Here is a 67,238-nt window from a genome sequence, read left to right on the forward strand (position 1 = left end):
AGAGGGGCTGGGAACGCAGGTGGAAAGATAGATTAGGACGAGCCCTTTTGGTGGCAGAATGGTTTTGCATAGTGTAATAATGAATCTGCAGCATTAAAAAGAAAATCTCTTTCTTCCTTGTTAAGGCTGCACCCACAGTGCTTGTGGAGGCTTGGAGAAATAAGATCTCTGTCTTTGAATTTGTGGCAAATGTATTAATGTGTTGATAGGTTAATTTCCAATAATTGCATGACAGAGAACATTAAAGAGAAATTATGATTCTTCAACACCACAGGTATGATAAGTAAGAATTCTTTTTATTCTTCACATCTGAGTTTCTCAAAAAGTTATTTTCCATATTTTGCCTCCCGTGCAAGTCCAGGTTGTGGGGTCTCCTTCTCTGGAGATATTCAAGACCCGTCTGGATGCTTACCTGTGTGATATGTCCTAGGGAACCTGCGTTGGCAGGGGGGTTGGACTTGGGATCCCTTCCAACCCCTACAATTCTGTGATTCTGTGATTTGGCTGAGAGCTTTTGAACAGTCAGTTAGGCTTTTCTCTTCACTGTGCTGGATTGTGCATTTCTGTGTGCTGCTGAGTTGGTGCAACACAGCCATAGCTGTAGTAATTAGCATTCCCATTGAAACATGTTCATTCTTCAGCCTGAAACACTAGAAGCTCCAGGCTCTGTTGGTTAATACAATTACAAATTAGAAGGTCATAATCATACTTTGTCATGGGAAGGGTTTTAGACATGGCTTTTCCAGTGGGAAAATGAGGTTGATGTAGTCGACTTTCTTTCAGGAAAATAATGCAGAAAATGCTAGACACAGCGATTGCAGAGTGGAAGATGTTACTGCTGTCTCAAAAGGCTGACATAGGAGAACATGTTCTCTCCATTAAATTGGTTTAAACTGCTAAAAATCAGCTTTCTTACGCTTTAAACTAGACACTCAGTGAAGTAATGCTTAAAAATTAGAGCACACTTTGTTGTGTCCTTGAAAATATCTGCACAGTAGACTTGCATTGGAAGCAGTCGAAAGATTTTGCAAATCAAACTGCTTTCAAAATACTGGGAATTTTTTGTAATAGCAAGCAACTCTTGCTTCTGTAGCTAAGGTAGTGCCTTTTTGAGTAGTAGTATACTCCAGGTGGGAAGGGACAGGAGTAGGAGGTCTCCAGTCCAAAACCCCACTTGAGGTGGGATCAGCTCTGAGAGCAGAGTAGAATTTCAGAGTTTTACTAAGTTTACTCTTCTTCTATTTTTTTTTCCTTTTTCCAAAATACCTTCATATGTGTAATATTCTGGTACATCAAGTTGTCCAAAATATTAAGATCTTCCTCTGAAATAACTCTTACCCAAAAGTATCTGTCTTACTAAATAGTTCTCTTAATTTGCTTTGAAGATATTAAGCTTTTCTTTGTAGGGGTTTTTTTTGTTTTATGAGATGGTACTAATTTCTGACACTGTGTGGGCAGATAGTGAAAGCTTTTGCTTATAGTAAGCATTTTATTTAAAATAAGAAAGCTTCTGATAGAATATGTTGCCTGGCTTGAAAGCACTCTGACTGCAGCTCACTGCATGCAGAAGTGGGTTAATCTGAATACTTCATACTGCATTAATGTAGTAGTAGTAGTTAAATCATATAAAATCATGAGGATTTGGACTTCTTACACTGTAACTACAGAATGGATGACCCCTTCCCCACATCCAGCATCTTTTTTTTTTCTGCAGTATACTTTCTGCCTCCTAAGTAGTGCTTCCTATTAATTACAAAAGCTTTCCTGTTAATACTAAACAAAATAGTTAATACTAAACAGAAAATTGGTGTAAGTTCAGAAGTTAGACTTTCCCCCCTTGATTTGCAGTAACAAAATTGGCTCCTGTTCATTTTTAAGATTTTAAATATGTCCCTGCTGATGTCATGGTCAGTAATACACTTCTGTTCTCACAGGGAGTTTATTATACTGTTGCTGTTTGGGAAAGCAGGGGAGGAAAAATAGGAAGTCTCTATGTGAGCTTTTTTGAGTAAAGACATACAGAAGTTTACAAATAGAACGTAAATGACTGTTTTTGTAGGATAATCAAACTTTAAATTCTGCATCCACGTCGCCTTAGGACAACTATGAACGTACTTTACTTACATGAGTTATATTTTCCCCGAGATTTTTTTACTATTGAGGCTGTAGATGTTAAGCATCTTCTTTCCTTTCTTTGACAGGAAATTCTGGTGGTTAAAGATCATGGCAACCATAGAGGAACTGGCCCATCAAATGATTGAACGGCAAATGGGAGAGGTACATAAATTTTGAGTCCTATTTAAGAGACATTGAATAATAACATGTACAGACTGATATGTAAAATCTGAATCACAAGAGAAGAGATTTTTTAGTACAGTCAGAGCTTCCAGAGACTCTCCCATGGAAGACGAAAAGAACTTACTATGTCTATTTTAAAGTTATGCTGCCAAGTCTTTTTTTTGCCACAGCTTGCCCCACTGAAATAAAGCTAAGGAAAATCTAGGAGTGTTCCCAGTAAGTGACTAGCTGTTCAGCTTTGCTCTTTGGAAAAAGCCTGCAGTGGTCTTCAGAGAGATTTCTGGTTGTGTAATTGCTTTGCTCACTTTCAGTTACAAAATTTACAACTGAGATTTGTCAGTAATAAATCATCAGCTTTCATTTTCCAAATGAGCAACTGCCTCCTTTGTCACTTTTGGGTTTTGCTAGTGAAGGTTTGCCATGCTCTTCACTGAAACAATTGCTGGGGTTTGGTAGAAGTCAAAAGGAAGATGGAATTGTTTCCACTTACTTCTGCATTTCATTTGCTGTAATCTGCATGCAGAATCTGTGCACTGGAGCCAGAGAACTTCTGGGGGTCCACGGATTAATCATAGCATAGTCCACTTAAAATCAGTGCCACTTTAAATTAGACACAAGCAGTATCTTATTTATTTTAAATAAATGGGGTCTTTTTTAGCTTGAAACATCCACTCTTCATTTCTTGTGTAGACATAGACTTATTTTTTGAGCAATTTTAGTTCCTCTCAATAGAAATAGAAAGGTTGAGGATGGGGACAGGATGATTTATTCTGTTCCATGTAAATTCTCACAGCTTTTACTGTTGTAGCATCTGAGTGTTGGTAAGGCTGCCTCAAAGGGCATAAGTGATTTATGTGACTTCTGGTGTTTTCTTTCTCTTGCTTGTTCTCTTTATAAGTGAGAATGGCGTGTCTCCTGTAGTTTTGTTTTGGTAACGTAATTCCTTGTGAAAGTCTAAATAGGGCTGTTTTTCCTGTTTTTTGAGGGTTGGTTTTGGTTTGGGTATTTTTTTTAAATACAGGCTAGTCAAAACTAGCTGCAGGTTACATTCCACTCAGGAAAGAGGATGGTTTGATGGTGGTGTTTGGCCTCTGTGGTTTTTTTGTTTTGGGGGGTTTTTTCACCTCAACTTCGTAATGTGTTTCCATGAGACACTGAGCTAACGTAGTAGCTCAGTGCCATAGGGAAGGGAAGGTCCTTCTTCTGTTTCTTAACTTCATTTAATTGTCACACCAGCAGCAAAATAACCCAGGCAAAACAAATGGAAGGTGCTCTGCTGGGTTAGTGTGCCAAGTAGGGCCTGACAAGGCTCTAGTGAGTACCAGAGCCAGCACAAAGGAGACGTCTGGTAGCCAAAAGCAGGGTAGGGGACTAGAGTAGAGGTGCAACACTGCAGAGTGCTCTTTCTGTTCATGGTGAGACTGCAGCCCTGGAGTTTTCATGGATATCTTTCTGCCAGAGGAGTAGATTAGGGTTTGTCCTTTAATGAGGTATTGCTGAGACTAAGACCATCACCATCACCATTTGGCCTAAGCATTCCCCGGCCCTCACTTAGACACTTCGTCTCATGCTATAGTCTCGCTTGCGTAAGCTCATGGACAAAACTGGGAAGAAAAAAAACAAGCAACAGCATAGTGGAGGAAGGTCTTCTCCTTCCCAGTGGGTCAGTTCCCTTATCTGGTACGAGGTGCAGCACAACCTGGCACATGGTTAGAAGGACTGAAAAGCATCACCCAGCACAGTGCAAGGTGGGACTTTGTAAGCTAAAATTACTGTCAAAGGAGTGCTCGTGAGTGTGGTGCCTGGAAGGTCAAGTCAGCAAAGAAAATGGCCTTACCAGGGCCTTCATGTAACATCTTACATTTACCTATCTGTGATCTATCAGCTGTAATTGCTTGGTGGTGTTCCTATTCAACGTGAGCACTGAGAAACCTGTTTTAAGGTCTGTGGAGCTTCAGCAGTGTTTTGCTAGCATTTGTCATTCTCCTGAATGTTGAAATAGTTTTAATTGAATTCACAAGGAGAATTTACATGATGTACATGGAAGGAAAAAGACCCATTCTGAGGAAGCTGGAAATAATGGTCAGAAGTGTTCCGTGACATAGGTTTTGATTTCTTCATACTATTCTTTTTCATGAAGCATTTCAAGACACAAAATGACCACAAAAGATTTTATTACGATGTTCACAAATATGTTTGTGTTAATTTGGGGCTGGTTTTGCATGAAAGCAGAACTTCTTAACAAAGGAAGGCTTTATAGCCCCGCCTATAGGGAGCATTGCACAGTGTTGTTTATCTTTTCTCAAATTCTGCCAACTGCTCATCATCTTTGCTGAGTGTGAGACAATTCATATTTCTTCATTGCATTTTTTGATTCATGTAGGGAAGTTCTCTGTCAGGAACCCACAGCAACCTTCTTTCTTTAATCTGTGGTTGGGTACACTAAGCATGGGTGGTTTGTCTTCACAGTCCTGCCAGGTAACAATAACAGAGGAAAGCTAAATATTTGTCGCAATGAGTCTGTTGTACACCTAAAAAATACAATTTTAACAAATTAGCACAGTTATTCTTATCAGTATTTCTTCAAGCTGCAAGAAAAAAATATTCTATATGGAAGTAAAACTGTCAAGCTGATAGTTTGTGGGGTTGAAGAGCATTTTTTAGCTTACACAACATGTAGATCATAGCATTTTAAGGAAGCAAGCAAAGAACAGACCTGGAGTTTGTAACTTCTTGTGTAAAGCAAAGATAAAGCCACATAAAATTCTGATTGCCTGTAAGTCACCACGTGTACATGTCATGTTGAAAGGCTGATGCAGAATTTCAGTGCTTGAAAATATGTCTTTCAAACTCTAAATGCGGCTGCACAACAAACACTTCTTTGTCCTTTACTTAAGCATTATTTGCATATGGAAAGTATTCATGGTAGTGAAAAATCAGGTATTTTTGGAAAGCCATGTCCCAGAATGGCTCGGGCAGGAGTTTGACAAGCACGTCTTTTGACGGTGCTGGCATCGGAAGCGATCCCCTGAGCAGCGTAATCCCGCCCTCGTTTGCTCCAGTGTGTCTGGTTCAGGGCATTGTGGAGATGGGGATTGAAGGTTTGAGTTGTGCCAGGAACAGCCTTTGTTTGTCTGTCTGTCTGTTTGCTGGGCTGCTTTGACACCTGCATCGGTGTCCAGATCACTGACTGGCTAACCAACCAGCTTCACCCACCAAACTGAGGGGAAAGGAACAAGTCGGTTGGAAGAGCTGAGACTGGTACCAAAAGTACTGCCTTTTTGGATAAAATTCCAGAATTGGTTGATGTTGATAGGAGCTTGTATTTCTGCTGTAAGGGGAAGTCTTTCCCACTGCTCCTTCCCCTTCTCCTACTCCCCTCCAGCTCCATGTCCTTGCTTCCTTCCTTCTGCTGGCGCTGGCATTTATGTGGTGGTGTGGTTGCAAAATTGGGAAGCTGATCGGGGAGGAATGAGGACGTTCTCAGGCTGTTGTGAAACAGTACCTCTGCTGCAATATGTATATTTTCTATATGAATTCAGGCAGGGGGGACAGTTGAAGAGGAGCATTTTTCTAATGGTGTAAATACTAGGAATTGCTGGGTGTTCCAGTTTTTGAACTGCAAAAAGTTTAGGGATTTGCTTAGGAATTTAAGATGAAGTTTTCTGTTTGAAGGTATCTGTAAGCTCTGTAAAGACAAATCTACTTTGTAGTACACAAACTCTGGGCTTTGTGATGAAGCCTCTGCAAGTAGCAGCTGTACTTCTTGTCCATTACATTATTTGTCAATAAAAATTACCTCCCCCCATATACCTTTGGCTGTAATGTGAAGAAATTTAAAATGCTGATTATCATTAAAGCACTTCCACAAATTATGAAATGTGAGAGCATTTTCACAGAGCTTTAAATGTGTTTTAAGATAACACTGCTTGCCAGCTTTACACATTTCATTCATTTCCTGTAACTTCCTTGATGGTTCCCCAGTATAGGATTCTGTTGTTCTGGTTTTGCTGCTTTAACAGAAAAACAGAATGGGAAAGGCCAGTTGCTGTGTTTCCACACCCAAGATTATTTTGTCACTGTCAGTAAGCCATTAAGGTTAAAATATTTTCTTGTAAATGTATCACAGTTATGATGAACACAGAAATAAATACTCAGTCTGGTTGGCTTATGTGGAGCTGTCAACAATTAATTGTTTTACTGTGTTTCTAAATTTTGAATCAGAAGGTATTGCAAAATGTGTTTAGAACAGCAAAACAGTTTTCCAAATAATCAGCTTTAATAATAAAAGCATTCATTTATACAGTAAGTGTCAGACTTTCTATAGCCTTCATGTGTTTCTTCTTTCTAGGTTACCCCTTCCCAGGGAGCTGCTCCACAAACACTAATGGATGGGATAGCACAACGAATACAGATTGTCCCTGCAGATTCAGGCCTCTCTTTACCCCAGCGTATACAGGTACACTTCCTCTGATGTATTTTAAAAGCAGAGATGAACTATTTATTTTTGCCAGTTTTCACATATGGTTCTTTTTTTTTTATTATTTGGCATTGAATGTAAATATTCATCCCTGGATAGCAGAGACCATTCCTAAATCAACAGGAATAAAAAAATCATTTGATGCTTCCCCTCCCTTTTTTTTTTTCTCCTAAGAATTTTAATATTTTTCTTACATTAAAAATATAATGACTGAATAGACAAATAATGTTTGCAGTACTGTAAAAGAACTGCTCTTTAAAAGCTGAATAATTTTTTAGATTTGGCAGTCCAGCTGAGTTGTTGGAACATTTCAGAGCAGGAAGAGAGGAAAATACTGCATTGTATCATTGATACAAGTTATGAAAAAGTGCAAAGCAAACTGTTGTCTGAGAAGGATGCTGGTTTTTAGCTGTTCAAACCAAGGACCTCAGGCCCAACAAAAGCTAATTCATAGCCTGGCCAGGTAGTCATTTCCAGTTGAAGTGAGGATCAGAAGTTCTTGGCAATGTGCATAGTTAAATCAACACAGATGTGTATAGATGGAGATTAGGAGGATTTAGGGAATATCTTTTATTATATTTTTTCCCTTAAAGGTCAATACAAGTCCTTGCCAATACTTTATTTTTAAATTTCATCCTAGAGAAAAATATCAACTGCAAAATAAATTTTAGAAGTATTCTCAGGTACATGTTGTTGCATACCAAACACTCATTTAAGCAAGCCAGTGGCTAGTGCAATCTTGGCTGCTCTTTCTTTTGCTGGCTTCACTCTTCAGTATTTTCCAGTTTTTTCCTGTTCCAGTGCACTGCATCCAAGCTTTGTCCTACCTTCTAAAGGCTCTTTGCACCTGCACAACCCCCACCCCTCCACTTTATAACCCCCTTCCTGTGCTGTAGTCATGGTGCCAATCTTCTCTATCCAATAGACTTTTATTCTTTCAGCTACCTCCTCTCCTTTTCTACACTTTATATACCACGGTACCCTTTATTAACTGATTTATGTTAATCAATTAACCAGCCATCTCTTTATCCTGTTTTTGTTGTCAGTGCCTGGATGCTCTAATGTGCCTCTAGCATGAAGCCATATAATGTCATTTCAGCACCAGGTTCTGAATGGGGGACGGTGACATGTAAACCCCTGAGCCTTTAATGTTGAACAGCTGGACAGCTCTGGTGCTTCAAAGCCAGTGACAGACTTCTAACCCTTCTGTGTCACCTTTTCAGTGGGAGGAGAACTGCTTTTGGCTAGGCATTGTAATTACTGCAAATGCAATGGATGTAAAAGAATTGTATTTCTGGGGACAGGGGCCTTCATATAGTTCTTCATTGTCTCCTGTAGCTGGAAGATCTTGTTTCTAAGCCAGCTACTCTGTCCCTTGTCTTTTCCCCCCCCCTGCTCACTGAGTCTTGTTCAGAATGCATGGTAAGCGCTTTGGGGTGGTGGTTGTCTCTTGGTATGTGTAGATAGACACTCAGTTGAACGGCATCCTTCCTGAAACAGGCATCTACAAACATTTCACCAGTATCAATAATAATCAGTTTGATATGAGATACAGTGTAGTAATGAAAACTTTCCTCAGAGCAGAATTTACTTGAAGGGTAAAGTAGTTTGTAGGAACAAACATGTCTCAGTGAAATGTTCAAAATGAATGCTAAATTAATTCATTTTGAGTTTATATTTTAATCAATATTTTTCCTTTATTATTGTTTAATGCACATAAATAATTATCTGAACTCTTGAAAGGCAAAATCCTCAATAAAATTATATTTAAAGCATGTTTCATTAGTCAGCTTTTTTAAAGAATGCTAATGTTTCTCTAGGGTAAAAGTTGAGCGTCACATTTATTGTTAAACAGACATCTCTGTTCAAAACCAGCTCTGCCATAAACAGTTGCACTAGTCCTCTCTGTTAACACTTAATTTGTTTTTTTTCTTTTCCTAAAAAAACACAGTTATTGAGATATTTAATATAGTGAAATGATGTCCAAATGGAAGTCAAAACTTGTTGACGGACAAGGCTTAAAGGCAATAAAGGAAAACACTATCCTCTGTTACCATCAGGGTGCTTAAATGAAATACATGGGGAAAGTGTATTTTTGAAGCAGACAATACTGAATTAATATATTCCTGGTTTATCCCATTATCCCTTTAGTGATACTAAGAAACATAATGTGTTGTCACTGAGCCCTGATGGATTCCCTTGAGAGGATAAGTGGTTTTCTTTTTCCCTCTGATTATTTTTTTTTCTCTTATCTCAGCATTTAGTTACTGCAACTTGTTATACTTTGGTGAACTGCTCCACTTTTCAGAGTCCCATTGCAATTTAGGTGGAGTTTTTGCAGATAAATGGCCATCAGAGGTCAGCTGCAGATATGTCCATGCTTATTTGTTTAAACTAGTTTTGCCTGTGCCTCTTTGACTTGTCAAATGTTTGACAGCCACAGAAACTCTTTGTGCACAGTGAATAGCTTTGTGTGGATATTAAAGTAAGACTGTACCTGTTATGCCTGTTATGTCAGGTAGTGAGAACTCCATGGGCATCCTCCTAGAATTTTGGGAAGCCATTTGAAGAACGGGGCATTAATTGTTAAATAGGAGACAAAGTGAATTGTGTGAAGTAGCAGTGGTTATTTCCCTACTGTCCTGCTGTGTTAATTCACAAATACATACCTTTCTTAAATCATGGAGCTAGGAAAAAAGATAATTTAGCATATGTACCCCCCCAAAAAAGTCAATGGAGAAGTGGGCCCAGGTGAACCTCATGAGGTTCAACAAAGCCAGGTGCAGGGTCCTGCACTTGGTCAGGACGTTGCCCGTTACCCATACAGGTTAGGAGATGATGTGCTGGAAAGCAGCCCTGAGGAAAAGGACTTGAGGGTACTTGGGGATGAGAAGCTGGGCATGAGCCACCACTGTGCATCTGCAGCCCAGGCAGCCAGCCGCATCCTGGGCTGCACCAAAACCAGTGTGGCCAGCAGACCAAGAGAGGTGGTTCTGCCCCTCTGCTCTGCTCTGGTGAGACCTCAGTTGGAATACTGTGCCCAGCTTTGGAGCCCTCAGCACAAGAAAGACTTGGACCTGTTGGAGCGAGTCCAGAGGAGGGCCACAAATATGATCAAAGGGCTGGAGCAGCTCTCCTATGGAGACAGGCTGGGAGAGTTGGGCTTGTTCAGCCTGGAGAAGAGAAGGCTCCAGGAGGACCTTAGAGTGGCCTTCCAGTACCTGAAAGGTGCCTATAGGAAAGCTGGGGAAGAGCTGTTCACCAGGGCATGGAGCAGTAGGATGAGGGGTAATGGCTTTAAACTAGAAAAGGGGAGATTTAGGTAGGATATTAGGAAAACGTTCTTCAGTCTGAGGGTGGTAGGTCACTGGCACAGGTTGCCCAGAGAGGTGGTGGAGGCCCCTTCCCTGGAGATACTCAAAGTCAGGCTTGATGGGGCTCTGAGCAACCTAATCTAGTGAAGGTGTCCCTGCTTACTGCAGGGGGGTTGGACTAGATGACCTTTAAAGGTCCCTTCAAACCTAACGCATTCTGTGACTCTGTGATTCTGTACTTTGTTTAAGCCTAACTAGATCAACTAAATGCCTTTTTTTGATGTACACATAGTTGCACTTTTAAGTTTTGATAGGGAAATTTTAGATAGGAGTGTCTTTAAAAGGGCAGGTCTGGAAGTAGAAGGAACAAGGACAGATGTTCTGTGTTTGGCTTTACATGTATGTACCCCACTGAGGAGAACAGGCATTTGATTTCCCCTCATTCAAATCAAGTAGCTGCGTGTGTTCGGGGAGAAGGGGAAGGGAACATCAGCTGCTTGGAAAATAGCTAGGAATGACACAGGGGAAATAGAGATTGCAAATGAAGAAAAATGGGATGGAAGGAGGAAGTTAAGCAAAGAGCAGGATTAAAAGGGCAGAGAATTTTGTCTTCTAAAGAATATACAACCAGCATGAAGAACTTGAAAGGAGAAATGAAGGACTGCTGTAGTCATTTGGTCCTGGACATGCAGATGTCTGAGAAAACTGAATGCAAGATTGTGGAGGGTTTGCATTGTCTTCCCACCCTACACCCCAAAGCTCACAATGATTTATATTCTTATATCTTTAGTGCCTGGAATTTTATCTTCTTACCTGGACTTTTCTCTTAAGTCAGCTTTTGCAAAAAAAAAATAAATTACAATTTGATCCATTAAAATGTTAATAATGAAAGGCCACCTGAAGGAAACACTTTCCTTCTGTATATTTTTCAAACTGATTATTTCTGAATATTTGAAAGTAAAAATACTGATTTAAAACTGATGAAATTAGGTAGTCTATTATTTCTCTCTTGCTGCATATCTTTTATAAGTGCAAGCTATACATGGGGTTTTTAAACAAATCCAGGCATTTTGAACATTTAGAGATAAAAGTTATAAGGTAGCTGTGAAGGTACATTAACAGAGTTGATAAAGGCTGATATGAAATTATGTCTTACTCAGTTTCTTTGTTCTCCTCCACCTAGAAAATAGAATTCATACTGCTGTCCTGTTTGATTACATCAAGCTAGTTACCTGTTAGGCCGTGAAACAGTAATTTCCTAAGTATTATGGACCATATGAATGTTAGGGATGGATAGATGGATGTAAATGTTTGGTTGTAGGTTAAAAAAAACATAATGGGAGCTATTTTATTTATCTGTAATTAAAAAATTGCAGGAAACAGCCTGTGTAGGATGATTCTGCGTAGTCTCCAGAGTAAGCCAGGCAGTTAACCACAGAGGGATATTGATGGGGAAAGGCTGGAGCTGACTGAAAGTGAGATAATGGGAGGGAGAATCAAGAATCTTGATCATTTCCTCTGAGGGTTATAATCTTCTAACAAAGTGGTAACAAATGGAGTTTAGTGGAGGATTATTTAATGCAGTTCTATTGTGTATGTGCTTGAAAATAAGGATAAAATGGAAAAAAACCAGGTTGGGGATCTGTTCTTTTTTATGAAATGAACAATGAAAATAAATTTTTCCTTTTAAAAAAAGTGGTGGGGGAAGATTCTGTTTTACTCATTTAGCAATATATATATATATGTTTAAAAAAAAAGCCCCCCCCCCGAAATGCAGCTTAAAGTGTACATAGAGGTGCAACAAGATTATTGCTTTTTCTATGTTTGATGCTTACTTTTTTTCACTCAGAAGTCTACATTTGCGTTTTTAAGAAGTTTTTTGTTAAGCAGCTGAACCTGGGGTGCACTAAGCACTTCAGGTGGTATGCAGTGAATGCAGGGGTTGAGATTTTTTCCCACAACCTGATGAGTTACGTGGGCTGAGCTACAGGCATACCTCCAGTTCTGGCTGCAGGGATTGTCAAGGGTTTCAGCAGTGCTGTCAAAGCACGAACCAGTTGCAAGCTCAGGTTTTGACTGAAATGTGCTTCAAATGCAGTGAAAATCCAAGGTTCTGCCTGAGTTTACTTCACTCCAGTGTGACGGAAGGGAAGATGATCGATCCTACTTCACAAATGTTGAAGGCAAAATTCCTTTTTTCTTTTAAGTGCCCAGCTTGGGCCCCAAAGGTGAACTTCAACTACCATAACAATTTGAGATAAATGTATTATTAGGTTGTCACAGATCAGCAGACGGGCCAGAAGATTCAGATTGTTACAGCACTTGATCAGAGCTCAGCAGGCAAGCAGTTCATCTTAACAAATCATGATGGCTCTACCCCAAGCAAGGTGATCCTTGCCAGACAAGATTCCACTCCAGGAAAAGTTATCCTAGCAACTCCAGATGCTGCAGGTGTCAACCAACTGTTTTTTGCATCCCCTGATATATCTGCACAGCACATCCAGGTAGATAATCCACTTTATTTCTTAATTTTGGTTCAAATGAGATAAGAAGAGATGTTTTATTTCCAAATATGTCTGTCTGGGTTCTCCTTTTTTTGAGGTGTTTTTTTTTTAATGCTAAACTTTTCCTTGCATTAGGACTCTGGATGGATACTTAGACATTGTGAAGGAAACTTCTTTTTTTTTTAATAAATTTACTGCTTTTAAGATTTATACCCTGGCTCATGAGATTAGAAGGAACGCTGTTATTTTTATTGTCGTTTCCAGCTCCTGCCATACCAACAGCCTTTATTTCTGCTTCGATGAGTCTCCATCTGTTTTCATGTATTGTTGAAAACATCCTCTGTTCTCCCTTGTCTTTACCACTTAATGTTTCCTTCTGCTTGCTTTCCTTTTCTTACGCTGCTGTAACTACTGTTCAGCTGTGTGAACTGTTCTCCGAGGTAGTTTCTCTGGGTGTCTGTGTAGTAGGACAGCACGTTACTCAATAGGGGTAGGAAAAGAACACTGAAGGTTTTGAGTTTGCTAATGTGAGATTGTAACTAGCCAGGGTTGTAACTCCCTAAGCAGGTCTCTGGTGCAGCTTACTCCCAAGCACGTAGTATGTGCCACTTCCATAGTCCTCAGCCTCCAACTTCTGATCTTTCTGCCTTATACCCTTCCCATGGCACAGATGGGACAGTGCTGATGTGAGTAGTGAGAAGAACATGCACAGAAGACCTGGGAGATGGGAGTTCCTTCAGCATGAAGTAGGAAATTACTGCCCTTCAGCTAAAGTGTAGTTATGTCATAATTCTACCACGTACATTTATGCTGCTGCTAAAATACATCAGTGTGGTAGGCCAGGCAACATTAGGGTAGCTCCAGTCCTTTCAAGCCAGTATCTTACACTTAAATGGTGGCCAGAAACAGCTGCTTAAGGGAAAATACTAAACACCGGACAAGTAAATAATGATCCTTCCAAGCATATCCTCTCACTTCCATTAATTGATGATTTTGAGCAACCTCCTGATTTGGATGTTCCAGTGAGACCATCATGTTTGATAGCTGCCACAAAAGTTTAACAACCTTTTTTGTTATTCTTGTAGACCATATATGCTTTGGTCTTTATAGTATCCTGTAGCATAATTGTTTGTTGTGCAAAGAATACTTCAGTTGATTTGATCTTCTGAGAGAACTGTTTAATTAAGCATCTCTTGTACCCTAAGAAACAGCTACAGTGGAGACTGTTGTTTTTATAAATCACTGTTACGTCCTCTTTCGAGTAATCTTTTCTCAACTGAAGATCCCTGATCTTCCTGGCTGGTGCTCTTCTGGGAGCCAGTCCATTGCTCTGATTTGCTACCCAGGTGTTGTGCAAATTTTAAACATAGCTCTGTATTATATTACCTTTTTTTCTTGAAACTCACAAATCTTTGCAACAAAGAATTTGATTGCTTATGAGTAGGGGAGCAATATCAAAAGTCAGTCCTGTTGAGAGGCATTTAAGGATGTTTAGTGGTATCATGCATTTTGTATTTTAAGTAAACCTCAACAGAAGTATGAACCAGGTGAGAAGGGAGCCACACTGGTTTACAGAGGAAAGTTCAGGTATAAGGAAAGTCCAAACAAAAAATTAGAAGTACAGGTTCTGGTTGTGCAGTTTGGGCAAACTAGGGTTGTTTGAGAGACAGTGGAGTGTTCTGTCATTTTAGTTAGATTTGTCTGTTGCCAGTTAATATATATGGGTAGAGATTTATTCCTCCTCCCTCATTTAAGGTTGCTGAAATACAGGGTACCGTTCATTTATTGTTCAATTGCATCCTCTTTGGGATCTTTCGTATTTTCTCCCTTAAATGATCTTTTCATCTGCAATTTCTCCTTTTTTGTTGTTCATCTGTAGCCTTCACTTGAAATGCCCATTCATTTGTTCTGCCAAAAACTTCTCCTTTATTGCACCTTATCTTTACATTGTCTCATTTGGCAAGGCCCTTTTACCCCATCACCTGTTTCACCTTCAGTGATTCTTCTTCATCTTAATAATCAATTCTTGTTCTTCATGTTCAAGGTCAGTTGATGAGTTCTTTGAGTCCAGGATTTTTATCTCCTCATGGGCCAAATTCTGTAGTCCTTCTGTATGTGGAACTTCCCATTTCAGGGCAGGTTTCATTTACAGACAGGCGCAGAATTTGCTTAAATATATCTTCTATATTATGATGAAAATACGTAATGTTAATAATGGAAATTAGGGGGGAATTTAATGTTAATATTTTCTTAAGTCATCAGTATTATTTTTCTTTAAAAGATGTTATATTAAAATAAAACTTAATAGGTGAGTATTGTTAATAAAGGGTAACTAGAAAGAAGTAGGCTGGTTAAGCATTCCCCTGTATCGTCTATACTATCTTCCAAGCTTTCCAAAAACAAAAGTGATTTCTTAATTTTCCTATAGAAAATAGGATACTTTCACTTATGGTAAGTTCTCTTTCTTTTTATCTGATGTCCTGTTTTGACTATGCAAAGCAAGAAAGAGAGAGTCTGAATTCCCATTAAGACAGTAGAAGTTAGACGTTTCTAAACTGTAACCCCTTCTAATGGGAAGAAGAATGATTTCTTTTCTGCTGTACATAACTGTCAGGGTGATGTTCAGTTGTTACCCATGATATGTGTAGTTCCTTCTTTAAATTGATTTTTTTGCCATGCTTTATTTATGTCACAGTGGGAGGGATACAGTTTTTAAATACCAAGTGGAAGGCTGTAGTGCCTACTCAGTAGTGCTAGCCCTCTTAATACTGTGTGCTTAACGTAGTTGTGCAGGAACCAGAGGTAAACAGGAATACCTTAATGATGTCAAACTGTTATGAAAGCCAAACTATAAACCACCAGGTATTTGATGGTAGTGTCCAGAGACCAACCTTTCTGTTGGTCCACCATCTGTGTGTGTCACAAAGGAAGAAGGTAACAAATCAGACTGTAGCTATAGTAGCCTTTACAATTCCATCTGGTTACTGCTTGTTTCTTGTGTACTGTCAACAAAGTCTTTAGGATACAAATGCAAAATCCAGCAAAAGGTGAGGTAGGAATATGCAGTGCTGAATGGTTTTCCAAATGCCAGTCTGTTCTGCAGAGGTAGCCTTGAAGTAAGTGAGACCCTGAAATCTTTGCAGAAGTATTAAAAGTAAAACTTCTGTTCCATCCTGAAAAGGAGCACAGTGGCATGGCAGGGAGCTCCTTTGTGTCAATGAAGACTGTAAAACTAGTCAAGAAAACCTTATAGTTTGTAGATTTGGTCCCTTATCTTAGAGGGGAAAAAACCACGAGCGTGAGATTTTTATCTTTCTTGATGGCAAGAAATAGAAAAATTAAATCCTTTCACACTTTTTTCCAGATTTTAACAGACAACTCTCCCAATGAACAGAGCCTAAATAAAGTGTTTGATCTGTGTGTTGTATGTGGAGACAAGGCATCAGGTATTTACTTTTTTCTTCCTTCTTGGGTTTATTTTTTCACCCCTGTACAGTGGTGCAAGTTTATAAAAGCTGTTTAACATTATTCTGGAGCTGTTCCTCCTGTCCTGGCCCAGGGGTATTGAGTAGTGGTAGCAAATTTGGGGTGGTGCCATGTGTCCCTGAGCAGCTGCGAGGTCTGGGGGGCTTCCCGTGTGACAGGCGGTGTCGTGCGAACACCTCCGAGCTGGAGTCCACACGGGTGCCTCGAAGGGCAGGTGAAGCAGCAGCTCAGGCACTTTGCAGGGTGGATATTAAGTATTCCCAATCCAGTGTTTCAGGTAGGGATACTCCTCTTTAGTCTATGTGATGCTTTATAAATTCTCAGTTTCTAGAGACTTCAGACAGGCGAGATTGATGTCTCTAAAAAAAAAGTTTGTGAGGAAAGAATCTAAAAATATGTTTTTCTCTTACATTACTTCATGTTTGAGATTTATTTCTGTAATATGCCCTACTTAGTTCAGAGAGCAGCCCCGGTGCCTCTGCAGCGTGCATTTTGAGTGTTCGTCAGCGATCTGCAGCTTTGGAATATTTTTTTGCTTCAGGATTATAAAATTAATATTCTGGGAATTGCCACACATGCCTTAATCAGAGCCAGCACTTTCTGAGAATGTTTGTGTTTTGTGCTGCAGCAGAACCAAAACAATTCACTTCTGAAAAACAATTTTAAAACTTTTTTTCCCTGTAGTATATCCTAGAAATTTTTTATGTTAGGATTTTAAATTAGAAAATTCAGAGAAGCGCTGATTTTATGTTTTTAATTCCTTATTAGAGAGATTCTTCTCTAATTGACGTTTTAGTGAAAGAACTAAGGATGTACCATTTCTTCTGTGTTCTTGCTAACCTGCTTTCTTAACTTTTTTTAAACATTGCTGTCAACAGATTCAGCCAAGAATTTAATAAGCAACGTCTCTGTTTGTAACATCTGTCACGTTTAAGTGCTTTGAACTAGAAAAACAGTTCACTCGCTTTTTTAATGTTGTTTAATAGCCATGATACACTTTAAGATCTGTAACCTATGGGGCAAAAAGTGTTACTTTTTCTGGGTAAAACAGCAAATGCTTTGTTGTCAATATATGTAAACTCTAAGAATAATACCGATGCGCTGTAAAATTAACGTTGTGATGTGTGTTGCTCTGTAACTAGGGCGCCACTATGGAGCAGTAACTTGTGAGGGGTGCAAAGGATTCTTTAAAAGGAGTATACGGAAGAACCTGGTTTACTCCTGCCGAGGAACAAAAGACTGTGTCATTAACAAGCACCACCGGAACCGGTGCCAGTACTGTAGGCTGCAGAGATGCATCGCCTTTGGCATGAAGCAAGACTGTAAGTCCCAACCGCTGTAAATGATTCTAGCTGGCAGCTGTGTTAAAGTTTGGGCTACGTAAGAGATACTTTGTATTGATACAAATTAATCTTGATTTTTATATTTGTAAATCTTTGTGTGGTTTTCCTTTAAGGAACTGTAGAAGTTTGGTGTGTCAGAAGTCTGAAATGTTTTCAAGGATGCAGTTTGCTTGACAATCTTAATAAGCACGTTGCATGTGGTGAAAGTGGGTGAGGTGTTATTCCTAGGTGGCAAAAGTCAAGCATATCCCCATGTTCATGTCATAGATATATGTGTATATATATATATATAGTTTATATATAGTTTAGTTTTTTCTCTGTGTGTCAGTTAAGTACTGAATGTTTTCAGTCCTTCCTTCTTGTCACTTCTCTGCAGCTGAGATTACTGGCCATTGACGGTCACTTCTGGCAAAGCTCTGCAGAGATGGCTGCTCACACAGCAGAGATCCACAGTGACCTGGAGTACAGGTCTTAGCAGTCCCTGGAGGTTTCAGGTTCCTTTTTAGATGTCCATAGGCTGGATGTAGCGATGTTGCGACACAGCAGCAGTACCAGAATACTAAATAGGCAGAAAATCAAACAGCTCACAAATTCCTCAGCACCCATACTGATGCTGTTACAATGTGCCCAGTGTTAGTCTTGTGCTCTGCTCTCTGCCACCCAGCTCTGTTTTGCTGACCCTCTCGAGCCTCTGTGGACATTCCCCTCCTTACAGCCCTGCTTCTGTCAGCAGAAGCCATTAAGGCTTTTCCAGCACCGAGGAATGAATTCAGAAAGGGAGAAAAAGCTGAGGGAGTGGAAGTGGCTCTTTGCACTCTAGTTCAGCTGGCAGTACTTTGCCCCTCTGCAGAAGGCTTCAGGCAGAACAGAATCGCTGGGGCTGGGGGTCAGAAGGTAGGAAAAGGATGTCTGGAGCGTGGGACAAGACCGAGCACAGGAGAGGATTGTTCCGGGGTAAGACGTCTGTCTCTCTCCTCACTGGAGTGGGAGTAGGAAAGAAAACTGAGCACCGTCTTGTGCTGTAGCTCCCTCCGTGGGGTTATGTGGCCCTTGAAGAAGACGTGGCCCTTTTTTTAGCAAACTCCCAAGCTCCAGCTAGGGAACACAGGGTCAGCCACAGAAGAAAGACTTGTGCCTCCATCTCCCACCCTTTCAAAGCAGCGTTTGTGGGTTATGGGCCAGCTTTAATGGCATTGTCAGAACTTGATGATATTATGGTGGTTGGTTTTATGACACTTACCAGGGTAAAAATTCACATGGCTTCACCATCTGCTAACTTGAAAGCTGTTATGGGTTTTTTTTTCTTTAGTCACACATTTTCCAAAATTGCATAATTGAAGAAAAAACTAATTAATTTTTTTCCTATTTGCCTTTGTGGTTTTAGATAATTAATGTTCAGGATTTTCTTTATAAGCTTAAACAGTTTCTATGTGCAGTACCCTATTAAAGAAGCTCTGGAGCCAGTAGTCAAAGCTTATCAGGCTGGTGAATTGATGTGTATTTTAAATTATGTACAAGCCTGGCTTGCAAATCTCTTCCAGGATCTTATTCCGACTTGTAAAATGAGTTGCACCATTTTAAAATTGTGGAAGAACAAATTACTGAACATTTTTAAAAGATTTGTACTTTGTTAAATACTGTTTTATTAATTAAGTTTTGCAGTAAGAATGTCATGTTACTGTTATTTTTCCAGAAATTAAATTTTCCTTTTAAACTGGTAAGATCAACTGTAAACTGATTTCTCTTTATTCTGTAGAGGTAGAGAATGTGCTGTTCCCCATATGCTATAATACTGTAAATTTAATTTTAATGTTCTCTAATCTGTCCAAGGTGATGTATCTGCAAGCCAAAGCCCAGATTCACGCCACTTAGTTCCACTGAGCTATTCAATTTTAAAACCAGCTTGTTCCCTAAAACTCAGTGCTTCTGGGTCAGGGTGTCCCCCAGATCTTAAATGGCCTGCACTGGGCTTTGTGAAAGTCCCTTCCCTGCCCATATTGACTAAGCCCCTAACTTGGGAAGCTCCTTTAAGTGCATAAAAAGTTGCATGGGTTCAACCCAGAGGCACAGTCCATGGAAAAGGGCAATGTGAGCCCTTTACAAGTGAACTGAGAGTGTGGGCTAGTGAAATGGAGAGAGGGAGAAGCCATAGCTGTCAGATCCAAATTAAAAATAAGGTGTAAGGGGATTTCTCCCTTAACTGTAACTTGAAAAAGTATTAAGGGTCTGTATGGTCAGTCTTAGGCTTTGACTGCTATGTCACTTCATTGAAGAAGGGATCAAGTGGTTGTGGTGGGTTTTACCCAGGTTGTTAGCTTATTGGTTATGGGTCTTTGGAGTTACAGCCTCTGTAAATAGTCTCATTACTAAAATTGCAGATTAAACAAAGAGGGGGGGGAATGTTTTATTTCTTAGTCTGTAATTTGGGCTGTGACCAAACAGTTGTGTGTTTTGTTAGCTGTACAGTGCGAGAGGAAACCTATTGAAGTGTCAAGAGAGAAATCTTCCAACTGTGCAGCCTCTACAGAAAAGATCTACATTCGGAAGGATCTCCGGAGCCCACTGACTGCCACCCCGACTTTCGTAACAGACAATGAAACAGCAAGGTATGGCACTTCCACTCAGAAGCAGCTCGCTCTCGTTCCTGAAAGCAGGTCAGAATTAAAATGTGTGCTGTTCTGTCAGGTCAACAGGTCTGCTGGAATCCGGGATGTTTGTTAACATTCATCAGTCTGCAGTGAAAAGTGAGCCTACGGTGCTGATGACTCCAGATAAGGTATAGGATAAGACTGAGGGGAGGTGATGTACTTGTGTACGTAGGGAGGGGGGGATGTTCTGGTTTGTTCTGTGGTGTTACTTTTGGGTTTTTTTTAAAGCACTCCTTTACAATATTAGCCAGTGTTACAGATTTCTCTTCATAATAATGGTTTTGGCCTTGGATGGTAAAAATGCTAAAAACTCTACAAAGTAAACACCTTCATCCCCTTCTTCACTGAGGTTTAATGGCTGCCTAATTTTTCTTCATATCGGGCAGTCCTGACTCAGAAACACAGAATCGTAGGGGTTGGAAGGGACCTCCAGAGATCCCAACCCCCCTGCCAAAGCGGGTTCCCTAGGACAGATCACACAGATGGGCGTCCAGACGGGTCTTGAATATCTCCAGAGAAGGAGACTCCACAACCCCCCTGGGCAGCCTGTCCCAGGGCTCTGTCACCCTCACTGTGAAAAGGTTCTTCTGCGTGTTGGTGTGGAACTTCCTGTGCTCTAAAGCTCAGGACTTGTGGATGTTTCTTTCCTACCAATAGAATGAGATGTTTGCAAAACTTCCCATGGCATTATCACAGTGCATTTCATAAACACTGCTAGGTTTTCCCCCCCCTGAATCACTAATGTTTATGCAAAGCTAATAAGAGCTATCTCAGCAGCAATCTTATTTCTGAGCTGGTTTTGCTGTGTTTCCATTTTGTCAGCCTTACTGATCCGCTAAAGCCATGTGATAACTTCCCTACCCATGCACAGTAGGAAGCTTTTGTATTTTTCTAGCTGATATTAAATTACCTCATTCTGTTTTCGTGTGTTTTGCCTCGCTTGCTGTGTCTGCAAAGGGCCTATCAGAAGTTGTTTATTCCATTTCACTTTTCTGGCTCTGTCTCTAGAGTACAACAGTGCAAGCGAAGTGACGTGTAACGTGCTGGTGTTAGCAGCAGCATACTTGTCTATTATTAAATGTCCTTATTATATTTTGGGAGGGCAGGGTGGGAAACATGACTTGCTGTATCTCTAAGTTGCTGGTCACTACTGAATCACCTTGTTTCCCTGTGGTTAAATAAGGACATAAAACCCAAAACAGCTGCAGCAATTATTTCTTTTCCTGCTTCCTTAAAGGTGACTTTTTTATCCATTCCCTTTTTTTCAAATGTTCTCCTGCCCTATTACTACTGACTCATTTTCATGAGGAAGGACGGACGATGCTAAAAATATAATCTAGTGCAGTCTTAGAGTCTTGTAACTGTTTGCCTAGTGAGTGGAGATGATAATTTCTCTTCCTGCACTCACTTACCCTTCTGTAGTGTTCTTTCAGGAAGAAATAGATGTCTATTGCTTGTAAATGTCTAAATATTTCATATTGTAGAAGCAGTGCAGTGTCTAGTTGCTGCATTATGATTACCCATTTACTGAAAACAATAATTTTCTTTCAGGTCTATTCATAAGCTCAATTCTTCATTTATGTCAAAGTCAAATTCTTCTATTGCAAGTTAACTGCTGCCAATATGAGAGAATTAAAAGCTCTACTTTTCCCTTAGGTTGAAGCATGTCAGGGAGATTTAAGTACACTGGCAAACGTGGTGACTTCATTAGCCAATCTGGGTAAATGCAAAGACATGTCACAAAGCAGCATAGAGCTCTCTATGATTGAGAGTTTAAGTAATGGAGATGCATCATTATCTGAACTCCAGCAAGAAGAGCAAGGTGGTAGCGACGTTACAAGGTAAGGCGTGTTGCACTGGAAGGTACTATTCTTTTCCTGGTCCCTGTCAATTCAGACCATTAATTAAATCATCACAGTGTAGGTAACTTACCTGCATTACAAATAATTAATAATAGCAGCCTGAGCTCATGTAAAAAATACATCTTCTAAGGTTTTTCCAAGTGAAATCATAAGTTTCACTTGAGAAAAAAATACTTTTAGTTGTTTGTACTTGAAGCTGATTTAAATGTAAATCTTAGAGCTGCTTTTCTTACCTGTTGGTTTGCCTTAATAACCTGTGTTAGAACTTGCACCATCGTCTTACTTTGTATCATCCTGGAAAACTGTTTCATAGTGATCTCATCTGTGTAAGCAGTTTAATGCCTGTAAGTGTTAATCACCTTAAAAGCTTGAAAACCAGTTTCTTTCTACAAAGAGAACTCGTGGAATTCTCACCGTCCCTACAGACACATTCACTGAGTATCTTACAGACTTGTTTCTTGTTTTGTGGCTTTTAGCTGAGCCCTTTTGGCAAGTGCGTGTGTAAGATACTCTGTGTAGTACACCCTGAGTTATTCCATCCATCACCATTGTGTTCTTCCTTGGTTGTCATCTCATCCGGGCTCATGACAAGTGTCCCAGAGATATTCCTTTACACACCTACACTGTACATCCTGTTTTGAAAAGGTGTATTTACAGTAAATCCATCCAGGACAAAAAAGATGGGTGTATAGTCCAGTAGTTTGTACTGACAGAAATACAGGATTTCCCCTACAGACTCTACTGCTTTGCATAACTGTGAGCAAAATGCTCCGGGTCTGCTCCTTTCTGTGCATCATAGTATCACAGGATGAAGTAGGTTGGAAGGGACCTTTAAAGGTCCAACCCCCTGCAGTAAGCAGGGACATGTTCACTAGATCATGTTGCTCAAAGTTCCATCAAGCCTGACCTTGAATATCCTCACAGATGGGGCCTCCACCACCTCGCAGGGCAACCTGTGCCAGTGACCTACCACCCTCAGATTGAAGAACTTTTTCCTAACATCCCACCTAAATCTCCATTTTGCAGTTTAAAACCATTACCCCTCATCCTGCTGCTACATGCCCTTGTCCTATCACTACATGCTCCTTATAAGGTCAATGTGACTTTACATAGGTGCTGATTTGGGCCTTTGCTGTGTCCTCCTGGGCAAAGAGTGTAAGAATATGCTGTGCAGCTGGTATTGCTCTACATGCCCATTCGATTCTGTGGCTGTTCAAAAAGACATAGTAATCTGTCGTGTCTGTTTCCCAGCACTTTCAGCTGCTTGATTTTGCCAACTTCAGCATTTTCTGTTCCTTTTTTTAAAAAATAAATAAATCTGTCTACAGAAAGGCATCGAGTTCTCTCAGCCAGAGAGCTCAGAAAAGCTCTGACTCAGCTTCGCATGTCCTCTTGTCCAGTAAGTTACCTAACAGATTTCCAGTGCGGAGGTTCAAGTTCAGTCTTCCTGTTGAAAGGGAAGTTGTTACCCAAACAGAAACTAAAATTTTTATCTAAATCTTTGATTTCCTTGCCAGGCCCTTTGCCAGCTTGATCTATCAGGCACAGGTGCTTACCGAAGGAAAGGAGTTTAAGGGATTTCAGGAAGCAAGTTTTATACAGCTATGTTTTTAATACGTTTTATCACATCCCCCTGCTTTGCAGCTACTGCAGTTAAACCTGCACTCTTGCTGACACAAATTGAGTGTACAACTTCCCTGCTAGCATTCTGCTGCCTTTATATTGTAATGGTGTGTGCCTTACCCTCTAATGGCTTTGGTTCTTACCGTTTATCAGCAGCGTGTGCATCTGTTAGTGACTGGGCCTGACAAAAAGAGAACCAAAGTTGTTTGTGGGAGATTATACCATTACCATGTATTTTTAATGTTGGTTGTACCCTTTATCCTCACTTTATGGGCTAGCTTTTCATAGCTTCCTGACAAGCTTTGTTCCCAGATTCTCTTTTCCTCAGTGTTTTAGCTTGCAGTCGTTGCTCGTGTTGGGGCTTTGTGTATGGAGAGGCCCCATAGAGCTACTGACTTCTGTTGCCTTACTAGTGCCAGCTTGGGAGATACCAGGGAGAAGATTTCTTTGAAAGCAGGTGTTCAGGAATAAGTGTCACAGGCAGACATGGTTAACCAGTGTACCTGCCCACCCAAATTAAAAAGGACTCCTCAGCTTGTACTAGAATAGATAAGGAATCGTGGCAGATGCATGTGATGTTTGTGTTCTGGGTGTCCTGGTTTTGGTCAGGAGAGAGTTAAATTCATTTGTAGCAGCGGATGAATGCTGTGTTTGGGAGTTAAAATGGGAGTAGTGCTGATAACACCCTGATGTTTCTAGTTGCTGTCAGACAGTCAAGGACTTTCTCAGCTCTTCATGAGAAAGGAGGGGCGAAGCCAGGACAGGTGACCGAACTGACCAAAGAGAGTATTCCACGCCAGTCACGTCCTGCCCAGGATATCGGGGGCTGACGGGAGGAAGGCCTGGGGCGGCTCCGGGACGCGCAGTTCTTGGGGGACAGTCGGGTTCTGGGACGGCTCTGGGTGGCACGGCCTGAGTTGTGTGGTTTGGTGAGAAACTGCATTGTGTATCAGCAGCTTCATATATTTTTGCTCTAAAGTCCTGTTAGCATTGTTATACTTTATCTTTCTGTTATCTTAGTAAACTATCCTTATCCCAACCCACGGGCCTCTTAGTTTCTTGGTTTTGGGGTTATTTGCCCCTTCCTCTTCCTTTTCCCTTCCCTTACTTCTCACCCCCCCCCCCTTCCCTTTTCCCTGCTCTTTTCCTTTAAGGAGCAGGCAGCTGCGTGGATCTTGGCCCTCAGCCGGGGTAAAACCACGACACTGGGGAAGGGAGAGATCTTGCTCCTCTCTTATATTTCTGTCCCTGCTGCATGAAGAGCCCTGCAGAGATCCTGTTTTTCTGAAGAAGGAGCTGCCACTGAGCTGCTGAGTTTGTCTGTTGTAAGGCTGCTAAGACTAAGATACGCAGGAACTGAAACTCGGGTCTCCTAGCAGGAATCCAATAATATAACTCCTGGAGCTATCCCATGGACACATTCCCCTTCCATCTACTTTCCATATACCTCAGGCAGAAAAGGTCCCAGGTATATCTGAGTGGTCCACTTCCACATGCCCCAGCCCCCTCACGTTGTACACCTCAAGGTGTAGTGGCTAGTGTAGGGGCAAAAGCTAGTTCATGTGCCATCTCAAGCCTGAGGCAGTGTCAGCAGGGCTGCTATCACAGTGTTTCACTTGGTTATAATGGTTATGTCAAACATAGTAAACATTTAGGGGGTGTAATTTTTTTTTTTTAACGTGTTAATGAATTTAAATAGCTGGGGAGTGTGAGGGAAGAGAAGGAGGCAAAGTTCTGCTACAGACTTTGGCATTAAATCAGGGAGTTCAGATCCTGTGGTAATAAACATGTTTCTGTAAAGGGAGAATCAGCTCTACATACGCATCAGCTTTGGTGAAGTTTCCAGACATCAGTGCATAAGTTTTTCATGCAACACTGTATACAAAGGATACTGCTCTCAGGTTATGTCATCTGTCTGTGGGCAGTGATCAAGTCTGTGTATTTTTGATTGAAGATATATCCGTTGTGGCTCTCTGATGTGTTTGTGAACAGAAAAATAACTGATCTGTCATCAAGCAGCAAAATAATAAGTAATAGATCTGTGCTTATCCTGACATCTCCTCTGTAACATTTGTGCGTGGGACAGGAGTCACTGCCCCACATCAAAAGGTACTACAGATGAGAAATCAAGTTGAATGACCTAACCATTACTTACTGCATTAAAAAAACAGCAAGTTTATTCTGTTTTGGCTTCCTAGCAGCAAAAATCTGTAGAATTTATATGTGCAGTGAGTTGCTTTCGTGGCAGTCTGATGATCATCTGCTCAAAATGCTTATGCCAGCACTCAGTAAACATCACTGAAGAGATCTTGAAAGGCAAACTGTGATTCAGCGGCACAATCAGTGTCAAAGCTGTGAATTCGTTGGCAAGTAGTGTGAGGATCTGCTGCTAATTTTAGTTTCTGAGCCACTGTAAGTTGAAGTTTTCAGGGATGTTGCTTGGTGGAGTGTCAGGAAAAGCATGCTGCTGACTTGTATTTCCCAGTCTGGTTCTTTGAAACAGACATCTAAGCACAGGTTTCAGACATGTGCATCTTCCTTCTGCTTTGAAATGGTCTCTAAAATGAAGCTCTCTACTTTTTACCCCCATTTGTTTGTTTGTTGTGATCTCACAGGGCATTTGATACCCTTGCAAAAGCATTAAATCCAGGAGAGAGTCCAGCGTGCCAGAACTCTGAAAACATGGAAGCCATTGGTGGTGGAGAAACAAGCATGAATATCGTTGAAATAGAGGGGCCATTGCTCAGTGATGCACATGTGGCATTCAGGGTACTGAATACCTTTTTTTTTTCAACCATTATTTAACTATTTATAACCCATTTAACATAACTGATGAAACCTTACATTGAATTTTGTGAATTTTGGTCAATTACATTGACCAAACTTGACTGTTTGGTCAGGTATTGGCACTCACTGCCGATGAACACGCTGCTTTTGTTCACTGGTTAACTGTTTGGGACCATGTACAGCTCCCTTCAAGTGGTTTAGCTGCCCTGTTTACTTTATAGCTTCTTGCCTTAAAAATACTGGGGGACCCATGCAAAAGGATTTACACAGACGAGTCACACCAAGCAGAGAGTCAGTGTCCACGTTCTCACTTGTTAGGAGGTGGATCTGTTGCAGTCTGCTACTGGATTTTGAGATTCTTCTTTTAGCGTGGTATTAATTGACTTCAGTCATTAAGGGTTCTTTCTTAGCAAGCCATATGTTTTCTGGTTTTATTTCTCGTTTTACAAGCCTGCAGAAATCCCTCTACCCATTTTTTTTCATCATCTTATTCATGGACAAATCAAAAAGCTTGCTCATGGGAAAATTTCCTCAGTACCAGGCATTGTAGTAAACTTTGCCCCTCTGTTCTGGTTTTAACTGGGAGAGATTTGATTTTCTTCACAGTAACTGGTAGGGAGCTGTGTTTTGGTTTTGTGCTGGAAATAGTGTGGATAATACAGGGATGTTTTCATGATTGTGGAGCAGGTCTCACACAGCCTCCAGGCCTTTTCAGCTCCTCACACCTCTCCTGTATTTCTTTCGGCCACTCTTCTTTAAGTGAAATACTTCTTTCCTCTAAAGGGAAGCTTTAGAAAGTAATGATGAAGTGTTGGAATATTTATGTATTTATATAAATGTCAGAAACCTCATTCTATTTACAGTGTTGCTTCTAAAACTTCTGGGTTTTGAGAGTGTCTCAAATGTTGAGTTTTATTTGGGATCTTCCATTTCCAGATATCCCAGACACGAATGTTTATCTAATAGAAAGATGCAAAATTTTTCCTGCCTGTATTGCTCTATAGATGCTGTAGGGTGTAACAATGTGGCTAATAATGAAAAAACACTTAATTCCATTTTATTTCAGGATATCTCGTGGTTTTTAAATAAACAGCTTTACTTTTTCACTGAAACTCTTAAGATTGATTTTTATTTTATTTCCTTACCATGTGTTTAATGAAGAAAGTAAAATAACTGACTTTGGTTTCTTTATCTTTTTGGTTGCCAGCTCACCATGCCTTCTCCTATGCCTGAGTATCTTAACGTTCACTATATATGTGAGTCAGCCTCCAGGTTGCTTTTCCTGTCCATGCACTGGGCACGTTCCATTCCATCTTTCCAAGCTTTAGGGTGAGTGTTCAGTTTCCTATTCGCTCTTACGAATTTTTTATTTTCACTGCCTTCTTCAGGGACATTTTAAAATACAAATCTACTTACTAAAGCTGTTTTATAGATCTTCCTCATGAAAGTACATTTTCTGAATCAGAACTGCTTCCAGCTGTGGTCTAATTCAGGTACTTTGGTTGGGTTTTGAAGGAAAAATGAGTAGACCCACTACTAAATTTTTAGGAAATTTTTAGGACTTCCTATCGCTTTTTTATAGCTACATCCCAAACTAAGATGCTTCTCAGGCATCACTAAAAAGAAGCTCCTTTCTGGATCTTCAAATAGTGTTGTCTTTATAAGTGAATCATTACTATGAATTTTGCCTTTAATAACCTATATGAAGAAAAAGGTTGGCTAGATTCAGCAAGAATTCAGCATTAAGTTGTTTAATTTTAGGGGGCTGTGCAAACCCAAATTATTTCTGTGACCTAAAGGTAAATATTATTATTTTTTTTTTCTATTTCTGTAACCAGAAAGTAAATACTATTATTCTTTTTTACAGTTTGTGTAGCACCCTGCTCTTCCAGCAGCATTCAGGGTATTGCTTACAATCCCTGAGTGAAATGGAGCAGTACTTTGCTGATCATGAGGAGAAAACGTCTCAAAACAGCACAGGGAAAAGTGATTTTCTGTTCTTTTCTAAAGTAATGTTAGGAAAAGACATCAAATAATGATACTGTATCAGCTCTGACACAAATGGAGCATAAATCACGTTCATCCCTTCTCATCTACAGATTTTTTCTTTAATTCAGTGTCCAAATAGTGTGTGACTGTGGCAGCAAAGAGAATTCCTTTTCAAAGTGAGGGATTGTCCCCATTTCCAGGAAGGCTGTCAAGAGCAGGATGATCTGTGATTACCAGTTGTGTTTACTCAGATGTTCAAGCCAAATGATTCTCTGTAGTTCAAAGATACTATATTGTGTGCAGTTGAAACCTGTGTTTTGGAGAAGGAAAAAGGAAAATTCTCTAAAGTTTAACAATAGCAGGTGTAAAAAAATAAAAGAAGTAGTTCACAGAATCACAGAATCGTAGGGGTTGGAAGGGACCTCCAGAGATCATCGGGTCCAACCCCCCTGCCAAAGCAGGTTCCCTAGGACAGGTCGCACAGGTAGGTGTCCAGGCAGGTCTGGAATATCTCCAGAGAAGGAGACTCCACACCCACCTGGGCAGCCTGTCCCAGGGCTCTGACACCTTCACTGTGAAAAAGTTCTTCCACATACTGGTGTGGAACTTCCTATGTTCCAACTTGCAGCCATTGCCCCTTGTCCTGTCCCCACAGACCACTGAGAAGAGGCTGGACATTTCCCCCTGTGTCCCACACTTGAGATATTTATCAACATTAATAAGGTCCCCCCTCAGTCTTCTTTTCTCCAGGCTGAACAGCCCCAGCTCACTCAGCCTTTCCTCATAGGGCAGATGTTCCAGGCCCTTAATCATCTTCGTAGCCTTTCTCTGGACTCTTCTCCAGGAGATCCCAGTCTTTTTTATACCAGGGAGCCCAGAACTGGACACAATACTCCAGGTGGGGCCTGACCAGGGCAGAGTAGAGGGGGAGGTATGATTTATTTTAGTAGAAATTGTTGCCCTGCAGAATTTTAAAACCTGTAGTAGCTTAGCATAGAGTGCATTATGCCATCGTGCATTTTTACAAGGTTTTTCTAACAGAAACAATGCAAACCACTGCAATGACAAGGGAGAATTGCTTTTTAAAAATAAAGTGTTGTACAGAAGACCTGTCTCTGTGAAAAGATTTAACAAGAAGTGCATATAGAAGATCTGCATATTTTTGAATATGTTAATTCCCCAATAATATTTTTCTGTTTGAATAAAAAAATGGAGGAGTAGGCTGTCTTTATTAATAGAGTTAATGTGTGAGCATCTGCAGTCCTAGTCAAGATAACTGGGAAAAGTATATTTAAACACCATTTAACATAAATATACAGTTTCCCTTTTGAAGAGCTTAAAATACTGACTTTTTTCAAGTGGGGATTTATCTGAAATTAATTCAGCTTTTTCAGTTTGAGTTCGTTACAGCCTGTAATTTTGACTCCTGGAAGGGTGACTCATTTCACTGTTAAAATGAAGAGATGGTCATGGTACTAGTAATTGAGAGGAGCCAAAAACCCCCACAGCAATGGTTTAGTAAGGAAGATAGGTAATTGTATCCAGGTGGTTCTCTCCTCAGGCAATATTTTCCTTAGTCCCAACAAGACAGTTGGCTTTGAAATACGGATTTAATTAACGATACCGAGTTTTTGCTCAGTTCATCTTCCTGCATGAAGGTCTTTGTAGGCAAGAGAGATTCCTGCTGAAACGTTCATCAAGCTGGTTACACCTTCTCAGGCTTCTGTGGCTGCTTAAGTGTAATCATCTGGTTCTGGCTTAAGTTTCAGCAGCCATAAAGTTGCTCTAGCTGAGACATTTCTCTGCACATGCACCAGTGGAGTGGCCAGGACAGCCTGTTTTCAGTGTGCCTCAGCACAGTCCCCCTGGCAGGAGATGAAAGGGGATATAACACATACATGTAGAATCATAGAATGGTCTGGGTTGGAAGGGACCCCAAGGATCATAGAGCTCCAACCCCCCTGCCACGGGCAGGGATACCAACCTCCAGGCCTGGAGCTCCATGTAGGAACTGCATGTATCACATCTACCATAACAAGAACTGGATCATGGTAAACAATACTGCCCTGGGTAAGCTGTCTGCAATCCAGTGCAGGACAAGGCTACATTAAGCTGCCATTTGACATGTGAATAGTATTGCAGTACATCCTCAGGAACGTTCCTGGAGATTTCAGCAACATGCTTGCAGAAATCCATGCCTTTGTATTTTTATAGCTGAAATCCTAGCTGAAATCCTAGCTTTAATGTGCTTTTCTTCTTTGATAGCTCTCGTCCTTCTTTTAACTTCCCATTATTTATTTTTACTGGCTAAAACTGGGAAACATGGTACCTGAGTTTGACTCCTCACTGTTAGGTTTGCCTTTTTAAGGTGCTGAGCTCTCGTTAACCTCTAGAAGTTAGAGGTGCTGGGCAGTACTGAAAGTTAGGCTATTAATATGCAAATGCCCAAATATGGATTGATTGACTAAACATGAAACTTAATCTAAGGACTAATTATTCCAGCAAACAAATCCTCATGACTTCTATTTATACCTCAAAGTCTGTATTTCAACCCTGGTTCCAAACATGAAGAGGATACAGAAAATAGCTGTCAGGAAGCTCAGGAACTTGATCTCACACATTCCATTTCACTTGTAATATTAATGAAGAAATTATTCCAGACTGCCAGATTACAAGTAAAAGAAAAAAAATTTAAAATTTGAGTCTATTTTACATCCACAGCACAGGAGCAATGCAAACTTTTTTGTCCATGCATGTAAATATTCTCCAAAAATCAATGTAAATCCTGAGAGCTAACATGATGGAGTTATGCCTAGACAGTTATAATATACTGTAACTTCACCTCAGTTTTGTGAGAGAGATCATTTTCCTTTTAGAACATTTATACAAAAATTCCCTGTTAAAAAATACAGGTCTAGAGCAGGGATTTTAATCCTGGCATGCAAATAAATATACCCTTGATGCATTTTTCTGCTGGTCGAATTAGATGAATGTTTTATGAATCGTTCTTCAAATTAAAGTACCCAAAACTGTGTGTATGCAAATGGCTGGGTTTATTAAGTGGAATTTGTGTCTCTCTTTAACAGCCAGGACAACAGCATCTCGTTAGTAAAAGCCTGCTGGAACGAGCTTTTTACCCTCGGCCTTGCGCAGTGCTCACAGGTTATGAACGTGGCAACGATACTGACTGCGTTTGTCAATCACCTTCACGGCAGTTTACAGCAAGGTGAGGTGTACACCGTGCACGTGCCAGACTTGGGGAATTACTCCATGTCTAGAAGCTTTTTAATTGCCCTCCAGTTGTTAATGAAAATGTACTGTTTGTAGAGTTCAGGCGTTAATACTGAAACAAAATAATACTGGGAAATACAGTTGACAAGATGCAATTTTTTAATAATTTTGCTAAAGCCAGCTATGCTAAGACTCCCCACCAAATTAAAAAAATAAACTAAAATTACCCATCTTGCTAATACAGGCCAGCATTTACTTTTTAATTGTGTGTCTGTGTAATGCCTAATAGTGTCATGCTGCTCTGTTAGCTTATGTCAGCCTAAACTGGGGATATTTCAAGCAGCATCAGTTGTAGGAACACAAGTGCACTGTGGATGATTCCTCTGAATCAAGGGCACAAAGTAAAGGAGGACACACCTGTCCTTGCTGTTGATACCTGTAAGATGAAGCAGTCAAATGCCAGCGTGGTGATGTGCTTCCTTTGCATAGCCTGGCTTGTTGGCTTGCTGATACTGGTTTTAGACTACGTGCAAGTCTTCAGCAGATCTTCTCTAAGTTTGCTTCCCCTCTTGGTAATTCCACATCCTGCATCTCTTGGGTGTTTTTCATTCAAATGAAAGAGATGTCAGTTGGCCCCCCTCCTTCTTCTGCAGTGAAAGAAATGTTCATCTGAGTGGTAGGGGAGCCTGTTAGCTGATCTTTATGTGCTTGTGAATGCTCACAAGGTTTTCAGCAGTAAAAGCTAACCAGTCAGAAATAGCAGTTTTCATCTGCTCTTAACACATTTAGTCTGGCACCTTTTTTAATAAGGTAGGTGCACAGAGAAAAACCATAGCATTGTCAGGTTAACTACATTTTAGTGTTATTTGCTGTTAAGTGGATGAAAATTCACTGTCATTAATACTGTGCAAAACCAGATCAGTAAACTGTAGAAGAAAAGCTCACCAGATTAGATTTTCCCTGTCCTTTTTATGGTGAGGGAATTATAGAATTGTTTCTGAGAGTTTTTGTGATTTAAAAATATCCACAAGATCCTCCTATAAATAATTATTAATAATATTTTTCTAATTCAAACAAATTTATTAAACCACTAAATGTAATGGATCAGCTAAACATACTAACATACCTTTGAATGTCTTCAGGAGGGATACAAATATAATTTGGGAACTTAGTTCGGTCTGTTTAATTTTTAAGCATGTTCACCCAAAAAAAGGTATTGTAGCAATTAATAATGGTTTTAACATTGCTATAATTTTGTTTTCATTTAATGTGGGAATTCAGTCTGCAGAATTGGAATGCAAAATTTCCAATGCAAAAATTGGAAATTTATAACTGACATAGAATCATAGAATGGTTTTGGTTGGAAAAGACCTTCAAGATCAAGTCCAACCATCTATCCAGCCCTACTAGGTCCAACACTAAACCATATCACCAAGTACATCTACTCTTCTTTTAAACACCTCCAAGGATGGTGACTCAACCACCTCCCTGGGCAGCCTGTTCCAATATCTGACAACCCTTCCAGTAAAGACACGTGGATTTGTAGCATGCCAGCTGCAGCATCTTCAAGAGGCAAGAAGTCTGCTTGGCCCAAGGACACTAGCTTGATGGTTTGGGGGGGGGAGGGGATAATAGGATTTTGAGGCCTCTTAGCTATTCTTGACCCAAGGGGAACAGCTTTGCACCAGCCACATTCCTCTAGATGCAGATCATGAAAGGTGCATAGTGTACCACCTTTTTCAGCAGTGACGTGGTCTTTGACTGCCTAAACCCATGAAACTGTACACCACCCTACATCAGGGCAGCTGGCCCTTTGACACAGAGCACAGATCTGCAGTAGCAGTGTATTCTTTACTTCTAAGTAGTCTCCCTTCCCTGATCATTTTGAGCTCTAGACCACCTCTAATTATTGGAATTTTTAGTGACAGGAGGAGACCTAATTAACTGTATCATGGGGGGAAGGAAGATCGTTACAGTCATAATGGTTTGTGTCAGGATTATTCAGACTTAGTATGTGAGTTTATAGGTGGCAGAGATACCCCACAGTTTGAATCTGATACAAATCATTATTTTTTAAAATACAGTGTGACCACATTTTTTAATGTGTATTTTATGTGTGTGTGTGTTGACTTAGATAAGCTGCCAACAGACAGAGGAAAATTAGTGATGGAGCATATCTTCAAACTGCAAGAGTTCTGTAACAGCATGGTTAAGCTTTGCCTGGATGGATATGAATATGCATATTTGAAAGCAATCGTCCTCTTCAGCCCTGGTATGTAATTATTCCAAATGTAAAGCTTTGACCTGTGCTGGTTTTTGCCTTGTAACTTCTGACTGTTTGATCATATGCAGTTCCTGGCAGCTGTAGAATCACTGCCTGTATGTGGAGGAACCTGGGAAGGTGTGTAGTGAAGACAGTAGGAAGAGGAGGGTTCATCTTTTAATGTCAATAGTTGAATGCTGCTTTGGAGACTTAGTTTTACTCTCACCTCTGCCCCTGATGTTTGGGGTTTTTTAAGTTCATGCTTATTTCTTGTTTTAAATTTTGTCCATCCTTTCTTGGGCACTTCTTCTGAGGAGCTGCAGTTACATTTTCAGAAATGCTGCTCTTGCACATCCAGCTGAGATCTAACCATCTTTTAAGTACCACCAGGGATGGTCACTCAACCACTTCCCTGGGCAGCCTGTTCCAGTGCTTGACAACCCTTTTGGTGAAGAAATTTTTCCTAAGAACCAACCTGAACCTCCCTCAGCACAACTTGAGGCCATTTTCTCTTGTCCTGTCACTTGTTACTTAGAAGAAGATACCAACACCCACCTCACTACAACCTCCTTTCAGGTAGTTGTAGAGAGTGATAAGGTCTCCCCTCAGCCTCCTCTTCTCCAGGCTAAACAACCCCACTTCTCTGAGCCACACCTGATAAGACCTGTGCTCCAGACCCTTCACCAGCTTTGTTCCCCTTCTCTGGACATGTTTCAGCACCCTGCTGTCTTTCTTGTAGTGAGGGGCCCAAAATTGAACACAGTACTCAAGGTGCAGCCTCACCAGTGCCCAGCACAGGACAGTCACTTCCCTACTCTTGCTGGCCACACTGTCTGGTACAGGCCAGGATGCCATTGGCTACCTTGGCCACCTGGCACACTGTTGGCTCATGTTCAGCCAACTATTGACCAGCACCCCCAGGTATTTTTCCACTGGGCAGCTTCCCATAACGTTGAGAATGTGGAGGAAGGGTCCTCTGGTTATAACAGGTAGTGAGTGTGTAGTTAGACTGTGTAGTACTCGTGCCCCAACTGGAGAAAATTAAACATTTAACTTACTTTATTTGAAAATTGTAGAATTATCTTTTCACTACAGGCATTCAGATACTGTATCAGTACACTGCACGTCTTAGATTCATCATTCAGAATTTGTGGATTTAATATGAAACTAAAAATGAGTATTTTGATAAAAGAAAAACATATAAACCTCAAGTACTTTCTGTATCTCTGGGGATTTTTCACTGTCACATTTAGAAAATAAATCTCCAGTCACTCCATTTTGCATTAGAAGGCTGTAAAAGCATCATCAGCTTCCTTAATCCTCACTGCTCTGCCTTTTTTAGATTCTGATGTCCCATAGAAAAGATCAGAGAAAAATGTAAAAGCCATCTGAATTTTAATGACCTACACCCCACCCCATCAGTAGTGTAGGATGTGGAGGGGAACTCTGTATTTGGTTCTTGTCAGTTCTGTAGATTTATTAGATCTGAGAAGGACTTTCTTTCTTTTTCCATTCAGTTGCAGGTCATCCTTAACCTTAGTTGAGGTGAGAAAATCTTTTAAAACTTGGACACATAAAAAATGTAAATTCTAAGCAGATTTTCTAATATATACTTTAAAAAAAAAGAAAAAAAAAGAATTATGGGGTGCTTGTTTTGCTGTTTGCCTCATATTTATGTGATCTGTTCCCTATGTGGTATCTCCAAAGAGTATCTACATCTTCTAGTAAAAGTGGCAGCATCCACAAGAATTCATGGGACGCATCTAAGTGCATAACAGAGCCCTACATGTCTTACTTTTTTTTTAATATTAATTGAAGACTTCTGAAATTAAAGAGCTTCTTGCACATGAGAAGCATTATAAGTGATATCAGAACTCTCCAGTAAAGATGAGGACTTCCCAGAGGATATTGCAGAGATACTCTTCTATTGCGGATCACCAAGGAAAATCAGATCCTGAGTGTTTTCACTATAGAATAGAATCCTGCTCTCAGTCCTGATTTTAAGCCATAGAAGGTTGGAAGGGAAAAAAACCTTAGGAAAAGACCATAGTCAGTCATGTGATGAGATGAATTTTTTTTAGCTGGCATGCTTTCAGGGTCACGTTCCTAATGCAGTGTAGCTGCTTTAATGCCACTGTGTTGTCACTATTCTTGTATCCTAGAGCCACGTACATAACAAAATCAGTACCTTGAGCAGAAAGGGATGTTCTGGCACCAATTCACAGGCCAGAAATCAGAATCTGGGGGGAGGGGCCGAGTTTACCACTGTGCTACAGGATAGGGCAAGGCTGCACCTGCAGGAGAGGCCTAAAGTAGGAACATCTGTGTTAGTAGTAGTAGGCCCTGCTCATTTGCTGTCTTCCATAGCTGGAGACTTGAAGGTTACTGAAAATCCTCAGTGCCAGTCTAGCTGCGTGACTTGTCACAGGACAGCCTTGGGCAGAGAGATGAGTGTGAAGGGAGCACCTGGAAGGCTCTGCATCTTTGCAAGTGGCTACTAGTGCAGGAGCAGCGGCCTTCAAGCGCCTGGTTTTGGATGTTGGCTTCGAGCTGTGTTTCTGACGTTACTCCAAAAGCAGCCTCCTGAAGCAATGTGTGTTGCATGTCAGAGACCACCCTTCCAGAGGTGTTGCTTCTTTCTGACCTTGTTACCACCTTGTCCTCAGCATAAATTTTACTGTATAGGACAAAATACTTCTCTCTGAAATTGTGTGTTCCATCGTACAGTCCAGTGCATCTCAGAACCACCCAGTAGCTCTGAAAGCTTCTCTATCTGCAGAGCTTGGCCAAAAACTCCTGCATGACAGAAGGTCATATATTTGGAGAGGAGGAGTGACTGGTGGAAATAATCTTTTATCTGACATGATTTGGCAGCTCACTTATGATCCCATTTCTGAAAAATAAGTTCTGCATGATAGTGTCATGCTACTATGATGATAAAATACTCACATTAAGATAGTTGGATAATAAAAATGACAGACTATGTCAAGTGTTCGGATTTACTGGACAATAATTTCCAAATGTGACTTGGTGGTTAGGTTAATATCTTTTCATTTTAGCAAGATTAAGATTCAAGTGTTTTTTACATCACTGCTAAAAACTGTTCAGCCCATTTGAAAATTTTGCACCAAACAGTTGAAAAAGAATGATCCAGTACCTGTCTTCTACACTTCTTAGGAAACAAATGGTTCAGAGCCTTTTACTCTGTTTTTTCCACTGATCTTAATTTTATCCTTCACTACCCACCCAAATGCTATTTATTTGTGCATATGGTATTCTAGCAGCTGTCAGTGTACTGAAACAATGTTGTTCCTGCTCCACACAGAACAGAGCTGTATCATCAGGACTGATATAAACATTGCAAGCATGGCAGTTATTTGAATCCTTAAAAATGTCTGATTGTATTTCTAAAAAACTAAGTTAAACATAATCCTAGAGGAAAAGAAATACAAAGAGGTAAAGCAGTGTCCTCCAGCAAAACTGAAGTTGCTACAATTAGATAATCTGTATGGATTTAGGTGCATCTTATATAGAGCAGGTTTAACAACACAGAGTGGGTTGGGTTTTGTTTTCTTTTTTTTTCAGATCACCCAGGTCTAGAAAATGTGGTACAGATTGAGAAATTTCAGGAAAAGGCTTACATGGAGTTCCAAGACTATGTAACAAAAGCATACCCAGATGATACTTACAGGTCTGTAAAGCTGCATGCTTACTTGATCGGCTCTCCTTTCAGAGCACCGGTGGTAACTGGCTTGTCCAGTATTTCTTGTATTAAATGTGTACATTTTCTTCTTACCTCCTAAGGTAAGTAAGAAGAATTAGCTAAGAAAGGTAATTTCTTACCTTTAGAGCAGTTCACATATTATGCATGTACTCATCTGTATTATTTATCTACTCATTAATAATTAATTTCCAAAATGAAATATTGGAAACAGGTATTTTTAATCTTTTAGGTTTGGATTGTGCCTACTTGGAATATATTTCTTCATTTTATAATAAACACGAGCATTATACAATCCATGTGATTAACTGGCTCATTCACAGTTCTTTTGTACTATTGAAGATGGGGCAGAACATTAATTTAATACTTTACTGATTTAAATATTTAATGCTTTCCTCAACTAGATATAGTGGATTTTGACCAGTATTGTCCCTTAATTTTTCCTTTTCTCTTACTGATAACTTGATTGTGAGTAACACCAGAAATCTGTGACCACAGGTAACGCTGCTTACCGACCTTATTTTCCAGGCTGTCTAGACTCCTCCTCCGATTGCCGGCTCTGAGGCTGATGAGCGCTGCCATCACTGAAGAGCTGTTCTTCGCAGGACTGATTGGAAACGTTCAGATTGACAGCATCATCCCCTACATTCTGCGGATGGAGACAGCGGACTACAACTCTCAGATCATTGGCCACGCCGTATAAAAGCAGCAGTCCAGGATTCTGTACCATGGCAGTCATGGTGATGTAAATGCATACCCTGTCTCCAAGAGATGGCAATAAGCCTTCCCGTGCACCTTTCCAAAGAAGGCTGATAATTCCTCCTTTCCAGTACACTTGGGAAACGTGGTGGAGTGTATTAAGAAATATAGGATCGCTTCCTATTTTTCATCTGATCTTCAAGGACTTGTAAATTAACTTGGTATCTGAAGAAAGTCAAGAATTGTCCATCCTATTTTTGTAGATAGATGAACTTGGAATATTTGTTTATGAAGTCCAGGCTTGTGAAGAAAACTGAAGAAGCTTTGACTGAACTAAGGTATCTCAACTTAGTTTGATGTTTTAGACAAATAAATTAACTTTCCTCTCTGAGTTGTGTTTTCAGTGTTTTGCTACTAGTTCTTTTTCACTGATCAAATGGAAAATACATGATCAAACATTCTGAATTGGCAAGTGTTGCCACAGAAACCAGACCTTGATAACCAACTGTAGTTCTTCCCGTTGTTCTGGAGAGAGATTTGTTTCTTGTTGAATGAAAACACTGGACACCATTACAAGTGCAGGGAAAATAGAGGAAGTTCACATTCTAAAACATTCTGATGATATGTTGATGCAGTTGATCAAAAATGAAACAACAAAAGGTCTGTACTGACTGTTGTGGATGCAAATGAATACTATGTTGCTTTACATCTTGGTAGACATCAGCTGGTTTATACTATGAAAAACCAAGAGAGAAGTGTTATGCTGCAGGTATTCAAAGATAGCATCCTCCTGTTTTTTTCTGGTCTCAGAAGTTAAAGGTTTCTCATACTGCCCCTCCCTCTTTCATACTCAGTGCACAACGATGGATGCCTCTTAACTTGTGTTCATGTCTTTATTTTTTATTTTATTCTTACTTAGTTCTCTTTTTTTCCAACCAGTCTTGTATGATTATTTTTTAAATTTGAGTTTGTCAAATCCAGTGCCCCTCCCTATGGGAGCATGGTCTCTGCTGCTTTTCCTTTCCTTGTTAGAAATGGGTCTAGATACTTCATCATATATGTTGCCTGAATTATATTCCATAGCTCCATCTGAGGATGGGTTTATCTTGAGGCATGTGCCTCACTGGCAGATAACACTGACAGATGATTGCTCCTTTCTTCTTTAGCAGCAGGAAGTTATACATCCTTAGTACGTTTAATTCCTGTTGCTTCAAATGAGAGAAGTATCCTGGTAACGGTGGTGATCTACCTCTGGGACTAGCTTGTAGGATTAACTAAGTCTTGGATCAAGGCCAGTTTCTGCTTATCATGAGCTGTGTGTCTCTCAATATTGGGTGAGGAAGAGCCTCACCCATCAAGAAACGTGACTGCACCAGAAGTTACTTTAGCCAAAAGACAAGGTTAAATGGGGGCCTTTCCCCACTCTGCAGTAGCAGTTCCAAGGCCACCCTATCACCAAGAGACTACTAGATGAGGCTTGGGCTGAGTTCTGTAGTTTTTCTCTGTACCTGAGGATCTCAACCAGCCAAAAATAAAAATCAGAGAACTGCCTCTGACATGGAATTTCAGTGGTCTTTTCAATTCTGCTGGGCTGAGCTGCTTGGACCTTCCCCTGCCCAAGCTCTGCAGTCTGTGTCTGAACTACAGGATCGGTCATACCCCGTAGCACAGACCAAAGCACTCGCTGCTTTGCCTCGGCATGTACTGACCTGCTGGAGAACAGCCTTCAGCCATCCCAGCCATGGCTGCTGAGCTCTTCCCACAGTCCACCTTCTGAAGGGCACAGGATTCAAGCTCTTCATCCGTGTTCCCTGCAGAAGAATATGAGGATGGCTACTCTGCATCTCAGGAGATAATGCATCTCATTGGCAGGGCTTATCAAAATATGAGAGACAGCTGCTGCCCATATGCTGTGCTTGTTCTCTCCCCAGGGGTTACAGACCCATCTTGCCACCTGTAGGACCAAGTTGGAGATGAGAAGTATCTAATTCTTGACTCGGTTCTCACAAGAAATTCTGACCCTGCTTTCCATCCCTGTGCTGTCCCTAAGTCACTTCTGGCCTTAACAAGCATGGGAGATTGTTACAGTTTTCCGTGTTAAACCTTTGAAGGAAGCTGACGGTTATCTTACTCCTGTATGTTTTGGAGGTGGTTTCCCAGGCAGTCACTCCAATATTCTCCAGATCCCTGTAGCTCAGATAATAGCAAGTTGGAAGTAAAAGCTTGTTTTCCTTCTAAATGCAGTATGTTGTGTAAATCTCTCTCACATCCTGGCAGAAATGTTTTACTCCATAGCTTGAGCCTCTGGTGTGATACATGGTTCGTTGTTTACCACTGGCCAGAAGATTCAGCTGATGCAGTCTCTCTTGTGGTACTATCCAGCTTTCATAACAGCCAAGAAGATACCAGTTTTGCTATGGATGTAAATCTTCAGCAACTGAATCCCTCAAGCCATCTTTGTCACAGAATAGACCAGGTTTTAAGGGACCTTGAAAGACCATCCAGTCCAACCTTTCAAGGGAAAAGGAGCCTCAATAAGATTAACTAGCACCCTGCCCAATCACATCTTGAAAGCCTCCAGTGATGGGGACTCTGCCACATCCCTGGGGAGGTTGTTGCAGTGATCGGTTGTTCTCAGCATAAAACATTTCTTCTCCTTTGGTGGATGAGAATCTTAACATGAGCCAGCAGTGTGCTCTTGCAGCTGGGAAGGCCAATGCTATCCTGGACTCCATCAGAAGAGGGGTGGCCAGCAGGGACAGGGAGGTGATTGTCCCTCTCTACTCTGCCCTTGTGAGGCCCCATCTGGAGTCCTGTGTCCAGGTCTGGGGCCTGCAATACAAGAAAGATGTGGAACTGTTGGAGAGGGTTCAGAGGAGCCACAAGGATGATTAGAGGGCTGGAGCACCTCCCCTACGAAGAGAGGCTGAGGGAGCTGGGCTTGTTCAGCCTGGAGAAGAGAAGCCTGCGGGGGGGGGGGGGACTTCATTGCAGCCTTCCAGTACCTGAAGGGAGCTCATATACAAGAGGGGAATCAACTTTTTAAAAGGCTAGAAAATGGCAGGACAAGGGGCAATGGACTAAAGCTAAAGGAAAGAAGGTTTAGATTAGATATTAGGGGGAAATTTTTTACAGAGAGTGGTAAGGTGCTGGAACAAGCAGCCCCCATCCCTGGAGGTGTTCAAAGCCAGGTTGGATGGGGCCCTAGGCAGCCTTGTGCAGATCCAGGCCTGGAGGTTGGTGTCCCTGCCTGTGTCAGGGGGGTTGGAACTCTATGATCCTTGGGGTCCCTTCCAACCCAGACCATTCTATGATTCTATATTGAAATCTCCCAAGACTTCAAGCATTGTAGATAGTGGCCTTGCACCTATGTCAGTCCCTTCTCTGACAAAGCCTCAGGTGGATTTCCTCTGGGCCAGTGGATTCATGTGAGTTGAGGCCGCAGACCAGCTCTTCCTCCATTACGGGTGGCTCAACATTTGCATTGTAGCTTCTTGATCCTGTGCTCTGCTGTCCAGCTGTGCTGGTAAAGACAGAAGCAATTGAGAATCTCTGCCTTGTCAGCATTACTAGCAAGTGGTTTCCTGGCCCTGTTCAGCAATGGGCCTCTGTCTTCCTTGGGCCTCTGCTTACTGCTCATGTATCTGAAGAACCCTTTCTTCTTGTTCCTGACATCTTTGGCCAATTCTAATTCTTGCTGAGCCTTAGCCCCCCTGAATGCATCTTTGCATGCCCTAGCAAGGTTCTTGTGGTCCTTGATGGGTATTTAGCTGCCTTTCTATAGCTGATACGCTGCTTTTTTGCCCTTTTGTTTATTTTTTCCTTTCTTGTCAGAATGCTATTTTGGAGGAGATGGCTTCAGAATGTTATTTTCTCTGGATTTCTGTTCTTGCTTCCTCTTTGTGTTCTGGTCTGAATACAACTTGGCTTACTTCAGTAACTTGTGGACTGCCATTACTACTGACCGGTGGGTCAAGACCACTTTCTTACAATGTGTTAACTCAAAAGCACAAGAACCTTGAACATGTTTCACATCAGGTTGTTTAAATTCAACTGTTTGGAACATGTCCTTGGTGTTCTTTTTGATGCCAATCACCTCTGCTGGGCAGCAGACGATCCAAATCCCAATGCCTGACTTTTTCCCCTCACGTACCTTTTATTGTGGGTTTTTTCCTGGCAAATTCCTTGGACTTCATCTAGGATTTCAACCAGATCACCAAAGCAGGAAATAAACCCATCCATGTTTTGCTTTTTAAATCCTGTGTTTTCAGGTCTGAGCTTCCCCTCTGGGTGGCAAGCGAATATTGTGATCTTACTTGTATGAGACAGTCATGTTATCCTTAATCTAATTCTCTTGATCAGGTGAGAAATCAAACAAGATAACCATCTCCAGGCTAGGTAACAGACTGTATTACCTCTCCTGAAAGCAGTGTGGTGGAGTCACCATCAGGAATCAGGATACACTCTTAATAATTCTCAGACTAAATCTAAGGCTTTGTGCAGAAGTATCTGTTTCCTGTCTTTGCAAACCAGACAAGTGGTTGAAATCTTCAGGCACAGAACCAAGACGTCTCTGCCAGGCACCTTTTCCTGAGAATCCCGGGACATTTAATTACCCACGGTCTGGCCATGTATGTAGATGTGCTTGTAAAGGGAAGTTGTTAATCCCAAAGGATACTCTAGCTGCTTGGGTGTTGTATGTGATTACCAGGTAACCATATACCCCTCTCCCTTGCTGTGTGTGGCTGACAGAGTATTGTAGCTCCGTGCTTGCTGTCAAGTCAGGGAAAAGGGAGAGAGGTGAGTATGCATCCACATTGTTGTAAGGGCCAACACCCCCCACCCTCCAACCCCCGCCCCCATTTTGGACACCTCTGACATTTGGACCTCTATAGAGCAGATGTGCATGTGTGCAAGACATTGCCAAGAGCTCTGGCTACGGGTAAGTAACCTTTCTTTCCCTGAAGCTTTCTTATATTTTTTCTTAGTAAGTTGTTATCCTCAGTTCAGTATCAGTTAAAGGCAGGGTGTAGCTGGTCTGTGCTGCCTGGTGAGCAATCTCTCTTGTTTTCGTGATGACCTAGAAGCTGGATCCCATACTGCAGATTGTTGCTTCAGTGTTACTCATTTCCCTCATTGAGATTTTTCATTAATCTTTTAAAAATCATTTCCTTAATCATTCTTAAACTGCAAATTCATACTTTTGATAAGGAATGAGGCGTAACTGGGTGTTCTCAGGAATGGAAGCTTTAAAACAGGTAAATTAATACAGGGATGAACGTGCTGTTTCCTTATTTCTGCCTGGTAGCCGTTGCAGTTATATTTAAGAGAAAATGCACCGTCTCATAGGAAGGCTCAACAGTGAAGTTCTGGTTTTGTTTTGTGCTTTTTAAGATAACTGCTGCTCAGATAAATGGAGCATGTTAAGTTACCTTCAACTCAGGCCCTCAGTGTCTCCAACAGCTGTTTTTTACAATGACACGATCTCACGTTGCCACTTACATGATTTATTTTACGTTTTTAGTCTTGTGAATAAAAGTTCTTTGCTACTGAGTGAAAGGCTGGCTGGTATTACTGGGTCCTTTCACGCTGTTCAGTAGCACTGTTAATCAGCTAACAGAAACATGACTGTTGAAGCTCAGTCCACCACGGATGTTAAAAAGAGCTCATTATTATTTTTGTGACGTCTTCCTTTAATTCCTTTTTCAACCTTTTTGATCTTCAGCACTCTTGACAGTTTCATACCTGATCAGGATTTAACCAAACTGTGACATTTACTAGCTAAACAGTAAGAAGTCTCTTTGCCAAGGAGTTTAAACAGCTTTAAAATTTTCACTGTTAAGAGCAAGAAAACTCATTTTCATATAACTCAGACGAAAAGCAATTCTATGACTCCTGTCATTGAAAGGTGGGAGCGGTCTTACACACAATAAGCTCACTAGTTCAAACATTTTTCATGCAAGTGTATTTTGTACATATATATACACGTGGGTTTAGGTTGCTTGTCCCATACTGGTACAGCCCTCAGTGGAAATAGTTGTTCTATTTAAACTCTTTATTTGCAAAAGTAGGTTCATTGCAACACCTCCTGCAGTTAGGAACGTACCTGTCCACACAGTTACTCTCTTTGTGTGATCTCCAGGGTCAGCATCAGTCCGTCTGTCCGGTCTGAAGCTGCTCTGTTCACTCTGTCCAGCCTTTGCAGTGTGCTAGTACGTCACTCCCGGCGTCAGCACTGCAGTGTCACTGTAGCTCTCTTGCTGTTGTATTAAAAAACAAAAATAAATAAACCCCTGTAAATGTTTTGAAACCTGGCTAAATTGGTAAATTCTATTTTGGCTGTATTTTTTAAAATGGATTGTAACTTTCTACTAGAGAAACCAATTGCAATAACCTATTCCTTTGTTAGTGTTTTGTATGGATTGACTTACAGGCCTAAACCAGTGTAAATGATTGCACAGAGTTTGTGGATCTCTCACCCTTTTATTACACCATGTGGTATTGTCAGTTGTATTCTGTCTCTGGGATTTGTGGTAGCCACAATATCTTGCTGGTTTCGATTCTTTGCTGCTATTAACCCTTTGTTTCCATGTCTATTACATTTTTGGGCTAGAAATTTGAAAGTGTAATAATTTATTGCAAAATTTAATTTGCCAATTTTTTTTTTCTTTTTAAAACACCACATGCAGATGTGTATTGTAATGCACCCTGTTCACAGATTTTAATGTCATATAATGCAATAATGTATATTTGGAAATGATTATTTGACTCCTGATGGGTTAGTTTTAGGTTGGAAGTTGGGAGTATGGTTGAACACGGGTGATGTTTTTCCTTTTGAAATGAATGCAGACTTCAGATGTTCTGGTGCAGTTATCTGAGTTTTAAATATTACTGGATAAAGAGTGAATTTATTCATGTAAAATTGTGACATTATCACAAGTTTTAGTCTATTCTGGAATTGATTTCTCAATGATAATTGAAAAAAGTGTAGGGGTTTTTTTTTTGTCTTTGTCTTCTATTATAGATGAATGTGCAGATAACCCAGAACGACATCCCAGATGAGCAGTGAGCTACCATTCTTTCCATGCTTCAGTTCTCAGATGTTTTTATTGTGAAGTAAATTAATTACACACTGGTAGAAGAGAAGAGATTGGATGATGCAGTGAGCTTACTAATTGTGAGAATGGGGAGTATGCATTTAGTCACTTCCCCGCCAAAACTTAGTCCAGGCTCTTTCCTGCCCATCTTTCTCAGCAGTTAAGAGTGACAGAATCACAGACTGGTTTGGGTTGGAAGGGACCTTCAAAGATCATCTAGTCCAACCTCCCTGCCGTGGACAGGGACATCTTCTAGTAGTAGATCATGTTGCCCAAAGCCCCATACAGCCTGACCTTGAGCGCAGACGGGTTTGGGGCATCCACAGCTTCTATGGGTAACCTGTTCCAGTGCCTCGCCACCCTCACAGTACAGAATTTCTTACTTATGTCCAATCTAAATCTACTTTATTGCAGTTTAAAACCATTGCCCTTCATCCCATCACTGCAGGCCCTGGCAAAAAGTCTCCATGTTTTTCACAAGTCTCTCTTATATCGAGTGACCACAATGAGGTCTCCTTGGAGCCTTCTCTTCTCCAGGTTGAACAACCCAAACTCTCAGACTGTCTTCACAGGAGAGGTGCTCCAGCCCTCTGCCAGTTTTTGTGGCCCTCCACTGGACCCATTCTAACTTCTACTGTTCTCCAGTTAGACTGCTAATCAAGTGCTCTCATACCTGTAACGTACCACAGCCTTTCAATCACCTCTGCAGAGGTGGAAAAAAGTGATCTTCCAGTAAATAGCAAAAACATGTCTAGGAACTCTCCAACTTTGTTCCCCTGTGGCATCTCCTTTTTCTCTTACTTAGCAAACATCCCTAGCACCTGCTCCTGCTGTCATGATTCTGCCCCCAGCTGGGAGCTGAGCACCACAGAGCCACTCAGTGGGGGAGGGAAAGGGGAAGGGAAAAGGGAAAAAACACAAAGACAAACCTCGTGGATTGGGATAAGGACCATTTACTATGACAGAGAAATAGTAATAATAGGATTTTTACAGCAAAAATATATGAAACTTGTGATGCACAAAGCAGTTTCTCACCGAACTGCACAACTCAGGCCCTACAGCTCAGAGCCGTCCTGGAGCTGGACCATCCCCAAAAAACTCTGTGTGTGGGAACTGCGTGCTCCTCCCATCACAACCCCCCCTTTATGCTGAGTGTGATGTAATTGGCATAGAATACCCTCTTTGGACAGTTTGGGTTACCTGTCTGGCTGTGTCCCCTCCCAGCTGCCCGGGTGCCCCCCACCTTCTCATTAGCAGGGCAATATGAACAACTGAGCAGTCCCTGACTGCTCCGCAACAACTGAAAACATCCATGTGCTATCGGCACCGCTCTCATCCCAACTCTCAAACTGGGCATTGCAGCAGCTGCTAGAAAGAAAATTAACTCTATCCAAGCTGAAACCAGGGCACCCGCCTTTCCTCTTCATGCCTATCAGATTACCCCAAGGAACACTTGCACTTACCACGTGAACCCTTCACTCCTGAGCTGTTTTCCTTCAGCTGTGTAGAAAGCCTTATGTTAACACACACCTGTGAACATCCCAGCTGAGCTACCTCACTCTTCCTTCCCCCTCCAGGCTCTCTAGTATAAAGCCCTACCCTCCCTCTGATACACAGTGGCTAACACAGAATACAGTTTTCTACTACATGAATCTTTTTGGGGAGTTTTGTGCATTTCGGCTTGGGGGTAGGAACTGTGTCCTCTGAGTTACTGTTTTGGAGATTAAAGCAAGTCATCTGGATCATTGGAGCATCACCCTCTTCAAGTATCAATGTCTGGATGCTTAAGGTTTTTGTGGCTGTTGATGCTGGCTGATCTAATGTGTTTCCTGATTATTTTTTTAGTAACTGCATCTTGTAATGCTTGCTCAACTACAGTTTCAAGCTAACTGCCTGGGTAGGGGAACACGTGTGGGGTGATAATAAGGAAAACAGATTACTTTGTCTGGAGCGGTGAGGAAAAGGCAATAGCACCAACATGATGTTTTGGAGGTCCCTTTTAACTACTGTGCTGGAGTTGTCTGTGATAGCAGGGAAACGAGATGCAACCTTCTGAGTTCATAACAGCACGTTTCACTCAGCAGAACTTCCCACTGGACATCTGGAGAACCAAACTGCCAGGATTTAAAAACCTCCCGGTAATAGCAGCATCCTGAGCAGGGCAGTTGGCTGGCAAGAGACTCTGGAGCAGCCGACCCTGTGGCTTTGGTCCTGCAGATTTCTGGTGCCCTCTAGACCTGCAGCCTGATCCCTCCCAAGAAGCTGTTCCTGAGGTGTCTGAGCTCCTCTACAGTTACATCCTAGAGTTTCACTAGGGAGCAAGCTGAACAGCCACGTACAGTGATTAATGAAGCCCAGCTAAAACAAGTTGTTCTTTCACCGGTAACCAGTGGAATTTTACCCCTGGGAAATGCAAGATGAAGACAGAGCTGCTCCCTGGGACGGAAGGTGAACAGCTCCCACAAAGTGGCAGGTGTTTTCTAAAAGTTGTTACTCTGGGGGTTTTGAGTGCTCTGCTACTGCCACAGAGCTAGGTGCATACTTGAGTCTTGTTTCAAAACTGTAGAATCTGGGCAGGTTTCAGTACATTGCACTTCAGAACGTACCTTTTAAAGCTGCTGAACCCAGGGGACAAAAGCTTTTTCACCATGCTTTTGGGAAATAAAACAGATGATAGGACTGGCTAAAAATCCCTTAGTGAAAGTCATCAGAGATTGCACTGTTTATGCTAGAGGGAGAGAAACTGTGGTTAGAGACTGGCCACGAGTATTATGGGACACTGGATTGTGGGGACTTGTAATATGGATTGGATTTTGCTTCTGGAACTTTGCAATTTTAGAAGGATGGGATAGGGAGTGATAAAGTTTGGGCTAGATAATCCTTGAAGTCCCTTCCAACCTGTTCAAGGCCAGGTTGGATGGGGCCCTGGGCAACCACGTGTAGATCCAGGCCTGGAGGTTGGTGGCCCTGCCTGTGGCAGGGGGGTTGGAACTCTATGATCCTTGGGGTCCCTTCCAACCAAGACCATTCTATGATTCCATGATTCTGTTATTTTATGATGCTATGATTTTCAAAATCTATATAGTTTGGTCTTACTTGCTAGTCTGTCTTCTGTTGGATTTGTTTCTTAGCTTAATTAAGAAAAGGATTTCCAGTTAATGTTGCAAATGTGTCTTCCACAGTTGTGAACCACTGCAGAATAAACTTCTGTGATTTTCCATACTAAGAACAGAGGGAATTGCAGTGGTATAAACAAATACAATAAAAATAGTTCTTCTAAGGTAAAACGTAAATATTGAATTACTCTTTAGAGTAATTGGTTGATTTTTGCACTTCCTGAGAATATATGGACTTAGGTTTTTCAAGACCAATTGTGCCACCGAATAAAGCTCTTTAAATAAAACCAAAAATACGTATGATTCGGTGAGACTGTTCCGTGCTATCAACGTCAAGGGAAGCTGCATGCCATCCTTTGAGTCATCCAGGAAATGGATTTGTTTATCTTTGAAAAACACCTCCTCCCTTACACTCTGAATCTGGATTAGAAGATAATAATAAGTAACTTGTTCAGAATTGAGAGGAGGGGTTTCAGCCCTGAGAGGAGTTCTGTCAATAATTTTGTGCCATGAAAAATAGAGCAACATTACATGGGTTTAGCAAGATTTTGAGGCAGTGAGGTTCAGTGCGCTAAATTTTTAGGGAACAAAAGCATCATCTAATAAAGTCTTGAATTTTAAAAACTCAGAAATAAAAATTTCTGATGGGTGCATGAGTTTTATGAGCTACTTGAGTGGCAAGAGGGCAGATTACAATGAAGCAGTTTCTGCACCTTGCCAGGCCAGCCTTGCAACAACAGCAGTAAAGTATTCCCAAGGTCTACCGCAGGGCAAAAATACTTCTTGCTGGTACAGAACCAGGAGAGGACGGTGAGGCAAGGCAGGGATGGTGGGGTGGAGAGGTGAACATGTTTTTTAACGGCCTGCCAGAGTTGGGAAAAGCCAGGCAGGTTTAAGCTCCTCTCTGACCATCACCCAGAGTCTCTGCAAGGTGAGATGTCACCTCCCCCATCTTCTAACTTGATCTAGACAATGCTGGACTCCTCACTGCCAGTCTTTGTAACCCTTTTCTTATCCTGCATCTTGTGACCTGTGTAATAAGGGACAAACAGTAGAGATTTCCACTAAAATGTTTAGTTTTTTCCCACCCCCACCTTGAAGATCTTTCTCATCTCCACCACAAGTGGTAGGCAAATGCTCCTTTACTGACCTAGACACTGTGCATCTAGGAAACTGAAACCTCAAGTGTTTTCACTGAAAATACCCTTTGGCAACCTTAAGGAAGGCTGGAAGAAGGCTCTCCCTGCTGGCTGCATTTCTGGATAGCTGCTCTTGTTACCACACACAAAGCACACCACATGGTAGCTGTGCTGGGAGCAAGTGCAGGGAAATCATCATCCCCCTGGCTGGCGAGGCAGCAGCTGGGATACCAGGGTCCTGTCCAAGAAGGCTGCTGAGGTCCTGTGCTAGCAGAGGGTCCTTGCCACGGCTGCCAGCCAGGGACATGAGCCCTTGGGAAGAACATTTTTGAAGGAGTTCTGCACCTACACCCTAGGTGATCGGGAGCATCCAATCGCAGACTAAACTGTTTGCAAGAGAGTTAATGAGGGCGCCATATTCCACATCAGCGTGGCTCACAGAGCAGACGGCTGATGTGAGGCAAAGGCAGGACCAGGCGTTACATGTTCAGCAGCACTGGGATGTCCGGAGGGCAGTACATCTACCCACTCAGGGACAGGCCAAGGAGAGCCACGGGCGCCCTGCTTCAAGCCGGACGCGGGCCCGGACGGCCCCAGAAGCCGCGTCCGACCCCGCGAGAATCTGGGCAACCAGCAAGAAAAATGGCGGACGGTGAGGCAGTGCCTTGACCTTGCCGCTTTCCCACCGGCCCTGGGCAGACGAGGCGGCGCTGTGCCGCTGAGGGGGCCGGGCCGCGGCGCGGGAGGCGGGGCGGCCCCGGGCCGGAACGGCGGCGGTGTCGGGAGCGGGCGGCACCGCCCCAACATGGCGGAGTACGTTCAGGTGCTGAAGCGGGCCCTGAAGCACCTCGGCGGCCACGGCGGCGTCCGCGGCGCCATATGGCAGCTGCTGAGGTAACGGGGCGCCCGGCACGCCCGGAAACAGGCGAAGTGGGGGGTTCCTTGCTCCTGCCTCGCCGCCCCGGCGGGGTCACCTTGGCGGGTCACAGCCGGGTGGACGGGTCGCGGGCGGACTCTGCCCCCGCGCGTAGCGGGTTGGCGGGGCGGGGGGGGGGGAACGACGACGACACTGGACTGTCGCCGACTCCGCTTACCGGGGCGGCCGCCGCATTTCGCCTCATCCCGGCGGTGTGTGGTGTGGGGCCAGGCCTCGGGAGGAGGCCCTCGCATGCAGCCCTCCGAGCGCTGCCCTGAGGGGCGGTGCGCCGGGCCGGTACTGCTCGCCGCCCCGAGCCCCAGTCGCCGCGGGTGCTGTGCTCGGAGCGTTCCCCAGGCAGGCTCCGGCGGTGCTTCAGGCTTCTTAGTGGCTTCCTCGAACCTGAGCTGCCATACCGCCCAGGCAGGGCCCCAGTGCCCACCTTCGGCCCTTCTCAGCCCTGTCGCCACAGCCGTGCCTGCCGTGGTGCTGCTCTCCTGTCCTTCTGTGGGCCACCACCACGCTGGCCCACCGGCTCTTTGCTCCGGGCCACCTTGGGTTGGCAGCAGCTTTTTTGAACAGATGCGTGCACACATCTGAAAGCTGTGCTTCTGATGAAATCCTGCAGTGTAAAGCAGCACATTCATCGGCCTTATCGGCTGTAATTCTTTAACACTCGAGACCTCTCTGGCAGCTGGCTGTCACCCTTGCCCTGCGCTCCGCGTTGGGTGCCCTGGAACCCCAGTGGCATTTCCTGTGGAATTAGTTGCAGCCTTTTTTCCCTGCCATGTCTGCGTACTTGTTTCCCCAAGTAAACTCCCTTTGCACTCGTCCACATCAAACTTTCTCCTGTTCTTTTCCCCTCTCGCATCTCATCTCTATCTTGTGAGGGGTATTTTGAATTGTGACATAGCAAGCTTGAAACTCCTTCTGGAGAGGAGGAGCTGCAAGTTTACTAATTTGCATCTTTGATGACATGTAGGGTGGAAGTCTGAATGGTGGATCATCCAAATTCAGCCATGCTGATAACCTGAATTATTGCTGTGGCTGGTCTTAGAGAAGTAAGAGAACACTTATTTGGGGTACAGGGAGTGTTGTAGGCCTGATCACGCAGCCAAAAAGCCTTTTTTTACTTAACAATGGGAAGTCAGGAGTATGGGATAGGGAGGATTTGCAAAGGTGAAGTTCCCTGCTCTGTATTGAGGGCTTTCTTAGCTAGAATAAACAAGCCAAGCTTTCTGAGCGTTCTTGAAGACAATTTTTCCAAATTGTCATAAAACAACTTTAACTTTCCCTGTTATTTCTTCTAGTTTAAATGGATCTGTTTTGTACAGTTAAACAGAACATTTTACACAGTTGCTGATCGGGTCTCATCAGTATTTTCATATAGTGGCTGAAGTTCACTGAAGCACTTCAGATCACCTGAGACACCCTAGGATCAGCTTGTTTTTTTTCCTTTACATGTCACCTAATTGGCAGTGCATTACTGCCTTGTGACATCTAGATGTTTTCCTTGTCATTACACACACAGTGCTTCAGATCTTGCTAGTCTCCAGAGACATCACCTTGTACTATGTCCTTCATATCATTATGATGGTATCATTCAAAACCTGAAGACAGTACAGGACTACCTGTACAATAAAGTAACCTTCCTCTGCATGGTACTATCATAACTTGCCAGACCCCTGTGCTTTTGGGGGTGGGGATTTGTGGTTTGGTTTTATTTTGTGTGAGGAACCTTGTAAAGTGTTCAGTAAGGTTACTGACATCAGCATTCATTGTGGAACTTCTCTTGTAACTGTCAATCCACTCTGTAACTCCTCTTTCAGCTGAGCATGTTGTCATCTTCCTGTCAGTCAATGTACTGTTCCCTTTACAATTACTATACTATTTTAAATTATGTTCTCATTTGTTTTGTGGCATAATTTTGTGTGCTCTTCTGCAGCCAGCTTCACTTTTGGGGTTATCTCAAGTCTCGACTTTGACTTCCTACTAGCTGTGGTGTCAGACAACCTCTGGCATTTCCATCTCCACTATAGAATAGAAAGCAGCTCAGGCAGACCTTCCTCTTGCAAAACTTTGAAGGGGAAGATTTCAAGCCATTAAGCAGTCCAAGTTAAGACAACATATGGTTTCCCCAGCTAATATTTGCTATTATTTTTATTGTTATTATTGATATGTACAGCAGTGTTAAAATATGTTCTGTATAGGGCGTGGCCACTGGTATGTACCTTTTCTGGGTCATTGTAAGTCCCCTTATTTGGGTCAGTGGCAAGGTAAGTGAACCTTTCATGGTTATACAGAAGCTAGAAACTAACAACAGTAACTTAGGGTTTAGCATGCATTTCCTTAGCAAGCAGCTACAATGACTTGAAATATTACAGAATCACAGAACTATAAGGTTGGGAAAGACCTTTAAGATCATCCAGTCCAACCGTTCCTGTCCTATGCTAAACCATATCCCTAAGTACCTCATCTACCTGTCTTTTAAACACATCCAGGGAAGGTGACTCAACCCCCTCCCTGGGCAGCCTGTTCCAGGCCTCGACAACTCTTTCAGTGAAGAATTTTTTCCAAACATCTAATCTGAACCTGTCCTGGCACAGCTTAGTGCCATTTCCCTTGTCCTACCTCCTCTCACCTTCCTCTCCTGGAGGTTAGTGCCCAAGCAGATGCCCGAGATCTCTTAAGCTGCTTCGGCGCTGTCCGCTTTCAGTGGCAATTCAAGCTGGAACTGTAGTAACAAATAGTTGAGAAGGATGGTAAGGTCTTCAGCTAAGTGATCCTGGACTCCCTTCCACAGTATTTAAGGGTTTGTGGGTGCTGAATTGTGCTGTATTGCAGAGCTGCTTTATCTTCCACTATAAAGAGCTTTCAAGCAAATAATGGCCCCCAAAAGCCTTTTTGTATGACTTGTACTATCCTGTCAGTGGGGCAGACAGTAAAGGCCTGCTGCCATTACTCACAGGAATCAGTGATTATGCTCTGCAATCCCTACACTTGTTTTTCTTAAGTAGCTTGACATATATGCATTTGAAGAATTTTCCCTACAGATTTTTACCAACCCCTAAGAAACCTCAGTCACAGCTTCATTCTAAGACTATGTCAATTGAAACTGTTGTTTTGGGTATTCACAGGGTCAATGATTTGAAGACTGGGACACTGGTAGGAACTGACAAATATGGAAACAAGTACTATGAAGACAAGAGGAACTTCTTTGGTAGGTGTGCTGATGGGAACACCTCCTGACTGACTGTCCTGCTTCAGACAGAATGAGTAATTTCTGCTGGTGAAATAGAAGTCGTCTGCTTGACTTGTGTGAGTCTTAGAGAGGAGGCTCATAGAAATGCTTCGATGTCCTCAGCCTCTCTACTGTTTTCCCTCAATTCCTCTGCAAACATATTCAATCTGACATAAAAAATATGTGGTAAATATAAGCCAGTCTGGTGCTTTCCATGTAGGTGTATGCCTACGTGAAAATGTGTTTGAGAGCTCAGCTTGGTCCTTGACTTCAATGCTGGTAGCTTAACAAGTGGAAGAAGAAAGAGAGCTGCTTGTAGAACTGCTTCACAGCTGTACTTACATAATCACCTCAGGGCACAGCAACACAGGTTAGCTTAAATTTCCAATTACCTTGAGTAATAGGATTTTGAGTAGCATTTGTAAAGTGCTTAGAAAGGTAGCACATAAAACATTGAAGCTGATGCATAAGTAAGGGACACGCTGGTTAAGCCAGGCTCTGCCTGCTGTAGGTTAGCTTGGGAGCTGGGGAAAGCAGTTGCTGGTAAACATTGCTTGATAGTTTTATATGACTGAAACTTGGTTTGACCTTCAGTTGCTAACAGCAGTGTCCTTTGGGAAAAGACCTAATGGGGAAAAAAAATCCCTAAACCTGTTTCTCTGCCTGAAAATTTTCTAAGTTCCTATTTGCTGTTACTTATACGGTAGCTAATAGTGGTTTCCTCATGAGACTGTTAGATTTAGCCATATAAAATACACCAACAGTAGAAGTACAGGACACTTAGAAAAATAAGAGCTGTGCTGACTTTGAAATAAATGCATGTAATGGTAGATACTTTTTGGTCAAAATACTTGTCCTTGTGTTTTCATGAATTCTCCCCTTTGTTTGACAATAGTTGAATTTTGTTTTGAGCTAATGAAGTATTTCTGTTTGTTTATTTAAGGCCGACACAGATGGGTCATTTATACTAATGAAATGAATGGCAAGAACACATATTGGGAACTTGATGGAAGCATGGTGCCCCCTGAATGGTAAACTATTTAGCTTAATAATATGGACAGATACCAGTTGTGTCATTGCCTATTATTTTGTTATTTTCTTGTGTTACAAAGCAGAAGATTTGAAAAAGGACATAACGATTTTATGGTAATAAGGTTTACTTGAACACAACTATCTTATATATGACCATTTCAGACTGGTAACTCTTAATTTTGAACTGCATTCATAATGTCATAATGCTTACTGTCCTGACAGTTGCACTCTCTGCTTCTTGGAATAAGAAAAGCATTTTGTCAGACAGATTGAGCAGGTCAAGCTACTCTTTCAGTTTTCCTGATTAGTTGTGATTCCATCTTAATGGCTTAGCAAAGCCTATGATAGCATTGAGCAGCCAGACGTAGAGAAAACATTTTTATTATCCTTTCTAGACAAGAACATAAAGAACTTAAGGCAATGATGGAGAAATATTCCTTAATCCACAGCCATTAACAGCATAATTGTTTCAATTGATATACATTTATACTCTACAAGATGATAAGCAGCAAAGGGTCAGTACGCTCTCTGTTTTGACTGCTACTTCACTATAGTTTTTTCTTAAGGTTTTATTTTCTGTTTGTGCATTTCAGTAATAATTCTTTACCACCTTGAGTTTCAGAAGGTCTCTGGCCACGCAGCTATAAAGACTTTTTCATCTTCCCAAAATGCTCAGGAATAACACACGCCCAATAAAATAATAATGTTTGTTAGCAGAAACCAATCTCTACCTGCTTCTTGAGCCATATGAGTGACTCCTCAGACACAAAGCAGTGAAAGGTGGTGTGAAATAAGAGGTGCTTGGGTAGAATGGACCCTGGTGAACACTGGTTTTTATCCTTCCCGTGGCAGATGTTCTGTGCCCAGGCTGAGATTGATTATCTAAACTCCTGAATTGTGGCCCTCGGAACGTTTGAGAAACGCGTGGGTAGACTGTCTAGGCAGTCAATTTTGTTTCATATTCTCCCAGCTGTAAAATTACATTTAATACAGCTAACATTTTTCTCTGTCTTCTCCAGTAAGAGCTTAATGGCATTGTTTTTCAGAAGTGACAGCAGAATCTCCCAAACTAACTTGTTCCTGCCAGCATGGGGCTGTTCCTTGTTATCGGCATAATAACTATAGTCTGGTGCTAGTTTTTATCCTTTCACTGTCAGGCTGTGCTGGTTTTCAAGATTTTCCTTATTTTGAGGCATGTTTTTCATGGGTTTTTTTTCCTTTGCTCATGCTTATTTGTTGTTTACTGTGTCCTTACAAACCCTAATAAAGGGTTCCTTCCTGAGCATGTTTTTAGGGTTAAATAGCTTGTTTAGATCACATAAATTTGTGAAGTAGAAAACTTGTTTTCCTATCAACATGTTAAAAATTGCCCTAGAAGAAAGAGTAAATGTTTCATTATTTCCAGGACTGCTTAGTGCAGTGTTGCCCTGTGTTCTAAGGTATTTTTGTCAGGAAACTTCGTTGTGCAGCGCAGTTCAGTTCTTGAGGAGGGGGGACATTATAGCTGATAGATTTGTACGTCCCGTGGCATCGTGAGATGTTCGTTCTCATGTGGGAATCCTATCTTTGTAACACACCTAAATCACTGACTTCTAACTCTACACTGTTTAGATACATCTTTAAAAATAGAAACATAGAAGTATTTTGTCTGGCAACAAATGCTGTCTTTTAAGACTGTCCATTTTTCACCCAATGCTATACTGTCTTAAATGTTTAACATGGCATACACTTGTGAATTGAGACTTAAAATATTATACAAGTTGCTGTTGGTATAACACTGGGGTTGCACAACTACACAGGGAATGAGTGGGTTTTTTGGACCCAGAGATTTGCTGAAAATAAGCTGAATTGTGTGGAGTTACCTCTGTTGACAAACAGATTCATTTGGTCCTGAATCTGTCCCATCAGTTGTAAAAATACTTATTTCTTGAAGTACCTCCCTTCAACAGATGGAAAGTTGATGCAAGTCTGTCATCCTTGGGTCAACTGGGAAGTATATAAAATATATAAAAATTAATTTATTATATATATAAAATACCATTGTGAGAGCTGGATCCTGTTCTGAATACTTCTTCTAAACACTGATTTTCAACTCTGGTGTTCAGTTATTTCAGCTCATTAGAGTGTTTTGTGGGTACCTTGTTGTACCTGGCAGCAGGTTATACTACACTGTTTATGCTGGTGTTAATTTCAGAAAATACTTTGCTTTTGCAGCTGTGATTCCTAAAGATACCACTTTTTAAGAAGCCAAGGTTTAAGACCGGGGCTAACCTAGAGATTTCAGTTTTATTTTTTTTAGTAGTAATGCTAACTAGTTTTTAATGATTTTGTAGTACTATCATAAAAATCCTACTGCATGTGTAGCTGCAAAGAGCAGCTACAACTACAGGTTGTTTTTCTCCATGTTTCTGGCTGTTGAATACACTGTGCATCTTACTTCACTATTTTGTGGTCAGTTGTGAACCGTCAGGGTCATGGAATAGGAATAATTGGTGAAGTAGGATCAAGTAGACCTTGCATTTCATGCATGATGAATTGGAAAAATGCATTTTTGTCTAATGAAAATTTCTGACAACTGTCTGGAAAAAATAAGATGCAAATTAATTTAGCTACCCTTTACCTTCTGTCAGAATCTGAAGAAAAGGAAAAAGCAGTGAGAAGAAACATCTCATATGTAATAACATACTGTGGTACCATTTTTAGGAACTACTGAATATTTTCAGTATTCTGAAATAATTGGTGTAATGTCTTTTGACAACAGGCATACTGTAATCACAGTCTGAAGGAAATCAAGAGGGTTGTTTTGACATATGTCTACTATACAGGCAGTTGAGACTGTTGCTTTTTTAAAATGTTGCCATACCAGAGTATGTAGGCTTGTGCCTTATTCTGATGCGGTTGTATTATTTAACCCCTTTGTTACTCGGGGTTTTCTTTTCTTACCTTCAAAATCAAGATGTTAGTGTCTTCTTTGTCTGTCCCCTACTGCTCAGAGCATGTTGTTTGCGGGAACTCAGTGCTTCCACTTTGGAACACAGGGTTTTGGTCGGGTGTGCTCTGTGAACATACGAATCTGTGTGCACCGGTGTCTCTCTGCAGGCAATATGTGGAGCTTTTGTGGCAGTCTCCATTACAGAATTGCTCTAATCATTGAGCAGTGTGTTGAGCTTGTTCCCATTTTACTGTTAGAAAGCCCAGCACCACCTTTTGCACTTTAGTCATTTGTCTCCCAACCTAAAAATCCTACAGCTAGCAGGTCACCTCCAGGAGCACCAGGTGATACTGTTCTATACAGCCAGTATACGCTGCCTCCTGCACGTGCTGGCATTCATGCTTCATCCCAGTTTTCGTACGGATGAGCTCATTGCAAGCAAAGCTTGCTTCTGTTTGCTCAAGAATAATCAAAAGCTGAGCAGGAATATGATACAGATGCATCACTCAGGTTTATATTTTACTTTTGGCTCTGCAGAAATGCTTTGCAAAAGGGTTTGGGGAAGAAAATGTTAGCGCTAAGATTAAGAGGAACCTGTGGCTCCTTGGGAACCCCTGAGCAGCTTGTAGCTACTAGCCAGGGTACTGAAAGTATTTTCAGAGGCAAAGAGTTTTTGGAGTAAAAACCAGCTGCCCTGAATGTGTACTTCTCAATAATGTTGCTGTTTTCTCTCTTCCTAGGACAAGGGCTCTAGGGATTATAGTTCTCTCCATCCACCCTCCTATCCCACCTGCCCTGCTAGAAGCAGACGTAGATCACAGGCATGCTGAGGCCTGGGTGAAGAGTTCTGGGCAGGTTTGTTAGTAAGGACGTGTGTGAGCTGTGGTTGGTTTGGGTGTTCTTCTCTCCGTAATCAAAGGCTGCACAGAGAAGTTAAATATTAGGGGTGTGAAATACAGATTGATGAATCAAAAGAGTTCAGTGCTGCTTTTTTATGAATGTTACTGTCAACTGCAGATTATCTGCAGTTGGGAGTTGATGAACGTAGCAAGTTGCCTTGCCTCACTTTGCACTGGTGAGGGGAACAGGAGGAGTGACATCGTGTGGCTGGGTGCAGAGACGGGGCAGAGCTCTGGCACCAGTAGCCTCTTACTCTGGTGTGCAGAAGGAGAGCAGCAGGCAGCGCTGCAGGATGGTGTAGATGTCACAGGGATGATGGCTTGAGTAAATCCACGTTGTCGTAACTGCTGAGAAAGAAGAGTGCTGCCCTGAGAAGTAGAAAGAATTACTGCCTGCTCTCATGCAAAGGGACTTCTCCTTTGTACTCATTGCCAGGAAGACTTACACAGGGTTTAGCACTAGACACCGGTACCATGCTTTAAAAAAACCCAACCAAACACACACACATGGACCAGTGGAAGAAGCCCAGGGAAGGGCAGGAAGAACTGTCAGACCTCTGAGGACAGTTACAAAGAATTGGGGTAGCTTAAAAAGAAGAAATGACCATGGATATAATCATGAAGCATGATCTGGCAGAAGGGAAAGGCATAGTCTGTCTTCCACAGGTAGATGGGTAGAGTAGGAAGCAGTAGGTTTAAACTACAGAGGAAGTGATACAGATTGGACATTACTATCCTTGCCACTAAAAACAACTGCTCATCTTCACTGGCATAACTTGGTTTGGGAAGGTGAGTAAGCTGCTGTTACAGCAGCTCCATAACAACTTAGGGAGCTGTCTGCTGGGAGTGTTGTGGATGTAGCTGATAGTTCCTTGGGTCTAAAGCATATGCAGCATGTCTAAATCCCTTCCAGACCTGTATTTCTGCATTCTTTATCCCTCACAGTTAAGGGTTTGTTGGTTATTTCCACCGAAGCAAGGTGAGGGGAGAGGATTGAGTATCTTACCATCCTTAATCTGTTTGGGATCAGAGGAGAGAATACCATTTCTTCCCCTTACATTTTCTCTATCAGTCTTGATTTTCAGGGTATGTTCTCATCCTCTGCAAACGTTCCCTGTTTATCTGGTTATTCCAGCCACAGGCTCCTATTTGCTATTCAGGGATCAGGATACTCCTGTAGCTGAAATTTGGAAGAGCATGAGTTTGCATTTGGAGGATTCTGGGAGGTTCAGCGTGAGGCCACTGAGGGGAGGCAACTTGGAACCCCATTTTCCACTTTGAGCAGGGTTATGCTGCAAAGGAAGGCCTCCTTCTGAGAGCACATGAAGTCCATACAAGTCAAGGCCCAATACCCTAAATGCTAGGTGGGCTTCTCTTGCATCCCATTCAGTATCTTTTGTCTCTGCACAGACATTTATCTAGTTTAATGTAATTTGGTTTGTGTTTTGGCCAAAGATTTTGCAAAACCGAATTGACATCTGATGAATGTATACAGGCTAGTTTAAAGTAATTTGCTCCTTCAACATCATGTCCTGTGGGGAAGGAAGAACTGTAATTTAAGAACAGTTTTCTCCTTTTGCAGGGATTTTGCCAGTGTTGTCCTTTGTGTGTGTTATTTCCTTGTGGTGCAAATCTGACACCTTTGGAAGGAGCTTCTGGACTGCTAACTTCATGCAATGAAATACTTTCAATTTAACTTAAGTTTAATAATCTACATCCTCTTTTTTTTGTTGATCTGACAGCTAGAGGAGGGAGGAATGTAGCAGCTCAGGCTTAAAGTCCCAGCATTCTGAGAAATGTAAAGAAATGTGCTATTCTTCTGTAAAAATGCTGCTTTTCAAGTCTGCTGCTAAGGAAAACAAAAGGACTGAACAAAGGAAGGGGAAGATAAAAATTCTGCCCGTTCAGTGGTTTCACAATAAATTCATGGGGTTTATAGCTAGATTGAATGCTGATATGGTGGTTTCAAAGAAATTGGATGCTGATTTACTGCTGTACGATGGTATCTTGTAGATCCAGGACTGGAGGCTGGTGTCCCTGCCTGTGTCAGGGGGGTTGGAACTCTATGATCCTTGGGGTCCCTTCCAACCCAGACTATGATTCTATGATCTGACAGTACCTTTCATGAGAAATCAACATTATCTCCCATGTGTACACAAATAAAAACATGTTTCTTGTCCACGTTTCCTTCTCTTCCCATACATAGACCTGGAGTAGTAAGACTATCTTCAAGATAATAACCAAAAAGCTTCTTTTTATGCTAGCCAGTCAAATCCCTGATTTCTTATCCACTGAAGAATACTTGCAAAGCACTGACATACCTTTTGCCCTTTGACCGTACCACACATGTTCACTTCTCTGTTGTCTTGACTGCAACATGATTGATCTGTTGCAAAAACTGGATGCTAGGAAGTTGGGAAATCCTCTGAACTTCTATAGAGAGTGCCTGAACCTTCTGGATGCACATGTGGTTCAGTAGCCTCAGAGTTTGTGTAGTGTTGGTTCTTGTTTGGCTGCTTGTCCATCATGTAATTGGGTCCGGTCCTTTGTAGCTTCAGATTGCAATCTCCTTGCTTTTAAATGTTTGCCTGACTGGCAAGAAAATTTTGCATGGTCTTGAGAGCAGCTGAAGGTTCTTTGAGGTGTCTTTCATCTGTTTACCCAAAGAAAAATCCAGAGCTTTTGCTAGCCTCAGTCTGCTCGGTAGCGACTCTGCTCTGTGGTTCAGCAACCTGTTCCCACCACTTCAGAGCTTCTGCTGTCCTCCTTATTTGCTTTGTTCTGTGCCAGTTGTCTCCTTCTTTGTAAGTTTCAAGTCATTAATTGCTTTTGCATCCTATTTTTCCGTGCCTGGATTTATAGTCAGAGTTTGTATAGAAATCTGGCCATCTGCAAGATGTCAGGGCTCTTTATTCATGCTGTTCCATCTAGTGCAGGAAAAGCTTTTTTCGAACATCTGGGAGTAGAGTTGATGAGACATCAGGGCTTCAGAGGGCTCTTTGAGGGAGCTTGTCAAGGGGAAAGTTTCCCCAAAACAAAGTTTCCAGTTTGTACATGTTTTGCATAAGTGGAGAGCAGGAGCTTTGTTAGAGAGAAAAGACTCGGTGCAAATGGCAGTGCTTTTATAAGGGGAATCTGTTGTGGCCAGGCTCAAGCCCTGAAACTCTTAAATACAAGCACACTTAATAGTGGATGGCATTTTAAACAGACTTTTGACATCTCTCCAGGTATTTCAGTACCTGTGACTGTACTGAATTGTCTTGTAGGTGAATAATTGGGTTTTTTACATTCCAGTGAAAAAATGGAGTTTAAGGATTGGTTTTGCTGATCTATTTGAACTTGATCCCAGTTTAATAATGACATTTTTAATTTTAAAAAGGCCTGAAAGCTAATATAGTAATGCTTTAATTACTGCAGAATACTGCATTTTAGAAGACTTTGTGGATTTAGTGTTAGAAAAATCTGCAAAACAGTAGTTTAAATGACAGAATAAAACTGTTCTGTTTTCTGTCTCCTGAGTTACAGGAGTAAATAAACTCAAGTCAATATTGTGATAATTTTTTCTGATGTTTCAAGGAGCAAGTGTATGACATAAGTACACTTGTAACAAAAGATGTGCCAGACATCATGCAAGCTTGAAATCTAGTTGATTTTAACTGAGCTTTAATAGAGTGTTTGTGTGCCACCTGCTCCAGCCTATCTTTCAGGGCCTTGGTAGCTACATTTCTGTCTGAGTAAATAATGTTTTATTTGTCCTGTTGGGGTGCAGGACTGTGGGGTAAGTGTGAGGATGGTGAGACATGGTGATAGACATGCCAGAGTGATGAGATGCCATCCAGAGGGACCTGGACAGGCTGGAGAAGTGGGCCCAGGTGAACCTCATGAGGTTCAACAAAGCCAAGTGCAGGGTCCTGCACCTGGGTTGGGAAAAATCTCCGTTACCCATACAGGTTAGGAGATAATGTGCTGGAAAGCAGCCCTGAGGAAAAGGACTTGGAGGGTACTTGGGGATGAGAAGCTGGGCATGAGCCACCACTGTGCATCTGCAGCCCAGGCAGCCAGCTGCATCCTGGGCTGCACCAAAACCAGTGTGGCCAGCAGACCAAGAGAGGTGGTTCTGCCCCTCTGCTCTGCTTTGGTGAGACCTCAGTTGGAAAACTGTGCCCAGCTTTGGAGCCCTCAGCACAAGAAAGACTTGGACCTGTTGGAGCGAGTCCAGAGGAGGGCCACAAAAATGACCAAATGGCTGGAGCAGCTCTCCTATGGAGACAGGCTGGGAGAGTTGGGCTTGTTCAGCCTGGAGAAGAGAAGGCTCCAGGGGGACCTTAGAGTGGCCTTCCAGTACCTGAAAGGTGCCAGTAGGAAAGCTGGGAAGAGCTGTTCACAGGGGCATGGAGCAGTAGGATAAGGGGTAATGGCTTTAAACTCGAAAAGGGGAGATTTAGGTAGGATATTAGGAAAAAGTTCTTCAGTCTGAGGGTGGTTGGTCACTGGCACAGGTTGCCCAGAGAGGTGGTTGGAGGCACTCAGGGTCAGGCTTGATGGAGCTCTGAGCAACCTAATCTAGTGGAGATGTCCCTGCTTACTGCAGGGGGTTGGACTAGGTGACCTTTAAATGTCCCTTCCAACCTAGTGCATTCTGTGATTGTATGATAGGGGACTGTGTGTAGGATCCCTGTCTCCTAATTCCAGAAGCGTCAGTGGGTGAAGCAGGGCGGGAGGGGCAGTGTGTGTAAGTTGCCTCTGAATGTTATGGGAGAAGGGGTTTACAAACTGAGGCTGCTCTGGAGTGATTTTTCCTCATGGAAAATGAACATATGGCTGATAGGTTTTTTTAAACTGAGGGATTTTTTTACTGAAGTTATATCCAAAGTTGTGAGGGGTTTTTTGTTTGTTTTATTTCTGAAGTAAATGTCTAGAAGCTATTTGACTGAAAAGGTAACTTTCTGTAGAGCTCTTCAGATTTAGAGTATTTCAGTCAAACACATGTATCTATTTCTCACTACCTTTATTGAGGTTTTGCTTTGGTGTGCTGCACTGGATTTGTTGCTGAAGGCTGAAGATGCAATTTTTAGGCTTTCTTACAATAACAGGAATAGAAGACTTCTTATTTTTAGGCCACGTCATTGGTGAAAGCTGATTAGCAGAAGCCTTTTTAATTCTCCCTCAATAAAAACGCACGTAAGCTTGCAGAAGAAGTCATAACCTCCCTTCTGTCATAACTGTGCACGCATACAGCGTGACGTACATGTAAAGTGGCAGCTAATAAAAATGTTACTCTGATTTGAAAGTCGCTCTGGGCATTGAAATAGAAATGGAATTAAATCAATTCAGTTGATCCCTGCTGTAGTGTTTCAGTAAATTGTTATGGAAAATACTTTGCTAGATCATTAATGTTGTTTGCACAGGGGAAGCTTGACATTTAGCTCATAGGTAAAGGATAATCACTATAATCACTTGGTAATTACCCCATTACTGATTGGTATTAATCATTTTATTGTGCAGTCAGTAAACATTTACGTGATGGTTTCAGTTGAACCTGCATCATTTATCCGTATCCCCAGTGGTAGCCTCGTGAATCCTTCGGAGGTGGCATTGAAATTGTTGTGTGTGCAGCGTAGTCTTCTGGTAATTAGTAACGTAACATAACATCCACCACCACCAAAACTGCAGAAAAACAAACCAAACCTTGTGGTTTTGTCACTTGTAGTGCCCACCTTGACCTGGCTGCCCAGTAAAGGCTGTACAGACACGTAACTGACATACTCCATGTGTAAATACCAAGCGTACAAAGGAACAGGAAGTTGAAACTCCGGTGTGCTTTCAGTTGCTCAGAAGCAGAGCTGTTATTTATCAGTTATATTTGTGTAATTTCTTTGCAGGGATACCCTGTAGTCCCATTCAGAGTCATACTAGATTAAAATCGGGGTTTTTCCCCCCCCCTTCAATATAAATGGTGTCTCTTTAGAGCACCCTTGGTAGTCAGGAGCAAGATTTGTAATACATCATGTAATGGTCTTTAATAACGTGTCTTTTTCCTCTTAAGGCATCGCTGGCTTCACTCAATGACTGATGACCCTCCAACTACTCATCCACCAGTTGCTCGTAAATTTATCTGGGAGAACCATAAATTCAATCTGAGTGGCACTCCCGGACAGTACGTTCCTTACTCTACAACTCGCAAGAAGATACAAGAGTGGGTCCCACCTACAACACCTAGCAAATAACAGCGATTGGGACTGGCCTCAGCTTTGGCTTTCAGTGTAAATGTATTTTCACTGATTTTGTTCAAAATAAAAGCTGCCTCAAACAGCTGTGGTTTGGTTTACTGAATTGAGGGGAAGCTAAGTGAGTAAACATTGAGAAGAGGTAGAGGACAAGTCTTCATTTCATTAAGATACTGGGCTTTTTTACCATGTCATCAATGGCTCTTGTCTTCACATAACAGCTTTCAGACTATTTTTAGCATGCTAACCATTCTGTGAAAGTCACTTCTCACATTTGTACCATTCAACAGAATACATAGACTAATTTGAAATACAGGATCCTTGTCTTTAACCTTATCCTATTATAGTCCTTGCGTGACAAATAATGTACTATGCCTGTATCATTTTAGGAAGCCACCTCGTCAAATACTTACAATGCAAAGTAGAATAATAATGCTAATCAAGGATTATAGTTTTTATACATATAGTTCATAAATTCTTTGTGCATGAGTATGTATGCATTGCTGTATTACAAGACAGTATGATATATAGTATAAAACTTGTAAGGCAGCAGCTAATAACATGAGTAAGGGAGCTCAGCCATAAGCAGGCACCAAAGCTGTTCCCTGCCTCTTAGCACCCTTCAGCGTGCTGCTTTTGGACTAAGACCCCCAGGTGTTGACGGTGGAGAATTTGCTAAAATTGCCCGTCAGGTTGATGTGCAGGTGTGTTTGATTTGTCACCATGTAACTAGTCAGTGCCTGACCATCAAAAACTTACTGAATCAAGCAGGTGCAAACATGGGACCCCTGTCACAAAAATATTTGTTTGTTGCTTCTACATCACAGATTGATTAGAAGATGTGCTCACAGGCATTTGGGATGAACTCCTTGCTCTGTGGTGACATAACTTTACAGGTTTAGAAGTTGGAGTACACGTTTTTTTGGAAGGTAGAGAAGCAAAATGAACCAGAACCTGTTCTGAAAACCGTGAGGTTTGCAAATTCGCATTTGAAAGAGAGTTGGTTTGAGCTGTGGCTTTTTTCTGTACCTTGCAGTTGGTTGATCATTTCAGCCTGCTCATATTTTTAGCAGAGCTGCCCTCTCCAGAAGGCTTTGTGTGTCTGATGATGTAGTCTGTAGATAACTGACCATGGTGGGACAGCACACATTCCAGCACCTCGACTGGATGGGGGAGAAAACAGAAAGCTCATGGGTTGAGATAAAGAGATGGACACTGCTTACCAGTTACCATCGTGGACAAAACAGAGCTGACTTTAATTTACTGGCAATTAAAATAGATTTGGATAGTGGGAAACAAAGGCAAAACAAAATGTTACCTTCCTCCCTCCCCTTCTTCCAAGGCTCAACATTACTCCTTTATTCCCAACACCTCTACCTCCCCCCTGGCAGCACTGTGAAGTGGAGGTTGTGGTCAGTCCTCTCTGGTGCCCCGTTCTCTCAAGTTCTCCATGCTTCAGCATGGGTTCTCTTGGTGGGCTTGCAGCCCTTCAGGATAAACCTGCTCCAGCATGGGCCTCTCCACAGGCTTCAGTTCCAGTCAGGAAACACCCACCTGCTCTGGTGTGGGCTTCTCCTGGGGCTGGGAGGGAATCTGCTCCGCTGCCCTCGCTCTCCTCCTTCACCTTGGTGTTTGCATGGCTGTGGAATGCTGCTTTTCCCCTCTGCAATGTTTTTGTCCGTTCTTAAATACATTTTCCTGGAGGCGCCACTGCCTTGGCTGCAGGGCTCAGCTCTTCCCCAGGGGGCAGGGGGGTGGGTCAGAACCAGCTGGAACCGGCTGTGTCCGGCACAGGGCAGCCCGTGCTTCTCCTCACAGAGGCTGCCCGTGCTTCTCCCTCACAGAGGCTGCCCCACAGCCCTGCTGGCTGTGCCTGGAGGATTTACACCCAACACCCTGACTTACAAAACCCCCTGTTGAAGACAACAGAGAAGGTTTCCAATACATGCTATGCTTGCAGTTGCCTGCCAAGAAGAAAAACCTACTTCACTCACTAAAAGCCACCCCAGCGGCTGCACTACTGGCTCTGGCATGGCTTCTTTTCCTTCTCATCCCCACCTGACTGGGTCACCTTAAAGCCAGTTTGCTTCCCTGTTAAATCAATTTCTGTATTTGTTATTTAAAGGCAGGGGATTTAGCTTTAATGTCCTTAAACTAGTTCTATAGTCTTAAAATTAGTAGGAGGGAGCACTCCCCGAGATCTCCTAACCTATCTAATTAAAAAAGAAGAATGTTTCGTTTACTTTGAGTCAACGAAAGCACTGGGCACAGCTGAAAAGCAACTTGAGCCACACTGAGCAGCTTATGTGGAAAGGGGTCTTCCCACATTTTCACTGTGAAAGATTGTCTGACCTCAAGAGTCAAGTTTCCCTTAGTGCTGCTGAAGAGCTT

General features: G+C 41.9%; 2 protein-coding genes across 2 annotated transcripts; both read left to right on the top strand.

The window, feature by feature from the left end:
- Positions 1-2,222: 2,222 nt before the first annotated feature.
- Positions 2,223-38,639, top strand: NR2C1 (nuclear receptor subfamily 2 group C member 1). The gene is made up of 14 exons (XM_084268172.1): positions 2,223-2,277; positions 6,650-6,757; positions 12,366-12,596; positions 15,961-16,042; positions 17,225-17,404; positions 19,884-20,031; positions 20,111-20,201; positions 21,730-21,914; positions 26,174-26,327; positions 27,553-27,674; positions 31,421-31,560; positions 33,700-33,837; positions 37,414-37,519; positions 38,078-38,639. The coding sequence occupies exons 1-14, from the start codon at positions 2,224-2,226 to the stop codon at positions 38,250-38,252; spliced, it is 1,914 nt and encodes a 637-aa protein (XP_084124298.1). The 5' UTR covers position 2,223; the 3' UTR covers positions 38,253-38,639.
- Positions 38,640-50,370: 11,731 nt separating this feature from the next.
- Positions 50,371-64,934, top strand: NDUFA12 (NADH:ubiquinone oxidoreductase subunit A12). The gene is made up of 4 exons (XM_084279606.1): positions 50,371-50,494; positions 53,654-53,736; positions 54,701-54,788; positions 64,667-64,934. The coding sequence occupies exons 1-4, from the start codon at positions 50,406-50,408 to the stop codon at positions 64,845-64,847; spliced, it is 441 nt and encodes a 146-aa protein (XP_084135732.1). The 5' UTR covers positions 50,371-50,405; the 3' UTR covers positions 64,848-64,934.
- The last annotated feature ends 2,304 nt before the right edge of the window (positions 64,935-67,238 follow it).

Source organism: Gallinula chloropus (genome assembly GCF_964237585.1).
Source record: "Gallinula chloropus genome assembly, chromosome: 1".
Lineage (NCBI taxonomy): Eukaryota > Metazoa > Chordata > Aves > Gruiformes > Rallidae > Gallinula > Gallinula chloropus.

Excerpts from the sequence above, each read along its gene's own strand:
- NR2C1 (XM_084268172.1), top strand. The coding sequence starts at position 2,224 with ATGGCAACCATAGAGGAACTGGCCCATCAAATGATTGAACGGCAAATG. Across the intron at positions 6,758-12,365 it reads CTTTACCCCAGCGTATACAG|GTTGTCACAGATCAGCAGAC; the intron begins GTACACTTCCTC and ends ATGTATTATTAG. Across the intron at positions 37,520-38,077 it reads TACCCAGATGATACTTACAG|GCTGTCTAGACTCCTCCTCC; the intron begins GTCTGTAAAGCT and ends CTTATTTTCCAG.
- NDUFA12 (XM_084279606.1), top strand. The coding sequence starts at position 50,406 with ATGGCGGAGTACGTTCAGGTGCTGAAGCGGGCCCTGAAGCACCTCGGC. Across the intron at positions 53,737-54,700 it reads AGACAAGAGGAACTTCTTTG|GCCGACACAGATGGGTCATT; the intron begins GTAGGTGTGCTG and ends TGTTTATTTAAG. Across the intron at positions 54,789-64,666 it reads AGCATGGTGCCCCCTGAATG|GCATCGCTGGCTTCACTCAA; the intron begins GTAAACTATTTA and ends TTTCCTCTTAAG.